This window comes from Lutjanus erythropterus, chromosome 4 (assembly GCF_056507025.1).
Source record: "Lutjanus erythropterus isolate fLutEry1 chromosome 4, fLutEry1.hap2, whole genome shotgun sequence".
Classification (NCBI taxonomy): Eukaryota; Metazoa; Chordata; class Actinopteri; order Lutjaniformes; family Lutjanidae; genus Lutjanus; species Lutjanus erythropterus.
Window position 1 is genome coordinate 2252658 of NC_139320.1, and position 72089 is coordinate 2324746.

Genomic DNA, 72089 nt, shown 5'->3' on the forward strand with positions numbered 1-72089 from the left:
ATATTTACAGTTAGAACCATCACAAAAAACCATAGCCAAAGGAAACAGCTGGAAACAAGTACAAAATTAAAATCAAAAAGTTGAAATATTACTATCTGTAATATGTAAGGCTGCTTTGTTTCAAAATTTGAGGGCTTTAACACAAACATTCTGTGACTTGTAGGTTCTGACACAAAAAGTGTTACATCCATCCCTGGTCTCCCGTACTTTATTTTCAATTGAGTCTAATTAATTGATTATTTGTATTTTAATGCAGGGAAATTGGAAATGGAGACCACTTGTGAAGTGTGATTGACAGAGACAATGATATTGATATACTTATTGCAACCAAGATGCATCTCCAACTGTGCAAAAAGTAACAATGTAACAGCAGCCATTTCTGTGCGGTCAATATGTGGCTGCAATAGGTAAAAATGAAAACATTTCCTTTGCATTTTGTGAAATTGTTTTTTTATTAAATGAAAATACAGACTTTTAGGGAAAGTCACATACCAGCAGCATATTCAGGCTAAAAACATGGTGCAAATAACATTTCTGAATCAGCTCAGCATGTTCGGGGTTTAGGAAACTTGGATTATACCAGACGAACAGTATGGAGATATTTTGTGATTTTGTTTTCTTGTTTTTTTTTTTTGGTTATTTTCTGTTTGAAAACTGGTCACCATTCACTTCCATTGTTTCTGCAACACTGTTTTCCTGTGAAACTCCAGCAGTGCTTTGTGGAAAAACTAAACCTGATCTGCAATCAACATGAGGGTGAGTAGATAATGACTGAATTTGAATTTTAGGTGAACTATCCCTTTAAAATGCACTTTGGCTGTGTAGCAATCAGATGGTGCTTGACCACATGAAAGTCCAGGTGAAAATGCACTCAAGACACACTGAGGACAGATTGTGGTCTGATCAGCCAGACCACCTCCAGAGGTGGTCAGGGATGCGTTGTGACCACATTAACCACTAAAGTATAGATGCACTTGTGTTTTCAATCCTAATACAACAATACTACACAGGTGGACACCTAGAGACTTTGTTGCTAGATTTAGTGACTTTTCAGACTTCTTTATCTTTAATATGCAGCTTGCTACTCTCTCTATTTCTCTCATATCTTGTGTGTTCCTCTACATTCATAAGAGTGCCATAAAAAAAAAATCTGTAAAAGCTTAAGAAAATAAATGGAAATATAACATTAAATATTTTGTTTGATCTTCTCCCTCCCTTAGTACATTTTTTCAAAACTTTTCACTAAAGAATCTGCAATGTCCCTGTAGTGCGTATGTGGTTATTTGGCTATAGATTTCTCTATCTACCTTTCATACGGCAGGTGATCTTTCCCTCGCTGCAAACAACAAAACCACTAAGCTTTATGCAAATGGTTGCATGATGACCTAATAAAGATGCAAATAAGCGTATAATGTCATCTGATGACTTTTAACAACTTTTGGAGCTATTGTTAGCTACATTCAATGTAAAAGGGTTGGTACACTGATCCCTATCAGATCTCAGTGTGGACACTGGAAACACATAATAATACCATGTGTAAATGTAATCAGGTGAGATACAATCTGGACAGAAGTCACATTTTATTGCAAGGTGTAGAGGTGTTAGTCTAGCATCCCTGCATCCTAAAAATCATCCAAAATCATCCTGGTAATCACTGGGGTTCTCCGGATACAAGAGCTTACTCAGTATGTACTTAGGAGCTTAAGTTCATATTCAACATATACATTCACATCATATTACAGCTGGGTGCAATGTGTACTTGTTTCACAGCAGCCATTGAAAGTTATTTAGGCCACTTTCATGCAGGCTACAAATAATATTTACAATGCTATCCAAACAGAGTTGGGCTTGATACTTATTATACATATTACAGTACAAGTTTGGAAAAAGAAAAAAAGGCGTTAATTGGCCACATTCTGACATACACCCAGTGTTTATGCATATACACATATAAATGCAGTGGCGGAAAGAGTACTGAAAATCTGTATTCAGGTACAAGTACTGTTACATTAGTAAAATAGTACTCAATTACAAGTAAAAGTATGAAGTGTGTACATAAGAAATATACTTTAGTGAAAGTACAAAGTATTTGCTTCAAAAACTACTCACAGTATTAGTTACTTTTAACTACACAGTCACCTCTACAAACTAGCTTTGAAAATGTTGTTTTCCTGACCCAATAGTTAAAAACACTAACAACTGAAATCATTAATGATTTTAAGATATTACTCATTTTCATTTTTTTCTTTTTTTTTCTCATTTAAAGTCTAAGTTTAATTTTCTTTTTTCAACAAATGGCTCTGCCAGACAAAACAATGTCAAATGAGGAACAGTTACTGCCATGACTATTGATTAAATAACCATGAATATAGTTTTAATTGGTTAAATTGTTAATGACAATTAATCAGTTAATGATGACTCATTAACATCCATCCTTTAAACCTGTGCTGCTGCAGCCTTTTCTTTTGTTTTTGTCCAGATGTCCTGGTTTTCATTGGCCTGTTTATGATCAGATCACCTGATTAAAAGGTTTGGATATTAATTCAAAAGTAGTCAGTACTAGGGACAGACCGATTGTCGGCCGGGCCGATTATCGGCACCGATATTCAGCCTTTTGACGCATATTGGCATTGGCCTTTTTTTTTAATCCGACAGACGATAAGAGATCAATTTAAAACTGGGGACTTAATATTGGGACTACTAATTGATTTGAGACTCACATTTCTGTGCAAATTTTATTTAACTTTGTTTTATTTACTTTATAAAACTTCAGGAAGCTATTTATTTATTTATTTAACTTTATAAGAGATGCTGCTGACCCTGAGAACTCCCTGCACTTTTTGTTTTTGTTTTAACATAAAACAAAGATAAGTGAAAGATAAAATAACATTTCAGTTATATTGAAATTTTGGAAAACTTTATTTACTGTAGAAAACTTTAGGGAGCTATCTATTTAAGTTTTCATTTAACTTTATAAGACATACTGCTGAGCCTGGGAGCTCCCTGACTTTTTGTTAGAATTTTAAAACAAAGATGTCTATTGTCTAAGATAAAAAAAACATACATGTTGCAAATCTGAAAAGCTGTCTAATAAACATATGCTTAAAGGCATTTAAACGAAGTTAAGTGTTGCAGTTTGTATTAATCAAAATTTTGATGCCAATATTTTCACTTTTACACCAAATGAATATTGGCTCCAAATATCGGTTATCGGCCTCATTGACTACTAATAATCGGTATCAGTATCAGCCCTAAAAAAAAAATCCTGTCTATCTCTAGTCAGTACTCAACTATGATTTTAAAAGTAACTAAGTAGATTATATAGTGTAATGACACTTAAGTATGAGTAAAAGTACAGACTTGAAAATCTACTCAGAAAAGTACAAGTACCCCAAAACAACTACTTAATTACAGTAATCTAAGTATTTGCAATTAGTTACTTCCACTACTGAATAAATGTACACACAAACACAGATATTAAACACTTAAACCTACTGACAAAACAATATACACAAATATATTAATAGGGATAAATTCCAAGATCATTTGATCTGTTCCCTGCTGATTTTGCAGGACCATGCAGAGGTCATCTTCACCAGAATATGCTGTATGGCACATGGGTAGTTTCAACACATGTAGCTGTGCTGTTTCGAGAGACGATTCTTCTCAGAACAATCAGAAAGAACCTGCGTGACAATGGCTCCGTGTTCCTCTTTCCCTGGCCTTTCTGCAGGCCACCTCTGTCCTTCAAAGTCATGAACTGATGTTCCAAGTCATCCGAGGTCAGTACTTTTGAACAAGGCAAATAACCTTTAGTTTCATCTTTTTTACAATGAAGCATGTGGTGTAAGAATTTGCATTGTCCTTGTACTCAGATAGATTGGCAACATCTGGAAGGACAGAGAGAGTCGTCCTCAGGCACAAGCTCCTCCACAGGCTCCCCATCCACCCTGTGTGTTGAGTCAAGGATAGTTGTGTTGTCACAAAAGAGACAGCTGCCTATGCCCTTTTTCATTGCCCTTGAAACTGCCTTATGTCAGGGCAGTTGTTGTAAACTCCAGGCGCTCTGACTGCAGAGAAAAGCTAATCCAAGGGGTCCTGACTGAGTTTGAAGGTCAGACGGTATCGGCAGCCTGCTGTTTTACTAGGTCTTCATAGATGCCCATCACACACTGAAAAAAATGATTTTTTGTCCCTGTAATTATTACTTCAATTATGTATATAATTCTACAAACAAATAACATTTGAGTGCTTTTTCTTTAAAATGTCGGTTTTCATGTGGTTTGTTACTTGGTGTTTGTTTGTAAGAATGTATCCTCAATTTTGCATATAAATTTTACTCTTTATTCCAAGTAATATTCACTAAACTACTCCATTAACTTTATTAGTTGAAATGTGCAAGTAAAATGTACTTGGGTGATATCAGTGAACCTGGCAACCTCCTTTGCACTCAGTGTGTGACGTCAGAGGCCGTTCGTTGCACGCTGTGCTGTTGAGTGCTTCTTCCCTCGCACATGTGGACACCTGAGACCGTGGATCAGCAGTGGGATTTTAGTCGACATGAGACCGTGGAGGTAAGTCTTGACAAAAGCTAACAAGCACACAAACGTTGTAAGGCCCGTTTTATGTGTTATTTTTTGTGTAAGTCGGTGCGGCTCATTTTTCGTCGTCTTCTGCTAATGTTAGCTAGCTAGTGCACTTGTCGTTTTTGCCTGGAGGCTGTGGTTTTATCACAGTTGGATATGTTGCTGGGTGGAATGACTGGCTTGCATGGTGTGTCTGTGTATGTGTCACCCCATAGTCTTAGAGTCTCTGCAACTCCCGACCATGTTTGCAAAGTTTGGATGAAAACAAGTGCAAAACTGGATACCCTCATTTGAGAGGAATATCGCATCCGTGTGTGTGTGTGTGTGTGCGTGCGAGTTTTTCCATCCACATGGGGACATACTATACTGGTGGGGACTAACTGTCTCTTTGTGAGGATCAAGACTTGGTTTTAGAGTTTATGTTTGAATTGGGTTTTGGTTAGGTTTAGGGTAAGGAGCTAGGTAATGCATTATGTCAATGAGAGTCGCCATGGAGATAGAAGTACAAACGTGTGTGTCTGTGTCTGTATGTCTGTCTGTCTGTCTGTCTGGGTCGACTGTGGCTGTGTTAATGTGTTGATGTGCTGTGTTGGATGTTGTATCAATTAATGTGTGTCTTTTTCTCCATTTTTCTGAAGCACCTTCCTCATGTTGATATGGCATCCCCAGTGAGACTGCGGATCATCTTTGGCGAGGATGACATCCGCAAACTGATTCTTCCTTCAGGTATCCCGGCCACAGTTCAGGGTCTCACTGATGTTATTCAAGAGACGTTTCACATTACAGAATCATTCACTGTAATGTATCAGGACGTGGATTTCGATAACCAATTTTTTACTTTGACCTCAATTGAGGAAGTACATGATAAGGCTACCCTGAAACTTGTAATGACTGAACCAGTAGTCTTAACTCTCAGTCCTGTGGATTTGTCAGACATAGAATCCCCAGTACCACAGTCTTCAGATGCAAGCTCTGGCCACTCATCTGGATCACAGGACACAATCCTGCTTTCACCAGAAGATGAAAGTGGAACATCTTTCAGGTCTAAGCCATGGCCAAGTAAGTTTGAAATACTGCCCTTTTCTTATGATGTTGACCTTGTACTGGAAGCTGGAAACAAGGATTATGAAAATGAAGGCACACTGTTGAACAACCCAAGAGTAACAAGTAGCATACTTGAGAAGCTATCAGAGACAATATTTAGCTTCACAGCATACCCAACTGGTGTCCAGATTTTAGCTGTTGCTGAAGCTTTGGTAGAAAAGTACCCGTGCCTCAAAGAGACAGGGTCTTTTAATGGCTTATATGGCTGGCAACAGAGGATCAAGTATAAAATGGGCAATTACCGGGCAAAGTTAAGAGGCCGCCAGCTAGCCATTCCAGAACTGGAGGTTAACACACTGAAGAGACGATGCACCAATGAAGAGGGTTCACCAAAAGGCATCAAAAGGGCGAAGAAAGCTGAAGTGAATTACCTGCCACCACTGCCATTAGGAGAGACAGAGGAAACTTTAGAGAATGAGAGACTAGATCTGCTCAAGGAAATAAAGAAGAAGAACAACGGGAAGATAATTAATGAGAAAATGGAGAAGTCTTTCGCTCTCAGAAGAAAGGAGGTTGTCAATGACTGCCCCACAGTCCAAGACCTCATGGAACGATGGCCTGGTCTGTTCAGTGAAACTCAGGTAACTCCAGTTCTCTCTTACACTACGAGGTTTGTCTGATGGGGACCTGTTCATTCAATAATTAAGTGTACATGGGGTCTGTTGAGTCATCTGGATATGATTTTGTGTTTATATCTTTCGTTTCAGATCAAAGAAGAGTTCGAACGAATAACCACAGTTCATCTGGAGCAAACGTTTTTGTCCAAACTGGACAGGCACACCACCAAACTTGTGGAAGACCGATGTTGGACTCACTAAGTGAGGTAAATGATTTAATTAATGTAATTGCATCATCTAATGTTAATGAATGTATTGCTGATGTCTTATTTTGGTAGTGTCTGTTCACCTCAAACTTTTCTCTTTATCTCATCACTGTGTGTGATTTCTCACAGAAATGTAGACAATCTTGTCCTCTCTCATATTATGTGCTCAAAAAAGTAGAGACATTTACATAATCTTCACTGTGAGTCTCTGAGTGGTCTCTGGGTTTGATTCCTATTCCTATAGCTACAATTGAGCCCTTGAAGGAGCACATTGTCTCAACAGATACCATTAAGAAATATATTTTATGTTGCACACTTCTAATACACTTACCCACGTAGAATGCTGTTGCAAGCTTACATTCCCTATAGGTAACTGTTTGCATTTGTGTGTGCTGTATTATTCTCTGAAATTAAATATTCTTATAATTTTTAACAGCAACATATCGAAGGCCGAAGAGACATCATCATCCGTTGCTTGGTTGAGTTCCTTGGAGAGTCTGTAGAGGAGCTGATCAAAGAATACGAGGTAAATTTTATGATTTTTGGATGATCAAAGCCACAAGGATTATCTCACCGTCCTCTACACTGAATTGTGGTTCACTGTGGTGTATTTATATTTCCATGCATTTCTTTACACTAACCTCAAACACTCCCCAATGGTATGTGTCTGCAGATGCAGAGACTGCAGATTCAGACAGACCTGCAGGTCTGTATCTGCAGTCTCAGGGTCTGCAGACACACCCTCCTCAACAGTCTAGGCATTTTTAACTGTTCCATGTTATTCAACCTCCCTTTCACAAACTGTTTGAAATCTAGACTCAGCCATTGATTTCTAATTCTAGTTGTATATGTTTTCACAGGATGTCAGCCAAGAGGCCGTGAAGGAGGACTGCAGTCAACACTTGATGAAAATCATCATCATCCGTCAGAACCTGGAACAGGCAAGCCAAGACCCCAGCTACGTGTCTGTAGCCATAGAGAGGAAAGAGGTGTTGGAGGACTGCAGGAGTGTGTCAAATGCTTGTCTGCTCCTCATGGGTGTCATTTATGCAGTCAATCTGAGTTACCCACTGAAACTCAAATACACATTTGAGGTATTTCAGAAAATGCTTCTTGAGCTCGATGCTCTCAAAATGTCTTCAAAGGTCCAGGCTCTCCACAGGAAGCTACTAGCATGAGTGTGTACAGTGCTGCAGTGTTTTGAATCCATGTGCCCATGCTCCACAAAGGAAAGGTTTTTAGTTCATGTTCTTCTCACATTTCCTTCTGTGATCACAGCGATCCAGTGTTAGTAGACAGTTGATTCAGTTGCTGTTGTTGCAGTGATACCTCTTCTCTGTTCTGAGGTTTAAAAGAAAGGAATACCCTACATATGTGAAATTGCCAAGGTGTGTGTGTGCATGCCTGTGTGTGTGTCATTTCTGAAAGTCATTTCTTCCCCGATTTTTAGAAATCTGTGAACATTTGGAAGAAAGTGTCATCAGCAGCAGGTCATGTTTTCTTTTAAGAGGATATTCACACTAATTCTCCATTGAGTGTGTGGGAGGATTCCTCACCTGCAATACAAAGGCTGTGTTTATTAGATTTTAAAGGATGTTCACTGTTTCTCAGCCCTATTGTGTGTGGACAGGAATGTGTGTGTGTGCGTGCGTGTGCATGCGTGCGTGAGTGCGTGTGTGTCTGTAATGAGACAGAGGTGTGTGTGTGTTTACAATCCTTGTTCATGTACACCAAAGGAAGGTTATGATGTTATGTAGACATACATATATATCAGTGCAAATGGGAAAATAAAATGTCCATTTGAAAAATTGAAAATGTTTATTTATTCACTTCACAGAAATGGCAACAAATTTATTGTGGTAATGTGAAGTCATAAATTAAATTTAATTCAAGTAAATATTACTTAATCATTTCATAGAATTAAACAAAGAAAAGCTTAGTTAAATAAGAGTAAGAACCACCAGAAATATTTAACTGGATTTTGCAATTAAAATGCAATGGTAATTGAGTAAAATTTACTTCCAATAGGTGAGTACTGCTTGTGAGATTTACTTGAGTATTTTTTGTAAATAAAAGGTGTTTTTAGGAAGTAAATGCTACTTAGAATCATCCTGAGTAAAAATTACAAGGGATTTCCGTGTGGAAAAACTTGCCTAGCTTTTTTTAAGTAAATGTCACTCCAAATTTTTTTCAGTGCAGTTCACAACAGGCCTTCAAGTTCATTTGTGCATTAATGAACGTCACCTTATATTATTTTGATGAATGTTTTTGAAAACACGTACACATTTTAGATGCTTTATAAAAGATGAACTGCAGATTCTTCTATAGGTTTTTTTTTTTTTTTTTCCATATGGCGACGTAAATAAAATCTCCTCTGACACACCTGTGGGTCACGACCCAGGCTTTGGGAATGAAACTAAAGAGGCAAAATCAGATGAAACCTCTGGTTCAGCCCTGTGCTAACTTGAATGGGGATAAAATGATTTCATTGTTCAGCTCTTCCAGACTCTCCAAATATTTTTGGAATGAATGTAAATAATAAATAAAATTCTGATAATGAAATTGGTCATTTTGCAGGCGTTATGAGACTCAAAATAAATTATTATGTTTTACAGCTGCTTCTTTCACACTGTTAGCTGAGAAAAAGGTCTTTTGGGGCTGCAGGACATCAGGTGATGTTGTCATTACATGGTTTGGCCACTATGTCAAATGTGCTTCAAACTTCAGTACACTTTCTGGGGGCTTGGAGAAACATTGTTAAACAAAATCATAAAAACAAAACTGTGTTGAGGGAAACTTTAAGGAAAAATATTTGGCTTCATATGTAAGCGTCACATTTACCATGAATAACAGACCATTGCTCTGAATAACAGACAGTTGCTGTCACTCTGAGACCGTTGCTATGGATGCGGACTGATCATAAAACCTGAAAGAGTGATAAAATCACTTTCAATTGAATAAAATATTTTTTAGACTAACATTTTGTGCCAAATCATAAGTACCTTTGTAATAAGTGGGCTAATATAAAGTGAGTCTGCATTATCACTTAACTATTTACAGTTAGCTAGATTAGCCCAGTGGTTCCCAACCTTCTTTTTTTTTTTTTAATTCTGGTGACCTCTATTATCCAACCCAGTGGCAGGTATTAAGATAAAATGAAATAACCAATCTTCTCAGTGATGGTCTCGTTTACTGTAGGTCGTATAGAGACATCAGTTTTAAACTGAGACTGTTTCATAACCAGTTAAAAACTCCTTGTAGAACCTTTAAAGAATACTAGTAATAGACAAAATCTTTATATTTTGGACACAGTATGATCTATTTTGACCTCCTTGGGTCTTGAACAGTTACCAAAATGAAACCATGTGAGAATCATCTGAATCATGATGAGGAGACACAACTGATTTTTATGATCTTTACAATGTGTTGTATTTCATGAATGTATATGTTATTTCATCTTAAATCTAAATTTGTAGCTGTAGCTGACAGATAAATAAATCAAGTACAGTATACCTAGAAATATAGAAAGAATTCAAAAGTGACTGACGGACAAAGTAATGTACAAATACCTCAAACTTGTACTTAATCACAGTGATTAAGGTGAATTTATTTATTTAGATTTCACCTGTAACTATCACAGAACCAGCTTCTGTCATATACCATTTGGAATTATCTATTGATGCTGTCCATTATAGGACTTAAGTGTTGTTTAAACCATCAATGATAAAAAGAAAATCAGTGTTTGATTTCAGATACCAGCACAGATGTATTTATACCATGTATGTTGATTCAAAGAGGCAGACACATGCAGAAATATGATTGAATTTTTATTGAATTTTTTGTTTTTCGTGGGACAAAACCTGAGCACCAGGAGTAAAACCCACGCAGACAGCTGGAGATCACATCAACTACACAAAAACAAGATGGAGGTGTTTCTGTGGCGCTGCAGTGTCCAGCATGTGCTTTTTTGGAGTTGTGGACTGGGGGATGAGGAATCGGGGGGTGGGGTCAGGGGGGGTAGAGGAGGTGGGGGTGAGGGAGGAATGATGGACGGATGAATGGGGAGAAGGTGGAGGAAGAGGTGAGGTGAAGTGGTGGAGATGGAAGTAGCTGGTGTTGCCCTGCATTAGAACCACCACCACCAGCAGCCTACTTATTAATTGATTAATTGATTTTATTTTATTTTATTAATTTTTTGTGGGACAAAACCTGAGCACCAGGAGTAAAACCCACGCAGACAGCTGGAGATCACATCAACTACACAAAAACAAGATGGAGGTGTTTCTGTGGCGCTGCAGTGTCCAGCATGTGCTTTTTTGGAGTTGTAGGCTGGGGGATGAGGAATCGGGGGGTGGGGTCGGGGGGGGGGGGGGGGGGGTAGAGGAGGTGAGGATAGAGGTGGGGGTGAGGGAGGATTGATGGATGGATGAATGGGGAGAAGGTGGAGGAAGAGGAGGTGAGGTGAAGTGGAGATGGAAGTAGCTGGTGTTGTCCTGCATTAGAACCACCACCAGCAGCCTGCTTACTGTTCTTCATTTGCTTGTTTCCTTTCCTCCTCTTTCCTTTCTTTCTGTCTTTTCTTTCTTTGCTTTCCATTTCATTTCTTCTTCCTCCTGCTTTGCTTTACGTTTCATTTCTTCTTCATCCTGCTTTGCCTTTTGTTTACTTTCCTTCTCTTCTCTTTTTTTCTGTTTTTTCTCCTCCTTTGCTTTAAGTTTCATTTCTTCTTCATCCTGCTTTGCCTTTTGTTTCCTTTCCTCCTCTTCTCTTTCTTTCTGTTTTTTCTCCTCCTTTGCTTTACGTTTCATTTCTTCTTCATCCTGCTTTGCCTTTTGTTTCCTTTCCTCCTCTTCTCTTTCTTTCTGTTTTTTATCCTCCTTTGCTTTACGTTTCATTTCTTCTTCATCCTGCTTAGCCTTTTGTTTCCTTTCCTCCTCTTCTCTTTCTTTCTGTTTTTTCTCCTCCTTTGCTTTACGTTTCATTTCTTCTTCATCCTGCTTTGCCTTTTGTTTCCTTTCCTCCTCTTCTCTTTCTTTCTGTTTTTTCTCCTCCTTTGCTTTACGTTTCATTTCTTCCCTCTCCTCCTTTGCTTTCCTTTCTTGTAGTTTCTTCTCTTCTTTTGTTTTGTTTTTGATTTCCTTTCCTTCCTCCAGCAGGGTAACTGCCGTCTCATAGTTCTGTCCTTCCACGGCCAGTTTTACCTCGTCTGCCGGTGGCTGTTCCACTGTTGTCTCACAGGACAGGTCCTCTCTGATTTCCTTGTGCTCAGTGTTGTATAACTGAAGCATGTTTTTGGAGCTTTGGACAGCTCCGGTGTTGGAAAGCTCATTTTTGGTGTCTTTGAGCTCTTGAGAGAGATTGTTTTTCTTATTCTTCTTTTTCTTTATAATTCTTTGTCGTTTCTTATGGATCTTTTTCTCTGCTTTTGTCTGTTTAGTCTTAACATTGGTCTTGTGGCACGGGAAACCTTTATTTGTGTGGTTCAGTTTCAGACAGAGCTCCTGAAGTTCTTTTTTCTCTGCCCGCAGCTTGTTGACTTTCATCTTCCAGCTCAGGTTTGTCTCAGCAAGGTCTGCCATGAACTTACACCGCATATCGACGGACTGTTGAAGGCAAGATTTGTAGGTTCGAAGACTGTCAGCTTCGATGCTCAAGAGCTCATTTTTGGCCTTGTTGAGCTCTTGAGAAAGACGGTCCTTCTCATCCTTCTCTTTTTCTAGCTCTTCATATTTTTCACATTTTCCACAGAGTTGCAGTTTTGCATTCTCTGTCTGCAGCTGCTCTACCTTCTGCTGCAACTCATTCTGCAGTGCAACACTCCTCTGCTTCTCTTCCTGGACTTTGAGCATCTGATCTTTCAGCTCTGAGAACTTTTGCTTCTCCTTCTTCAGTGTTGCTTCAAAATTGAGCTTCTCCTCATACTTGTTGTACCTGATGGTATCCAAGTCATCCATTTTGGAAACAAGGTCTATGTGGAGAGAGCGTATTTCTGCCCTCTGTGATCTGATGATCCTTTGGTGCTTTTGATTTTGAGTGCGGTAATTTTCCGCTTTAATCTCCAAGAGCTGCTCCAATTGGCTTATCTTCAGTTTATAGTTGACGAAGACTCTTGGACGGTCTTGACGAGGATTTTCAGGGTTGTACCCTGGATTGTGTGTGGGGTCTCTTGGCTCCATGGAAGTGTTTCTTGAAAACTGTGGTTGTCTGTTATCAACTGTAGATGTCTGTGATACACTGCTGTTGTTTATTGAAGGCATGTATCTGTTGTGGACTTTTAGTGTCTGTAAAAGATGGAGTAGCCTCTTTAAGACTGTTGGGTTTCAGTGATAGACTGGTGTTGTCTGTACTGTGGTTGTGTGTTTGTCTGTAGACGCAATAAACTCGACTCGACGGTGTAACGGGACACGTGTGAAACGCGGCTGTGATTCTGTCTGTCGTGTGTACAGGAAGGTTCTAACACGGGAGGGTTCCAGACTCTGACATCACAGCTTTTTGCCTTTGATGTCTTGAAGATCAAAGACATTCTGTGTTTCCCTAGCAACAAATTCAAATAGCTTTATTGACACAAACAGAATATGACATCACAGAATGCTGTAAATTGACCAATCAGAATTGAGTATTTAATAAAGCTGTGTTGCTATGAATGACAGATGAAATTCTGATAATTGAATCACATTGATGCAATTTTGACTTGATAGACTCTGTGGTAGCAATAAAATCACTTTTAATTCAATAAAAATTTTGAAGTTGAATATAGGTTCAGTTTCAACTAATTACTTTGGTTATTCAGGTTAATTAAAATTAATTATGTATTATTACATCACCTGTTCTTAAGAATTGGGACAAATCATGTATTGTTTTGGGGTTCATATATGAAATAAATATAAATGTACTTTTTTATTTTCTAAACTTAGTCTGTCCCAGAAAACATAAATGTTGGTACTTTAAAGATTTCTGTCAGATTGTTACAGATTTAATCAGGCATAAAAAGGGTCAGCTATACCCTGAGGACCCCTGTCTCACTTCCTGTACAGGCTTGTATCTATGCAAAGTTTGTCACTAGAGAGGTGTTTGTCACATGCCTCTACTGCAACTACTGAACTTTTTTTCCTGGGGACCCACTTCTTAAAAATGACAAACCATCACTCTGCCACACAATGGCTTGATGGCTTCTTTGAGTCCTTTTCCAAGTGTGCTGCAGTTGTTTAAGATGTCAAAGACTGCATCACTTTAAGTGTAGCAGCACATAAAGTCAACTGGGGATACCTTGGCCCTTGCTCATGGTACTCAAGGGCATAAACCATACTGCTGTAGAACAGAACTGCAAGATGAAGCTTGGGTGCGTTTCATTTGACAAATTCATCTCCTCGTCTCCTCCACTCACTCCTCCCAGCGAGGACAGGAGAGTGACATGAGGAAGAGACACAAAGATTACACAGATTAGTCCATTAAAAAGTGTGTGACAGTGATCCCACAATAATAATCTCTCCTATAAATCCTGTTTCTACCTATTTATGTCATAATTCATAAAATGCAGAAATTTGCTGTCCTGTAATTCTAATAATTCTTCAAATCAGTTATTTCTTCATGAGCTGTTTGTGACACAAAGAATATGAATAAACACATCAGAAGCAGTAAACTGATGCAGAAACTTCTGTCAGTCAGAATTTGATTTCCCAGCATAGGTCCTGATGATGCAGGATCGCCAAAACTGTCCAATCAGTGTCACGTCTCTTGATAAAAGACTTCCACGTATCCCATCATTGCTCTGAGCTCCTCCAGAAGCCTCCTCTCTTCTTCTTCGCTCTTTGTCTCCTCTGGGTGCATTTAAGGAATTGGAAGATCTTTCACGGTAGCAGACAGAAAATGACATCATTGCTTCCTTCTTCTGAAACTTGTGGAGCTCCTCAATGTTGGTGGCTGTAGCTCAGTCTGTACAGCCAGTGGTTCACTTATCTGAAATTCTGTGGTTCAGTTCCCCTCAAGTGTGCATATCAATGCATCCTTGGGCAAAAAACTGAACCACTGTATGAATGAGATCAGAGCAGAGGCACTTTGCATGGTGGCCTCAGCAATTAGTGTGTCAATGTGCCTTGTAGTGTAAAAGGGCTTTACACAAAGCTATACAAATGCAGATCCATTTACTCATTTTCTGTTAGCCATGACTTCGGTCCCCATCAAACTTTTTTGCTTATGAATGTACATTTCATCCATCATCAGTGAGAAAACCGTGTCTTTCCCTGCTTTCTTCTTCTCAGCAATATGACTTGAAAGTAACAGTAACAGTAAATCCAGGATGTACAGAGATGCTATTGTACTAGTTTTGTATGGTCTGAGAATGAGGCAAGGCCAAGTAAAACTTCTCTCTCACATAGTCCTTTGGAGAGTAGAGGTGCGGTGTAGTTATGAATTCCTTCATGTTTTCAGAAAACATTTCTGTCTCCCTCTTTGTTTGTATTCTTTGAAGGAATTCTTGGGGAACATAATCAAGACTGTCAAGAAGAGAAGAATACTTGAAATGAAAAGTTTCTTCTGAAGAACTTTTATTACATTTTCCAAGTAAGAAACTCTTGCCTTCAGTCTTCTTGTCTGCTAGCTTTTCATCCTCAGCTCTTTGCTTGCAGCACACAGCTTTTCCTCTTCTGCATTAGTTTCTTGTAAAGTGTTCTCTACAACAATACAGGCGTGATCATTTAGAGAGCAGCTAGCCAGCTGTGTTGACACAGTGTAGGAGTGATGTGATGCTGAGCCTGCCTGATTTATCCACATATTTTGTTTCAGTTTGTTTGAAAGTTGAATGCTGCTTTCCAAACCAACTGTTGGGAGGGTTACTTTAAAAACATATTGAATATAATTTATAGAAATATAATTTGTAACATGTTACATTAGATGACTCAAATTAAGTACTTTGGATTATATTTTGACCTTACACTCCCATTAACATGACAGAGGTTTGACTCATACATAAACTCTCTAGTCCTCCATATTATTGTGTACCATTGTAACATTTATTATTATTATTATTTAACTTATTTTATCTCTTTTTCTTTTCTTTCTTTTTTGTTGCTTTTTGGTTCTGTTTGCACTGCAAATATTTTCTCATGCCTACAGTTTCTTCATTTGATACAAATGTACATTATTTAATGCATTGTCATTTTAAAGGGCTTGTTCTGCACGATTTATGTATTGTTTTGTCTTTGTCTTTGTTATTGTATTATATACATTGAGGATTCTGTAATTACCATTTTTTAGCATTTTTTAGCATTATAATAAAATTATAAATTAAAAAAAAAATCATCATTAGCATGAAAACACACAAGCATAACAAAAAAAAAGAACTTAAAGTTACCACAAACTGCTTCTGTAAATTAGACGTGGACATTTTGAAAGCAGCTGGTTTATGGCAGCAGAGTTTGCACTGCGCTGTAATGTTGCAACGTTCTTGACAATCCATGACAAAAACACATTCCTCAGTGTTTCTCCTCTCTGGTGTTTTTGTTGTTTTAAGTTTTAAAAAAGAAGTCTGTTTTAGGAAATGCTGCCTAATATGAATTTTTTAGTTTAACAAATAAAGTAATCCATTCAAGTAATCTATTTTTAATGGCAGTACTACTATTACTACTATTACTCCCTAACCCTGATGGTCACACATTCATTGTCAGACCAATGTCATCATGTCACCCATAGTCTGCCTGAGGGTTGTACTATGAAGGAAGCTCAACACAGCCAGGCTTTCTTTGGATGAGCTGGCTCGACAAAACCTAAACCCCCAGTAACACGTATCACAGCGGTGGTTATTAACTTACTTTATTAACCCAGTCTTTCTTCTTCAGACTCTGTGCGCACTCATAAAAAGGCGTGTTGCATCATTTGACTCTTCTTCTGCACAAAGCGATCATGAGCCGCCCACTTCAGTCAAAATGATCAAGTTGTTATAATTATGAGCTGTGGAAAATATACAAAATATATCACCTAAAAAAGCAACACTGTTGCTGCAAATAAAGCAGAAGAAGAACTATGCTGCCAGAAAATTGCTGATCAGCTAAATGCGATCTTAATGCTGCCGTTTATTTCTAACATGAAAACTGCACATTAAACAATAAAACTTCATACAGCAGATTTAAACATGAGATCACTTAAGTTTTTGGTGTAACTGATATAAGATTTTTTGTGATATGATGAAATTTCTAATCAGTGTTCTGAGCTGCAGTATCAGCAATGCGAAACAGACAACAGTAAATGTCATAGCTCCATTCTCCCAGTTTCCCTCTGCCTCAGTAATTTCCACTCTACCTGTCAGTCACTCCCACCTCATCAGTCCCAACTCCACTCACCTGCAAGCTCAGCTGCAGCTCATCCCCAATCAGCCCAGTATATAAACCTCTCCAGCACTCTCACTCTTTGCCAGATTGTTCTTCAGCACACATGCAAGACTTTCCAGCACTACCTGCCTGATGTCCTGATGCCGAACCTGCCTGCCTGCATCACCTGTCTCCCGGTAAACTCACCAGCCTTCTTTCCCCGATGACGGCTTCTGCCTCAGTGTCTCTGGTTTCTGTCTGCTCACCTGGGGGCTCATTTATAAAGGTTGCTGCGCACAAAAAGATTGCGGAAACGGGGCTGAAATGTGTGTACGGATTTTTCACCACCAACGTTCCAAACCAAATTGTGCACATTCCCATGCAGACTTTGGACCATCGGTAGTTTTTCAGGCACGGGAAACCAGCGTTCATTTTGTACCAATGTCGTTTTCAGTGATCCAGTTGAGCAGATGTATAGTGTTTTTAATGGCTTTCAGTTTGCTTTATCTCTGTGTTTAAATGTGTGGAGTCGATTGTTTCTATAAGGACACGGCTGCTGCTGGAGGGTAAAGATGCACAGCCAAGCTGCAGTGGAGGTGCAGGGCGCACAGCTGCAGCACCTCTGACCTGCTGCAGCACAGCAAATAAAGGAAACAGAAACTGTTTATGTGAAAAAAGCCCTGATTATTTTTGTACATAAACGTGTTGATGTATTTGGTTTACTCTCAACTCAAATAAGAGAATACACATTATCCATTACGGAGGCTACCAACTCATCCCATGTGTCTGGCTCACTCTGACCCCCTCTGTCTTCAACACTCCTCTGCTCTGGTGGGATTCCCTGACAGTAAGTTTCTCATCAAAAGAACGAGGTGTCTTTCCACTATCTGTGGTACAAATACAGACTCACACAGCCTCTGGCTCTTTGCTTTCTGGTTTATACTTTTCTGTCAGACTACTTATTTTTTTAATTGGTCTAGTGTTGTATGTGTGAGGCAGCAGTATTTTTAGTGTCCGTGACGCACTGCCACTCTGACGCCTTTTTGGTGTCTGTAATGTCCACAGTGTGTCCACCATATAACATATTTTCCTTGTCTCAATCTCCATAACACTAATGTTGTTTTCATTCTGTGTGACGTTCCTTTTTTAGCCTTACCTGCAGCGTTCGCCATTATCGTTCTCCTGCAGTCAGTGTGAATGAATATTAATTTGGGGCGTTTCATTGACCATTTATAGGCAATTATGGGCGTTACATGACATCTGCAAAAGGTGTGCCACATTTTCCATTGATTGTGATTTATAAAGGAATCAGTTTTTACGACTCTGGGGATCCCAAATATGGAGAAAACTTTGTCCATAACTGGAATGACTGTGTTTGCTGAGGCTGACTTTACACTCTCAACAACTGGGTAACATGTATAGTCATCCATGATTACAACCAGGTATTCTCCAGTTGGAAGTGGTCCATAAAAGTCTGCACTAACACTATGCCAGGGGGCTTCTGGTAGAACTGACATTTTCAGTGGCTCAGTATGTGTTACTGGTGTGTTGGCCTGACATGCGAGACAACTACGTACTACAGCTTCTGCTTTGCGGTCAATGTCTGGAAACCAAACCTTGGTTCTGAGCAGTGCTTTAGTCTTGACAATACCTTGGTGTCCTTCATGGGCTAACTGTAGCACTCTATCTTGTAAGACAGTGGGAATTACTATTCTACTGCCCCGTAGTATGATGTCTGATACGTCTGATGTTAGTTCACCGCTAACTTGTCTGAACTGTTTTAATACGTCTGCATGTTGTGGCTTGTCAGTTTTGTGCCATGTGTTGTGTCTGACATGAACACTGACCTCTTGCAGGATAGGGTCTTTAAGTGTCTCTGCTTTGATCTCAGTGAGTGTCATGGCTTTGGGTGTTGCATGACTTGCAATGAAGTTCACGTACTCCTCTGCTACTTTTGCCGCACGTGTGCTGTCACTTGTCTGAGCATGGATAGGGTGATGAGCAGAGGTTGCGCTAGACTTTTTCGTTGTCTGTCATTTTGACTGACAGGGTCATAAAAATCCCGTCATAATCTATTTTTACCTGTCACTTTAATTTTTAAAATGATAATAATTACATATTCAATAGCATTTAATTTTGATTCATTTTTAATTAATATTCAGTCTGAACAAGCTGAACAGAGAATCCACACCGTACCTCTTTTATCAACACCATCATCGTTATCGCCGCATAGTGCATGCTGGTTAGATTTGTGTCTGACTTGATCCCGACTTGCACATGTGGGCAACAATAACCTCACGAGATCGAGGCGGCCGCAGTTTGTAGAGCCAGATGCCGCAGCTGCCCTCCACCGACTGCAAACGCCTGGCTGTCACCTGATCAACAAGCTGACAGGCTCTGATTGGCTCTTAATGTTGACAACAAACACCACGTGTTGTATAAAATACTAATTTTCTTTGTAATTGTAATATTTAATGCTGGACATATCAGTCTTCCGTTGTGCAATTAAGTTTTAATCTGTTAGCAAGCAGATATTTTGTGTCTGATAATAATAAAGGTTATATACAGTTGCACTCAAAATTATTCAACCCCCATTGCAAATCAGGTTTATTGGCAAAATGTACAAACCTTCAGCTGTTTTTGATAAACAACTCAAACAAGAACAACTTAAATAGCTCAACACAATCAGTATTACAGGTGGTTTCTCCAAATTCAACACAATATGGCACTTTTAATTACTACTGCTGTCTCAAAATTATTCAACCCCTTCTTAACAAGCATCTTTAGTACTTGGTAGAGCACCCTTTTGCTGCTATGACCTGCTGCAAATGTGATGCATAGCCAGACACCAGGTTCTGACAGCATTCCTGAGGAATCTTAGCCCATCCCTCATGGGCAATAGCCTCCAGCTCTTTAATAGTCTTGGGTCTGCGTGCTGCAACTGCCTTCTTCAATTCCCACCAAAGATTTTCTATGGGATTCAAGTCAGGTGACTCTGATGGCCACTCTAGTATCTTCCAGGACTTTTTCTGAAGCCAAGCCTTGGTGGACTTTGAGGTATGCTTGGGATCATTGTCCTGTTGGAAAGTCCAATGATGCCCAAGCTTCAGCTTCCTCACAGATGGCATGACATTTTCTCCTAGGATTTGCTGATACTGGACTGAATCCATCTTGCCTTCCAAATGCTGCAGGTTTCCAGTGCCAGAAGATGCAAAGCAGCCCCAGAGCATCACCGAGCCGCCACCATGCTTCACTGTAGGCAGGGTGTTCTTTTCAGCGTATGCCTCATTCTTCCTCCTCCAGACATACCGCTGATCCATAGGCCCAAAAAGTTCCAGTTTTGTTTCATCGCTCCACAGAACAGAATCCCAAAACTTCTGTGACTTATTTATATGGTTTAGACTGTATTGGAGGCGACTTTTTTTGTGCTTTTGGGTCAGTAGTGGTGTACGTCTTGGAGTTCGGGCATGGAGACCTTCAGCGTTTAGTGTGCGCCTTACTGTAGACACTGAAACCTCAGTGCCTGTTGCCACCAAGTCTTGCTGCAGGTCTTTTGCAGTCACTCGAGGGTTTTTGGTCACCTGCCTCCTCAGACATCTGGAGGCAGCTGTTGACAGCTTCCTCTTTCTGCAACGTCCAGGTAGTGTAGCCACTGTTCCTTTAACTTTGAACTTGCGAACTATGCTTCCAACAGTATCTCCAGGAACATTCAGTGCCTTTGCTATCTTTTTGTATCCTTTTCCTTGTTTGTGCAAGGCAATGATCTCCTCTTTAAACTTTTGGGACAATTCTCTTGACTTAACCATATTTCTAACATGCAATCAAACGTCACTATGAATAAACCCCAAGCCAGTCCAGGTATTTGTGTCCTATCTCAAGCACATCTAATGCCACTGATGAAGCCCTTTATTATTGATGTCAGGTGTGCTTGAGACAACTCCTGATTTGCAAATGAGTGCTCCTATGTGGGATTCTATATAGGGGTTGAATAATTTTGAGACAGCAGTAGTCATTAAAAGTGACATTTTGTCTTGAATTTGGGGAAACCACATGCATTATTAGTTGTGTAGAGCTATTTAAATTGTTCTTGTTTGAGTTGTTTATGAAAAACAGCTGAAGGTTTGTACATTTTGCCAATAAACCTGATTTGCAATGGGGGTTGAATAATTTTGAGTGCAACTGTATATATATATGACTTATCAAAAGAACAGTTTAGTGCTTTACAAGGCAGATAAAAGAACAGATGTTACATGCGTCAAAAGGAGGATCTCTTCTATTTTAACTTCAATCAACGATCAAGAACACACTTTATTTCTTCAGCTATGATCATGATCTGCAGACTACAGGTAACCTACAGGTGATCTAACAGGATGTTCGTGTCTCTTCCTCTGCTGTCTCGTAAGTCTGTTGAAAACCGTCCGACTTGACTGCAGCTTTTTGTCTCCACCTCCTGCTGTGGCCGCCTGATCTCGTCTACTCTCCAGGCGAGGCGCAGTTCATCTCGAACGAACCTAATAGCTAATTAATATGCTCACTCGCCATCAAGTGGTCAGGAGTGTGAATTGCAACCTGTCAAAATGACAGATGACCTTCAGATTTTTCCGTCACCGTTTTAAAAAAACGGTCAATGACAGAAAATATTCGGTTAACGCGACCCCTGGTGACGAGATATGTAGTCAGCAGCGTTGTCAGCTCCTTTTCTGTACTCCACTTTGAAGTCGTAGGGCTGAAGCCTCAGTCCCCATCTCTCGAGTTCTGGCAGGTGGTTTTGACCTGGGATTGTTCTATATGATTTCAAGTGCTTTGTGATCTGTCACTAGAGTTAGAGAATGAGCATAGATGTACAGGTGGAAATGTTCACAGCTCCACACAATAGCTAGCGCTTCCTTTTCTGTCTGTGAATACCTCTTCTCCACATCACTGAGAGATCGGCTGGCATATGCTATTATGTGTTTCACCCCTTTTTCATCTTTTTGGCAGAGGATTGCACCCAGTCCGACCGGGCTGGCATCCACGATCAGTTCTGTCTCTCTGCCTGGGTATAAGTATGACATCGTAGTGTCACAAGTCAGACTGTCTTTCAGTGTCTGTAATGCAGCTTGCTGTTCTGGACCCCATTCCCAGAGTGTGTCCTTTCCGGTGAGCTTGCGCAGAGGTTCTGAGATGGAGGAGAAGTCCTTGATAAACCTGGAGCAATAGTTGGCCATACCCAGCAGACTCTTGATGTCGCCTGGAGTCTGAGGATCTGTGGCATGCTGAACTGAAGCTTTACCTGAAAGTTTTTCAGCTTTCCAATCCCTTGAAACAGCTCGGGATGCTTTTCCACTAGTTCGTCTGCAACTGTGCGACATTGTGGTGTGGATGATACTGCTGTGCCAACTTTAATCAGTCCCAGTGCTTTGGATGTTTTGTAACTAAGGACATTGAATCCATCACCTTTAACTACATAGAATGTGCATATTGTCTTTTTACATCCCTTTTCCACGCTGCACTTGAAAGCACCACTGACAGGTAGAGGAATGTTGGAGCGAAAGGGATAGATTTTGGTCTTGGTGGGGCTGAGTTGTGGATGTGGCATCAGTTTCTCAAAACTTGCTTCACTGACGCAGTTTGCTGAGGCCCCTGAATCGATTAGGAATAGCATGCTACTACCGTTTAGCTTGACATGGGTTTGTGGCAGCTCTGAGATCTTGTCAGCATCAACTACAAAAACATATGCATCATCACTGCTGGAAGAGTTGTGTTCTCTTTCCCCACGGGATGCAGTTTCTGTTATGTGATGGACCTTCTTTGGTTGCTGGTTGGCCTTACCTTGTGGCTGTTTGTATTGATGTCTTTGGATTTTGAGCGACATTGTCTTGCAAAGTGGTTCAGCTTACCACAGGCTCTGCACTGTTTGCCTTTGGCAGGACATTCACCATCATGAGGGTATTTACCTCCACAGTTCTTGCAACGGTTGTCTGGACATCGTTTTTCTGACCATCGGGTGTAGCTTGGATTTTTCTCCACAGATTTTTGATCCAGCACGTTGACTGTAGCAGTTGTTCCTCTTTCTATGCCAGTCACTTGCATTTCAGACAGTTCAAGTGTTCTTCCGTGGTCTAGAAGCTCATCTAAGGTTAGCTCAGGCTCCCTCAGTGCTTTCCTGTGCAGCCTGGATGATGCACAGCTTTGTATTATTGTGTTTTAATCTCTGCTTCAGTGTCTGCAAACTCACAGTTCTTAGCTAGCATCCTTAGTCTGGTGTGACACCTGTCCAAATTTTCTCCTGGTTCCTGCACTGCTTTTCTGAATATGTACACTTGATACTGTACATTTTTCTTTGGAGAGAAGTAGCCGGATAACTTCTGCTTTGTGTCAGCATCTCTGACATCTTCGGCTGCTAATGTGTCATAGATATCATGCACTCTTTCTCCTGCCACATGCAACAATAATGCTTTAAGCCTAGCATCTCCAGTAATGTTCATGGCAGTGGTGTAGTTTTCAAACCTTTGCAGCCATTTATTCCAGCGAGGTCCAACAGAACCAAGGTCAGTTTCAGTGTCAAAAGGTGGGAGAGAAGCGGTATGTGCAGCCATGCTTGTCGCGATGCGCCGACTGCCACGTTTGTTTACTTTAGCTTAGCCAACTTTGCTTAACTTCACTCGTCCACTTGCCAGTCTTTCTCCCTCTTTCCTCCTCAGGAAAACAGCGGTGTCCATGTTGCTTCTGTGTGAGTCTTTGCCTTTACTCCTTGTCGCCATTGTAATGTTCCTGTACTGGAATGATGTACCAGTCGGACCACGCCGTACTGAACAGTAACATGGCTTTATTAACCGAGCCTTCTCTAGACAGTGTGCTCTCTGTCTCGCTGACTAACAGTGTATCTGCACTTCCAACAGGTGGTGTAGTTTGACTGTAAAACATTCAATACACTCAATATTCCTCTGAATACCACACCAACTGTCACAGATTTCCAGAGTGTTGCATTTGGGTCCTAAACACACCCGTCACAGTAAAAAGTATTCAAAGTGTCTGTAGTTCCTTCATCATTATTTTAGTGTGTGGATTATATACAATGTAAAATTAAAGTGTTATATGATTGTTGAGTTCTGCTTTAAATCCCTGTGCAAATTCCCAACTTGAAAGGATGAAGATCCCAACTCAGAATTCATTGGATTTCACTCAAGTGTTGAAAGTTTTTTTCCTTTTCTTCCGTCTTTTATTTGAAGATAATTCAGTCCATTTGGATCACTTGGTTCACTTAGTTCACCCAGTTCATCTAGGTGAAAAATTAACAGAAACAAGGAAAACACAGAAAAAGACAAATATTAAATACTGCACGTAAACATGTAACATTAAATCAGTGCAACCAAGTGCCAAAGATAAATAAACAAATGAATAAACACCTGTAAATATTTTGACCCATACAAGTGCCCCTATTGACCTTAAATTATATTAAAATGCAAATAAAGAACTTAAATGCTTTACATCAAATCATGTGTTTTAACACTTCATGTGTTTTAGCAGTTATTGTAATTTAATATTTTAAATCAAACGTATTTATAATATTTATCATTAATATTAATCAAATTAAGTCATGATGTTTTAAGTTAGGCAGGCATGTACAGTCTTTTTAAATTATGCAAAGTATTTTAAAATATAAAATATTTCAACTATGAAATGTTTTTTAAACACCCAATCATGAATTGAAAAATTACAATCCTAAACACATGTATCAATTTGCAATTAAAGTGAATCCCTTTAAATGCATTCAGTAACACCCACTTCTTTCACAAAGAGCATCATTAATCTTCAAACATTTAACATGGTAGGTAAACTAGCCACATGCTCTCCAAACGTTAACACACTAGCCACGTGTTGCAGAGCGGCCGACCCCATGGCTAAGCTAGTGGTAGCGAACAACAATGGCTCTGATAAAGTGTGGCGCAGTCTAGGCTTCAAGCCCTGCCGTCTTACCGGCTGCCTCTCTGTTGTTGTTGGCGTCTTCAGTTGCACAGAACCAGTGTAAGTTTCAACACAGGAACTGTATGAGGATCAGAAATTCATATGACAAAACAGGAGTATTAGAGAAGAAAGACAGTAGACTAAATATACCCCAAAACTGTTGACCTAATTTCTACCAGTGTGTCCTCCTCACACCAGGGAAACAACATCCTGGATCACGTTTACTCAAACATTCCTGGCAGCTTTCAGACCACATTTCCCTTCTTTTTCTGCCCACTTACACCCAGCTGATTAAAAGAGTCAAACCACCAGACAACAAAACAGTTTATATGTGGACAGATGAAGCTACAGCAGCTACGGTACTGAGAAGGAGTGAGTGCACAGACTGGCTCGTGTTCAGGGATGGCTTTGAGAATATGTGCAGCATCCCCACCTGAAAGAGACTGATGCATCTACCCAGAGGTTTTTCAGTTTAATTTAACATTTCATTTAGGTAGTTCCTTATAGTTCCATCAGATTCACTGGTCATGGCTATTTTACATACTGCATCCTGCTACTGCAAATAAATGTAACCAGCCAACAGAAAAATGTCCTCTTTTGTACCTATTGTGAAAAAAATAAAATATTAGTGCATTATACATGTCCTCACATTAAATACAAATGCACTGTCCTGTTGGCTTAAAATCAGTCATGTATATGTATTTTAATATCCATATAACATTTTATAATCATATTTAAAATAATATTAAATTATGCAACCTTTTCAAATAATCCTTCATCATGATCTTAGAACATATTGCAGCTAAAAACATAATGCATCTAATATCATTCATTATCTCACCATGTTAGTGACCCAAAGGGAACCAGAAAGTTCTTCATATCCAACAAACAGTCAACACTGTTTAACATCAGCACACCCGTGATTCTACTTGGCAAGCATCATCTGATTAGTAAATCACTGGGTCCGAGCTGAAATATGCTAATTAGGTCTGGGTCAGTTTTGGACAGAATTTTGTCGTCATCAGGCCTCGACAGGTTCAACTTTTCAGGCCCGATTAAAGTGTTAGTCTAGACTCCATCAGGGGGTTTCCTGCATTAATCACAGCTTTATTACCCCCTTACACATGAGGACGTCATGATGGACTCTAATTGCCAAAGATCTTCCACATTTCTCATCCTGATTGTGCAAATGTCAAATAAATATGTTTCATGCAATCAGTGTGAAGTCTCTCCGAAGTCTCTCTCTCTCTGATTGAAAGATATCAGTGTCACATCTGTGTTGGTACGTTTATATTGTATAGGCTGCCATTTTTATTAAGCGTATTTACCACTGACATTAGAACTGGTTTGTTATCCATGTCAGTGATTATGAGGTAGAGCTTGCTGCTTTAATCTGAGAACTATACAGACTGTTTGGAACCAGAACATAAAACAATGTGCTGCCCAAATACTTAGGATAGTCACTGTGCTTGGAACCAACTCAAAGACCGACATCACTATGACATGAAACGGCAGCACAGTTCTCTGGCTTTGATTTAATGTTGTTTTAATCAGTGATGCAGAACAAATTATTCTCAGCCAGAATCAGGTCAGCACCATCTGCAAACCTCTCAGCTACATTCTGTCTTCTCTTCAACAGCCACATCTGTAGCCATTAGTGAAGAGGTCTGCGACCTTCTCTCTCAAAAGAGCAATTCTGGGCCAAAAAAGTCCAAAAAGGATTTGTCTGGAGCCACAATTATTCATTTCTCCATGTTCCTCGTTGACTTTTCTTCTATAGAATGTGGTATTCAAAACTTATGAGACTAACCAGCAAAATTTATAAGAAATCACAGACATAGTCAGCTGTGAGTGCACATCGTAAGGTGTTTTGACATCTGCCTCATTTGGTACAGTTAAAATGGACTGTGGTCCATTTGCCCATTTAGTCCAGTTCATTTGGGCTGGTGCAGACCAAAGAACTGCACTGACTCCATCTGAAAAGGTGGGTGTTTGGGTGGTTTGTTTGTGATGTGAAAGCAAACAAACGACTCACAGGATTTTCTGATACCAGGTGTGATTTTAGCATGATTTCAAAAGCTAAACTGCTGACTGATAAATTTGCTCAGGAGGTGATTGTAATTGATAAGATGTAAGAATGTGTGGCCTATATTTATGAAATTCATTTAGTAACAGGTGTGCACATCAGTGCGGATATTTTCCCTGATTAACAGGTCAAAAGCTGTTTAACTGCTCTGCTTGTATCCTACACTGTGTGCTTTATCGGAATAAGAAGTGTGTGACAGCTGTTCCACAGAAATACAACTGTACGTCACACACGAAAAAGTCAGGTGAAAGACAGATGTGCTGTCCCACGTGGGTCCTGATGATGAGCTGATGGTGCAGAATAACAATCATTGTTAAATCAACAATCTGTCAGTCTGTAAAACTGTATGTCTCCTCCTCTTGGTTCTTTTCTAAAAACTCAGTGTGAACAGGAACTGCACCAGGACTTAAATGTACCAGTATTTTCTTTCTTCTTATTTTTTCTCACCCTTTGTTGACTAAATATTTTTAATTCCATGCACAGGCTACACATTTTACAGCTGGAGAAAGTAAGAATGACTTTAGGCCTATATCAACGACAAATGAAAATTATAATGATGAAAATATATCTGTTATTAATTTCTATATAATTTTTTGTCCAAGCCACAGGCAGCCACTGGAGAGAGGCAAAAGAGCAGCTATGCAGCTCCAGAGCTGCAGGTTGCTTATCCCTGCATTAGTGTCTCTGTGTGATCTATAATCTTTAAAGCACAGTGGATACACAGTAAACATTTTCTGCTTTAGTGCTGGCACAGGGCATGAGACAGAATAATCAGTGGACAGATGCACTGTGATGTCATTCATTAGTTTGCAGTCTACTGTTTTGAAGACTCATATTTGACATTATGGGGGTTATTTTATAACCAGAGCGTGAACAGAACCGATGAGAACATGGAGCTGGTGGGTGATGTACTACAACTTGGGTGGTGATTGGTTTGGTTCATCTAGTCATCAGGAAACAATAGTAACCTGCCTGCTTGTGACCTTTCTTGTATCACAACTTTAAGAGTCAGCTAAAATATGTGTCTGAAAAGATTTTAAGCAGGAATTGGCCTGGTCATGATCTAAACAGTCAGCAAATCATATTTCATAAAACATTTCAGGCGAGAAGCAGACAATGTAGTAACAAAATCTTGTTGCATATTTGATCAACACTGTCCCCCTACTGGACTAAAACTTCACATTCAGACATGCAAGACATTACAAAGGCTAATGCTTAAAGTATATAAAAGAAAAACTGGTGGAGTCAGTGAGTCTACAATGCCCTGTAGCTGAATGGCTGTGTGGGCGTTGTGTTAATGCTCATTCAGCGCTATTGGCAATTGCTACAAGTCCCTCCCTATCTGCATATTTTTGCAGGAAACATGTCAATATACGGAAACCAATTGCCAATCGACTTTAAAAATCATGTCAGAAACAAAGACACTGAGTAATAAAAAAGTTAGACAGCATTCTAAATGCTACATTCACTGTGTATCTGGCACAGTTATGTGCAGATACAATTGTACACTATTACACACAGATACCACTACCATCAAATCTTCATCTCTGAGGAAAACTGTCTTCATGACTCTCAAACTGTCAGTGTGTCATGAAGGAAACATTAAACCCAGGGAGAGCCCTGTGTTTAAAAGGGTCGAGAGTAGAATGTGACTGGCCATGACTGTCATAACCTCTGCTGGTGGTGCTGCCACCTATATTGTATTCTTTCTGATCCCTGTAAATGACCTTTAACATTACCCACAGTCAGTGGCGTAACTGGGCTGTATTCCACATGGGTTTTGAGGTCAAAGGGGCCTGACCAAACATTCTTCAGCTCCGTTTTACATATTCACACACGTTTGTTTTGTCTCTGCTCCGTCAGAGCTTCTTGTTCCCATGACAACTGACCGGAGAAAGACACATCGCGCGTAGCGGGGGGGGGCGGCGCTCGTATCCCCCCTTATATGCAACAAAATGCAGTGACCCAGTCTAACTTTACACTCCGTGCGGCAGTGTAACGTAACCCCGCGGCAACATTACATTTAAAAAAAAAAAAAAAAAAAAGTTTGACCACAAGAGGGCCCATGGGTTTACAAAACCCACCAACCCTACGTCAGCTACGCTACTGCCCACAGTATTGCTATAAACGTGTTTTTATGTTTATTTAATAATATTCTTTAAAGCCAGGCCTTTATTTTCTTTACTTAGAGCAGACTTAAGATTGTGCTTTTATTTTGAAAGCGCCTCGCCAAAAACACGGGTTTCCGATCCTCTATCGGTAGCGAGAAAGTGTGTCAACAGAACTAACCACGTATTTATGAAGTGAAAAGCGTGTCTGCTAAAAGGAATTGTGTTTCATGAGCACCTGGCTGATAAGGGCACAAGGTTCGTTTATCGCCTGTCATGTGTTGTGGAGCGTTAGGCTCGAAGTTTCATACCTTCAATGGTCTTTATAATGTGTTTAAGTTATCGCTAGCACGAGTGCTAACTAGCATTAGCGGACCTTCCGGGTCCGTCTATCGGGGCCGGTTGTCATAAACAGACCTCCTGTTACTTCTTTATTTGCTCTGCTACACTGTAAAAAAAAAAATCTTAAAAAAACGTTAATTTTCCGGCAGCTGGGGCGCCAAAAAAATACCGTGAAATAACAGAAAATTACTTTCTCATAAAAACACAGTTTTTTTCCATAATTAAAATACAGTTTGTAGTTGTAATTTTAACAAGATTTTGCCTTATTTTCAGGTTGTTTTTAACGTTTAATTAGAAACATTTTCACATTTTAAAACAATTAAATTACCTAGAAATATGGTAAGTAAATGTCGTATTACGAATAATAATGCTTAAATTTACAGAAATCTGCTGTTATTAGTTGGTTTTAATGACATTATTTCACGGAAAGAGATTGTATAATAATTTGTGTTTGATGTAATATGACACAAAATAATGTGATTCATCTTTCAAAACATGTCAAAAAACTGTTGAAAAACTAGATATTGGGTTTAAAATTGCAACAATTTACGGTTAATTTTAGATCACATCAAATGTATATTTAGTTATTTTAAGTTGTTTTTAACATTTAATTGCAAACATTTTACGTTTTAAAACAATGAAATTACCCATAAAGATGGCAAATTAACATTGTAATATGAATAATGCTTAAATTTACAGAAATGTGCTGTTATTAGTTGTTTTTAATGGCATTATTTTATGTAAAAAGGCTGTATATTACTTTATATTAGATGTAATATAACCATATACGACACAATAATTTGATTAATCTTTCAAAACATGTCAAAAAGACTTAACTACATATTGGGTGTACAATTGCAACAATTTACTGTTTATTGCAAGTTTAGTTTTTTAGTTTTCTTTTAGATTGATTTCCTGAATATTTAAAGGACTAAAAATTTTCTCACCTAATAACACCGGAATTATTTTTATTTTAAATGGTTTAAACCGTTTTTTGGCCAGTGGGAAAAGGGGCTTAAATGAATTGTTGTGTTTGAATGAGACTAAGCTGAACAAGAACAGCTACAATTTCCCATTCTCAGTATGTTTATTCAACTGTAACAGGTAACCATTATTACAGCAATATTCAAAAATGAATTAAATTAAAAATGACTGGCTCTGAAACAAAAAAAAAAATAAAATAAAAAAAAAAGCTGAGTTACCAATTCCCAGTATTATTTCTATCCAAAGCATCCATAACTTGGTCAAGTCACTGTACATCCACAACATGGATTACAAACCTACATTAAACCTCACTGGAAATGAATCCATATTCTATCCAAGTCATCCATAACCTGGTCAAGTAACCATACATCCAAAACATTGATGACAAAGCTACATAACAAATAGCTTACATGAAACCTCACTGGATACTAATCCATAACAGTCTGTAACTTGGACAAAGTATCCATAACTTGTGAGCACTTCTTATTCCCTCCACTCATAGTCTGCAATTTTGGTGATCAGTGTGAGAACCTTTGGACTGACTGCAAGTTGTTTTTTGGTGGCGTTCCGCTCCACTTTTGATCCCTTGTCTGGATTTATCTTGAAGAGGCACCTGTCAAATGAAAAAACAACAACTTTAGAAACTGTGGACTGTACTGTAATGTAATGTTTTCATACATTTGCAAAAAGGTTACACAACAGTATAGACAGAGCTTGCTTGTTAAAGAGTATTTGGACATAAAGGAACAGTAGAACAGTGATGTAATGAAAAGATTATCATGTGAGTACTGTGTATGTGTATTGTGAATGAATGCGTATGAATGTTCAAAGGTGGTCGGAGGGGCCATTTGGCGCGAAATGGCAGCCATGCTTCCCTCAGTCTGCCCCAGGGGAGCTGTGGCTACAAACGTAGCTTACCACCACTGGTAAGAAGCGCTGCGTGTACACACAAACACACACGCGGGGCGTCGCGTCAGAGCGGTGAAGTGAAACAATAACCTGAAGATCACCTGAGCTGACGTGGACTGTGAGTCCGAGCAATAAAACTTCAAGAATAAAAATACTTTATATTCACCAAGAACCATAGAAGGAGAGTTAACTATGATAACAGATGTAGATGCCTACAGCTGCTTCATCCTTCTCACTTCAGGTAGTAATCTAATATTTTTGAGATATGACCATCTTTATTTTGAATAAAATGGAAAAATAGAATGGTGTTTATGGAGAGGGAAAACAACAATGTAAATCAAACCATACTGTGGATTAGTGAACTGTCCCACCCTTAGTGAACATGAAAGCGAATCATCTTCCCAAACTGAAGCCATTCTCTGGTTTCTTCAGGATTCAGTCAGGATGTTCCATGAACTTGTAGCATCAGTATGCTGCGTTAGTGACTTTGGAGCTTCCTGCAACTTTCAGGTCAGTCCTGAACGTTTTATCTTTATCATTAAGATAAAAAAAAAAAGTGCACTGAAATCGCATTATTAGGCCTCTGTATTGTTAATGAGGGCAGAGGTGGGCTGCAAAAAATTTTGAGATTTTCAAGTGGGCCCTGAGTTTCCAAAGTTTGGGAACCCTGTACTAATCATTTCAGCACTTGAGCAGTGCTCAGTTTTACAGTATGTGCATTATATATCTTATTTTGATGTATTAAATTGACTAGTGGTGTCTTACCTCTGTAAGAACTCCAAAGTTGATGCTTGGGCTGCTGGGTAAGATATGTTCACACAGTAGTACGAACCAAACATCAGCAAAAGAGCATCACTGAAGATTCTGATGTGGCCATTCACAATGGTCTGGTCAACAGACAGCATGAAATTCTCCACTGCCAAAGTCAAGTTTCCTGTTGTGTACAGGGACAAGAGAAGGACAAAAGAAAATTAAAATTAAATGATCATGTTACAACTGAGTCCAGTACAACAATAACAATCAAAGTAATAGTTTTCTGTTTTTTGGTTTTAATATACTGTGGTGGAGAAAGACAAATATTCATACCACACACAACAATACATGGTGTACTTGGAAGTCCAGCACAGTCCACTTCAGAGGGCAGGGTTGTTTGATCCACTTTGTAGAACATCTGTTGTTCTTCTTCATTGAAGTACTTGAGGAGCAGTGGAAGAAACACTGCAACATTCACATCTGCAACATTTTTGCTTGATGTTTCCATTTCCCTGAAGATGGTCTCCATCTTCCCTGTCTTGTCACCTGATTTAAGAAATGAAATAACTCTGGCACATTTATTAGCTATGTTTTTGTCTTCCATGTCCACACCTGTAAGCTCTTTAAAATGAGTCTTCATGCCAGTTGTCTCAAACAGATATGGCCATTCCTTTGTCAAGCCCTTGATGCATCACGTACCCTTTTAGGGTATTCACTGAAGCACCACAACTACGACAGGTGTAATCTTTTGACATCCTTAACTGCAGTGCAATACTCACCTTTTCAGTTTACTCCATGAAATCAACTCGCACCACTTATCTGCAGAGAGAAAGAAAAAAAAAACAAAAACAAATTTATGAATCATGAAATTTGCCAAAATCAAAATAAATGCTATTGGTTGTGAAACAGTTGACCTAAACTGTGTTAGCCAATCTCCCCTCAATTAACTAAAAGATGATTGTTAGCTTATCCTTTACATATTTTTCAGTATTGTTTTGAATTTCATGTTGACCGGTGACTAGTGTTGCACCAAAATGAAGATTTGAAAACCTTGAAAAAGGCAAGAGAAACATCAAAATGTTTGTTTTAAGAAAGAGTAACTGGTTGAAATAAACCATTACCAAATCTCAGTATCATTTATAAAATATTTGTTCTCTCTTCTTTGGAAGAAAATACACTTAAAATGGCTCACTAGCGACACCTGCAAGTGGAGGAGAAGGAGCAGTTTCCCAGCCATGCTCTGAGCATAAGAAATATGTAGCTTTCAGCAATATTGGCATTAGTTTCAAAGGAAATATCAGCAAGTTTCTGGATAAACTATTCAGAGATGTCAGAGAAAAGCAGTCACAAAGATCATCCATAGTTTTCATTGATGTGACCCACACAGATGGAGGGTAAAACATCCGTTCAAGCTTTAAAAGTACAGCTGTCATTTGGGAGATGAAGGCAGGGTTTTCCCCATCACTATAACACTTGCTCAATAAAAAAATAACTCAGCTTGAGCAAGGATGTTTTTTTTTCACATCCTATATTGCTGCCCCAACAACAATATCCTGCTACAAACAAATGTAGGGCTGCAGCTAACGACTATTTTCATTATAGATTAATCTGTTGATTATTTAAATGATTAATCTATTAGTTGTTTGGTCAATAAAATGTTAAAAAATGTTAGAAAATATCAGTGTTTCTCAAACCACAAGATGACGTCCTCAAATTTCTTGTTTTGTCCACAAACCAAAGAGATATTCAGTTTATTGTCGTAAAGGAGCAAAGAAACAGAGAGAGAAATATTCACATTTAAGAAGCTGAAATCAGAGAATTTGTACTTTTCTTAAAAACCTCCTCAAACTGATTATTCAATTATAAAAATAGTTGATGATTAATTTAACCCCCTGTGTGTGCGCGTGGTCGTGCACATGCGCGTGCACAGGCACACAGTGCTGATCAAAGCCATAACAATATCACAGCCCTTCTACATAAAAGCCAATTGAAAAAGCCTAGAAATATGCAGAGTAAAATTGAAAAAGTGAAACTACAAAAAATAAATAAATAAATACATTTAAAAAAAAATAAATAAATAATGCATCAAAACCAGTTTTGTTGTTTTGTTATGAGGGGACATAAGTGTCCCTAAGGGTATTAAGTGTATGCAGATTTTTGCCCACAGTGTATTATTGACGTTAGAAAAATTTCAAAACCAAATTTTGACAAGTTACATAAAATTAAGCTTCCTAATCGAGCCAAAAATCATGCCATTTCAAGTCATACAGTGGAAGTTGTGGACAAAAAACTAGTGAAAATGTAGAAGAGGGTTAATAATCGATTATTGTTCATTGTTGCAGCTCTAAACAAATGTTCGTCTTTCTCTCCGCCTGTGTCAGTTAGTTCACAAAAGCAAACGTAATGACTCACTGTTAAGTGGTAAGGTAGCGTTAGTAGCTGGTCTGGCTGAATGCTAAAATGCAGCTAACAGACGCCGACGCCGCCGGCCATGCTTTTGTCATCATAGTTAGCTAACATTTCAATTGACGACATGCCAGCGGATTCAGTGCCTTTTGCCGACTGAGTAAACTCAGAGGCATGGTGATAAATAAAGCTAATGCTACTCAGCTTCAGTTTGATACTTGCCTTCTACCTTTGTCATTCCTCCAGCCTCGACATTAGCTGCTGTCCGCTCCAAGTTTCTGTCGACCAAACTGGAACCGCCGCGCGATGGTTTTTGAACTTGTTAAGCGTCACGTCAAAACAGCCAATGGCATGTCGTCTTCTTCTTCTCGAACAGTTTCTGTCGACCAACCCAAACGGGAACCGCGCTTTTCACAGCACGTACTCCAATGGCATATGGCGTTGTTTTCATCCCGTTGTTCCGGTTCAGGTCTGTGCCGAGACTTTTTTTTTTTGTTTGTTTGTTTGTTTTTTTCTTTTGTGTACGTGTGTGTTTGTGCAGGGAGACTTTGCAGCAGTAGAATTTCTCTGATTACACGTGTAATCATGTTCAGACATGCTGTGAAATAATTCTGAAATAGTTCTGAAGCAGCAGCTGCAATAACGTAGCAGCATATCTATCAGTGAAATGCTTTATTGAAAGCATGTAATTGCAGCTCACTTGGTAGTGCTGTTTGCTTTGCATATTATTCACCCTCTCAAGCTTTCCCCTTTCCCTATGTCTCTTTAGATGTCCTTTCAAAATAAATGTTAATATAATGTTAATAAATGTTACCATCTAGGAAATTACAGTAATTGTAGTTATTTTCAATGAAAACATTAGTCAATTAACAAAGTTGAATTTTACAGTTTATTCCCTTAAATAGCAGACAAATATTTGTGAAATCACGTTACATTTGTGAACGTATTTTAACAATAAATATATGTATTTCTAATGGATTTTTTTTGTAAAAGAACAGAAATATTGTGTGTTTTCACAGTTACAGTGATTTCATGCTATTTTACATTTGACATGTAAAATCAGTCTATTTTTGTAAATTAAATGGTATTTTAAAAATACAGGAAAAATCTGTAAAATAAACAGTAAACTTCTGTTATATTACAATTTTTTTTACAGTGTAGTGTAACAGAAGGTGTTTGTGTTTATTTTGTAGCACTTCATGCGGTTAAAAAGTAATGTGTGATTAAAAGTAAACAGTTAAAATGTTTATTTTCTGTTAAATATTATAAATACAATGCACTCCATGGGAGGTTGTCATTCAGTTAAAAATGTGCATTTTATTCATGATTGTTACATCAGTCGTGTTAGTAGCAGTTAAAATATACATAAATACAGTATTTCATTTCATTGTGTAAAACCTGTAAGGTTAAAAATAAGTCATTAACATACAGAAGGATAACTGTATGTATTTTTTATTTTCTTTCTCATAGCTCTTACGGTACTACACGGTGTATGTGATAAAAAATGGTTCGTGAAATAAAACACTGTGAAGCATCAGTTGGAGAGTATGATTGCATTCAGCCGGGGATGCTACAGTAAGAGCTTCACCTCATCAGGCCCATCACTCCTCTGACCAAGGACAACTGTAGAGGGACCTGATGTGATGGTCAAGGATCGCGGTGCCTGCTCAACACGGAAGCATCGTCAAAAGCACCTCCAGACGACAGAGACTCCGAACAGACGATGGACAAGGACAACGAACAGGAGGATCTTCGTCGCTCTGGTCGACTACGGATTTCTACGGAGAAGATGCTTGCCTTTAATGAAGAGGAGGCCCACAAAAAGGAAAAAAGGTTGTCTCACAATGGAAGGTCCAGGCACGCAAAGCTAGAAAACAGCTAAAGTTGAACATTCCTGAGCGTGACATTGCAGCTCTAATAGACACATTAGAAGAAGGAAAGGACAGTGTTACAAACTTGTACATGGAAATCAGAGCACATGTCACACCAACTAGTGAGACTAGACGTCGTATTGATGCCTGTGAGGCAGTTACAAGGGACATTATTAAGATTGCCTATGAGAGGATATCAGGTATTGATGGAGACTTCGACAGTGAAACAGTAGGGCAACGTCTTCATGAGCTTCTTAAAAGAGACTATGCTCGCTCCATCTACGGATCCACAGCTTCACCTTTAAGTCAACACTTAAAAGGTTCCAGCCAACACTCTGTCGTAGCAGCAAAAAGAGCAGATGCTGCAGCAGAAGTAGCAGCAAAGGAAGCAGAATATGAGGTGTTATTGAAGGAGGAGAAACAAAAAGAAAAAATTCAGCTCTTAGAGGAACAACAGAGGAAAGAACTTGAAGCTCAAAAACATGAGTTAGAAAGACTAAAGGCAGAGAAGGACATTAGAGCTGCACGAGCAAGACTGGTGGTCTACAACCAGGAAGTAATGCAGGAGGATGGTGTCTGCTCTGTCGACCACAACACTAGAGGGCAACAGTATGTCTCTCCACAGCAACCTCTGTCCTCAGCTCCCATCCAGCAGCCCACTAATGTTCTTAATGCAGCATCACCTCCGCAGACAGATGTGTTATATCTTGCTCAAGCAGTCCAAGATACTATAGCCATGAATAGGCTCCCAATGCCAGAACCATCTGTATTCACTGGTGATCCTATCCAGTTCATTGAGTGGAAGGCGTCCTTCACCTCCCTTATAGATACATTGCTTCAGCTGACAAATTGCATTATCTGAAAAAATATGTGGGGGGTCCAGCTCGAAAGACACTTGATGGCATATTTTACAGAAATGATGAAGAAGCATATAGAGATGGTTGGAACCGTCTCAACCAAAGGTATGGACAGCCTTTTGTCATACAGAAAGTGTTCGGGGAAAAACTAGCAAACTGGCCAAGGATCCATCCAAGAGATGCTGAGGGACTGAGAGCGTTTGCTGATTTCTTGTGTTCATGTCAGGAAGCTATGCTTCATGTTAAGGGCTTGGATAGTCATGAGAGATGATCAGGAGTTTCCTACCTTTCAAGAGTTTGTCTTTTTCATTGTAACGGAGGCAGAAATTGCTTGTAATCCTATTACTTCATTCCACGCACTCCACCCCTCAGAGACAAACACGGAGAAACGCCACCTGAAAGAAAGAAAGTCTAAAAGTGTTTTTCACACACAGACAGTTACAGAGACTGAGACACAAGGACAGTTAAAAACAAGTTTAAGGCCACCATGTGTGTTTTGTCAAGACAGTAAACATCAACTTCATCGCTGTCCTGAGTTCAAAGGGAAAGCTCTGGAGGAGCGACGGAAATATGCGAAAGAAAAGAAACTTTGCTATGGCTGCCTGAAGTCAGGCCATAGCGTCAAGGACTGCCGCAACAGACATTCATGCGACTAATGTAAAGCAAGGCATCCCACGCTTTTCCATGACGACAACTACACTAAGGCCAAACTCTCGTCGGTCTCAAATCAAAGCGCCACAGAGGAAACAGCAACCACACTGTCTCTCAGCGTGACAACTAAGGAGCCATATACCAACACTTCAATGATTGTGCCAGTGTGGGTTTCTTCTGTTAACAATCCAGGTACAGACAGACTTGTTTATGCACTGCTTGATACCCAAAGCGATACAGTCTTCATTGACCAAGAAGTCAGCAATAGTTTGCAGACTGAAACACATCCTGTAAGACTGAAACTAACGACAATGACAGGAAAGGATGCATTAATGCATAGTCAAAGAGTGTCAGGTTTGAGGGTGAGAGGCTACAGCTCCGCAATCCATAGATCTCCCTTCTGCTTACACCAAGGACTGCATACCAGTGAATAGGACACACATTCCTACCTGTGACATGGCACGGCACTGGAATCATCCCACCAAAATAGCGGATGAAATCCCACCACAGCTGGAGTGTGAAATCGGTCTGCTGATCGGCTACAATTGCTCAAGGGCACTGGCACCACGGCAGGTAATCCTTGGAGGAGACAGCGAACCATATGCAGTTCAGACGGACCTGGGGTGGAGTATTGTAGGCTGTTCATCACCTCACCACGACTCACCAAGTATCACAAACATGTGCCACAGAGTTGCTGTCAGAGAGCTTCTTCCGGTGACCCCAGCAGAGGCCCTCAGGGTTCTCGAGTCAGACTTTAAAGATGCAAATAAAGATTCAAAGACTGTGTCTCAGGATGACATCCGCTTCCTGGATGTGTTAAAGGAAGGAATCAAGAGAAACATTCAGGGACACTACGAGATGCCACTCCCCTTTAAAGAGAGACCCTATCTCCCTGACAACAAACAACTAGCAATGGTATGGCTCAGTCACCTTAGGAGAAAGCTGGCAAAAGATGACAAGTACAAAGAACATTATGTGAAGTTCATGAATGAAATCATTGAAAAGGGTGAGGCAGAAGAAGTTCATGATCAAGGGAAGGAAGGAGAGAAGTGGTACATTCCTCACCACGGAGTGTATCACTCAAATAAACCTGACAAACTCCGTGTGGTTTTTGATTGCTCGGCTAAGTACAGGGGAACTAGCCTGAATGATCATCACTTGTCAGGCCCAGATCTGCTGAACAGTCTGAACGGCGTGCTTCTCAGATTCAGACAGCACCATGTTGCACTGATGTGCGATATTGAAAAAATGTTTCACCAGTTCTATGTGTATGAAGCTGACAGAGACTATCTACGTTTCCTCTGGTGGAAAGACGGCAACTTTAATGCAGAGCCGCAGGAGTTCAGAATGAAAGTGCATCTTTTTGGTGCTGCGTCATCGCCAGGATGCGCTAACTACGGACTGAAACAACTTGCAACGGACAATGAGAGTGAGTTTCCCCTTGGCTCACAGTTCATCATGAAAGACTTTTATGTTGATGACGGTGTCACTAGTGTAAAGAATGTGAGTGATGCTATTCAGGTTGCACAGGAAGCACGGAAACTCTCTGCTGCTGGTGGATTGAGACTGCATAAGTTTATGTGTAATGACAAATCTGTGCTGGAGAGCATACCTGCATCTGAGCATGCTGCTGAAGTGAAAGCGTTGGACCTGGCCTTCAAGGATGTGGCATTAGAGAGAGCCTTGGGGATCCACTGGCACGTTGAATCAGACACCTTCAGATTTCGTGTTTGCTTGAAGGACCAGCCAGCAACACGACGTGGTATCCTGTCTACGGTCGCCTCCCTTTATGACCCGCTGGGGTTTGTTGCCCCTTTCCTGCTCATGGGGAAAAGAGTGCTCCAGGAGATGTGCAGGCACAGCACAGGCTGGGACGATCCCCTTCCCAGCGAACTGCAACCAGTGTGGTATCGCTGGAAGAATGATCTTGCGAACTTGGAGAAAATCACCATACCACGCTGCTACGTGCCTCCTGGTTTCGGACAAGTGGTGAGAAAGGAGTTACACCATTTCTCTGATGCAAGTTATGGACATTGTTCATATTTGAGACAAGTGAATGAAAAGGGAAATGTTCATTGTGCTTTGGTTATGGCAAAATCCAGAGTAGCTCCGATCAAGGTCACGACAATTCCCAGGCTAGAACTGGCAGCCGCTGTCGTGTCAGTCACAGCAAGCAACACTCTCAAGGAGGAGCTTGGTTTGTCAGATGCTATTGAATATTTCTGGACTGATTCAAAAGCGGTCCTGGGATATATCAACAATGAGGCGTGTCGTTTTCACACCTTTGTGTCAAATCGGATACAGAATATTCATCTCAACTCATCTCCTCAACAATGGAGATATGTCGCAACTAATGACAACCCCGCAGACATCGCATCCAGGGGATCAAGTGCAGGGGAGATTCTCACATCAAGCTGGTTTAAAGGACCTCAGTTCTTGTGGGAGAAAGAGATACCTCCAGCTTCAGACGTCAGTGCAGAAATACAGATTGGAGATCCTGAAGTCAAAAGGATTCAGACTCTAAACACACAGACACGGGAACAGCTGAGTCTCTCAGACTGCTTGTCAAAGTTTTCTTCATGGGCAAAGGCAATCCAAGCTGTAGCTCGTCTCACTTGTCGTGTCAGACATGACAAGTCAACAGACCACAGCACTGTCCAAAAGTGAGAAGATGCACGCTGCATCATCATAAAAGACTTACAGAGACAAGTACCGTATCCAGCAGAGCTAAAGTCGCTCCGTGAGACATCTCAGCTTCCCTCTCAGAGTAAACTGTTTCAGATGGATGCTTTTCTTGATCAGGATGGACTCCTCAAGGTGGGAGGAAGACTAAAAAACGCATCACTCCCTACCTCACTGAAGCATCCAGTGATCCTCCCTAAGAGTCACCCCATTACCAAAACAATCATTGCTCATTGTCACGAGAATGTACAACATCAAGGAAAAGGCTTGACTATTAATGAGATCAGATCAAATGGGTACTGGATTCCAGGAATCAACAGAGCTGTGGCAGCGCATCTGCATCAATGTGTTACATGTCGAAAACTCAGAAGGTTCACAGAGGAACAGAGAATGGCAGATTTGCCGTCTGAGCGTGTGGATCCATCACCACCTTTCACCTATTGTGGAATGGACTGTTTCGGTCCGTTTTTCACCAAACAAGGACGCAAAGTACAAAAGAGATATGGCCTGCTTTTCACCTGCCTCTGCTGTTGAGCTATCCACATTGAAATGTTAGACGATATGTCGACAGATGCCTTCATAAATGGACTTCGTTGTTTCATTGCCATAAGAGGAGCAGTACGAGATATAAGATGTGATCAAGGATCTAACTTCATTGGAGCTAAAAATGAACTGAGTGAAGCTCTCAAGCAAGTGGATGCTAATCGTCTCACAACGTTTTTGGCTGAAAGGCAGTGTGACTTCAGTATGAACGCTCCGCATGCAAGCCACGCTGGGGGTGTATGGAAGAGACAGATCCGAACGGTGAGAAATGTTCTTCGCTCCACTCTTTCACCTTCAGCAGGCAGGCTGGACGATGCCTCTCTACGGACGTTCTTTTATGAGGCAGCAGCTATTGTGAACAGTCGTCCACTCACAGTTGACAACTTAAATGATCCAGATAGTCCAGAGCCGCTAACGCCCAATCACCTGCTCACCATGAAACCCACTGCAGCCTTACCACCTCCTGGCAGATTCATCAGAGAGGATATGTATGCTCGCAAAAGGTGGCGTCGTGTTCAGTACCTTGCAGAGCAGTTTTGGGGCCGGTGGAGGAGAGAGTATGTCTACAACATCGCCACCAGACAACGTTGGCATACTCCAAAGAGAAACCTCAAAGTTGGTGACATCGTGATGGAAAAGACAGAAGATCAGCCTCGCAACGAGTGGAAGTTGGCTAAAGGTGTGGAGACAGTGACTGATAAAGATGGACTCGTGAGAAGAGTCAGGATTCGTGTTGGAGACCAGAAAATAGGAAAGGAGGGACAGCGCACAGGCAAGCCATCCATCGTTTAACGTCCAGTGCAAAACTTGATCCTGCTCCTAGAGACTGTTTAACTACCCCCTTCACTCCACAACTATATTCTTTACAGTAAAAAGAGTTTATGGTCATTCTTCATTGCATTGAAAATGAAAGGTCACATTTGTTTAGAAATCATTCATGCTTTACATCTAATAAGGGGATGAAAACCAGTAATGATTTGGTGGGAGTGTAAATGACCTTTAACATTACCCACAGTATTGCTATAAACGTGTGTTTATGTTTATTTAATAATATTCTTTAAAGCCAGGCCTTTATTTTCTTTATTTAGAGCAGACGTAAGATTGTGCTTTTATTCTGAAAGCGCCTCGCCAAAAACACGGTTTCCGATCCTCTATCAGTAGCAAGAAAGTGTGTCAACAGAACTAAACACGTATTTGTGAAGTGAAAAGCGTGTCTGCTAAAAGGAAGAAAGAGTGTGTTTCATGAGCACCTGGCTGATAAGGGCACAAAGTTCGTTTATCGCCTGTCATGTGTTGTGGAGCGTTAGGCTCGAAGTTTCATACTTTCAATGGTCTTTATAATGTGTTTAAGTTAACTAGCATTAGCGGACCTTCCGTGTCCGTCTATCGGGGCCGGTTGTCATAAACAGACCTCCGGTTACTTCTTTATTTGCTCTGCTAGTGTAACAGAAGGTGTTTGTGTGTATTTTGTAGCACTTCATGCGGTTAAAAAGTAATGTGTGATTAAAAGTAAACAGTTAAAATGTTTATTTTCTGTTAAATACTATAAATACAATGCACTCCATGGGAGGTTGTCATTCAGTTAAAAATGTGCATTTTATTCATGATTGTTACATCAGTCGTGTTAGTAGCAGTTAAAATATACATAAATACAGTATTTCATTTAATTGTGTAAAACCTGTAAGGTTAAAAATAAGTCATTAACATACAGAAGGATAACTGTATGTATTTTTTATTTTCTTTCTCATAGCTCTTACGGTGCTACACGGTGTATGTGATAAAAAATGGTTCGTGCAATAAAACACTGTGAAGCATCAGTTGGAGAGTATGACCGTCATTCAGCCGGGGATGCTACAATCCCAACACATATCAAAGTGCACCATTAAAGCCATCAAATTCTTGCGTCTGGCACGGCCCTGACACACTGGACAGAGCGCAGAGTTCATGACAGTAGAGCCCATTATGTGATTTACACAGCTCAATTTACCAGTTTCACTTTAGACCTAATTATGAACCTGAACAACACCATATTATTTGTTTGGCAATAAATTCCTTCTTTCTTTTTGCCTTGTGTTGATTTGCTCATCAAACAGTTAATTTGGCCTTAATGCCATTGTCACTGCACAGGTAGTTCTGATAAAGTGTTTCATTGTCTGGTCTGTGAGACTTTATAACTACCAAGCCTTCCGGCTGTACCAGCTACTAAAAGGCCACAACATATGCAGAATGCTTCAGTTGGCAACACCAGAAAGGATGCAGGCGTTGGCTGAACCGCGGTGAGCTCAATTCCCTTTCTGCCATCACTCCACTCGCTGCCCCGCAGCACTGCTGGCATTTATTATGTGTGTGGAAGGCCAACTCAGTCCAGTGCATGGCTCATGCTGCCAACCGTGCGCTAAGCGAGGCAGCTTTTATTTTATTTAGGTTAACAAATATGTAGATGCACAGAAACTACTTTAGGGAGGATGGTCATCATTAATTCCCAATCAGATCAATCAACAAAATGTTCCTCTGTGTATTCACCTACACACCACTCTCATCCTATCATTTTATTTTTAATGTTTTTGTAAACAGAGAACAAAATTATTCTGCCATAGATGAGCTGGTAATGACTTTGGAGAATCATTTGTTCCTACCCTTACAGAAAAAACCCATGAATTTCACATGTGCAAAATCACTTATGAAATATGTGAAGCATGTGTTTTTCACATGTTAAACGTTCTTTGAACATGGGAAAAATGTGGTCTCGGAACATTTTCATGGTGTAATATAATACATATTACACTACCCATGTTAAACATACATGCCATGTGTGGTAACATGCTTCCTATATGTGATCACATGTGGCCGCATGTGGAAAACATGAGAAATTCATGTGTTTTTTCTGTAGGGGTAGGAAGTATGACTGCTATCTTTGAATAGAAACTCTTTGAGAAAAAATGTGTTTAAGTAGGTTTATACAGACCGGGCCAATTCCATTTAAGTGTTATGGTTGTTAAAAATAATGGGGTGGATCTTTAGACATGATTGAATTGCTGGTGAGGAAGAAGAGGAAGAATAAATATAAGTGGTGAACTGGTGAGAATAAAGAGATCTCTCCAGCAGTTGGATGCTGCAATGGGCAAATATCACCATGACTTATATCACTTATGAAGTGATATTGTTTCTGCAGACTACCAACTTATAGCATGTGGCATTATTTCTGTCTACTGTTGTTCCAGGTTACAACTGAGTGATGCTGCAAAGGTTATTATGATGGACTGGTGTGTGTGTGTGTGTGTGTGTGTGTGTGTGTGTGTGTGTGTGTATGTGTGTGTGTGTGTACATGATGATTATATACTTAGTGTATTGATGTAGGGTTCATGGTGCATGTAGTATGAATTATCACTGTCTATGTTGTTCCACTATAGAATATATATAACTATATACCTTAACTTTTAATCCACTTTTAAATTTAATAAACGATATGTGCAGACATTCTCATTCCAGGCCTATTCAACTTTCTTTTTTTTTTTTTTTTAACTTTTTGTGAAGGCTTTCACTGAAGGCTTCCCGGATTGTCCTTGATCCTCTGGCCCCACGCCTAAAAAACATCCTGTGCCAAAGTGATGTGACTCCCATAGTACAGTAATGTTAATATTGTATATTATGGTCATAGTAATTTATCCCTAAATTGTGAAGGATAGAAATATATACTGTATATTATGAGTTTGAGAGCGAAAAAGAAACAAAAAGGAAAACTCTCCATACAAAACATGACAGTATGTACATATATAATATTAAATTTCTAATTATTACTGTAACAGTATATGTCATGATACAGCAAAAGTTTTTGGAAATTCAATTAACAAATTGTTTAAAATATCCATATCATACTGTACTTCATCACGTTTGATTATTTTCTTCTGTTATTTGAACCTTCCATACAAACAAAAGCAATTTTGGACAGTGCTGTGTTCTGTTATGGCTGTGACACGTCTGCAGCATGTCTGCTGGAGGTGATTGTGGCCATTCTACACAATACTCATAATTCCACCAGCAGTGTGTCTCAGATGCAAATATGCATCAAGTCTATTTTTTGACAGATACTTGCACCAATCTACACAGAGCAGATCGAGTGGGCAGGAAGTCAAAACTATAAGAGAGCCCAGTCAATTTTCAAAATAAAAGTGCATGGGCAGACTCGTGATCATAAAAACTGCGAAAAAGGAAACTATTTAACTGTTTAGCCTTTAACTATGTAACTACTTACTCATGATAGAAGCACAAAAATCAAGGAAAGATGACCTCTGGCAGCTGCAGTGACCTGGTCGGCTTCATTCTGTGGTGACTGTATTCAGACAGTTCAGAGAGTTCAGACAGTTGTGTGAAATGGGAGAAACATCATGAATTAACTGAGTAAATACTCTAATAAGGACACACAAACTTAATTGTAACATATGCCTACAGTGACCACAAAACACTTGATCTTTACCTGCATAATCACATTGTGAAAAATCAGGTAGTTGCTTATTCAGGGATACTCAACTTGCTTTGCCTGGGGACCACTTTTCAAAAGTGGCCAGGGGCCAGTTAATTAACAAACATTAACAATGATGTGATTTTGACTTAACTAAATTAACTTGGTGTCAGGATCAACACATAAATCAGATATTTTACTGCATTTAATAACTGCAACTGCATTTTAGTTGTAAATCCGTAGGCAACTTTTGAAAGAAAGAAAAAAAATACACAACAATTTACAGCTGGAGCCTCCTCCACCATGTAATCATGTTGCAATTATTCATAGACAAACATAAACTGCTCCTGTCAGGGACAAAATAATACACATATTCTAGTTCTTTTAGTATGAAATACACATTTATGGGATTGAAATGGTCTAATTTCTGTCCAACTGTTGCTCCTCTTGAGCACAGCTTGAGATCTGTGCCTGAACTAGAACTTTTTTCAGGCCTGAAAAGTTGAGACCAAAAACCCTCCAAGCCCAACAAAGTTCTGTTCAAGCCTGACCTGAATGCATCCCTCATTAACATATTTCAGTCCAAATTCGATTACAGCCAGACACTTTTCTTAACAAGCTTCCATGTTGAGTTAAAAGACCGTGGAGTGTACAACACTGACATGCACTTGAGATCATGGTGTTCAACAACAAAAGCTCAAAATGCCAGGACACAAACTCCAGTAGTGCCTAAATCAAATCATCTTGAACAGATATTGTCTTTCTGCATATTTGTACAAGCTAAGTTTATATAGATTTATACAGATATATATGTGTGTTTACCTACTACTTGACACAACGGGATCTCAGCACCATCTACTCTGCATATGCACACCCACTCCACGATGTGCTGGTCAGACACAAATATATTTTCATGACAGACTTATTTCATTGAAATTCACCACAGGAAATGATTTCCTGCCTGTGGCCTTCAAACTGTTCAACTCCTCCCTGACATATATCTGAAACTCAGAGTAAATAAACTCATCCTGGACTCATTTCACCTCTGACAGCAGCTATTAACCTCATTATTTATTCTCTATTATACTTAAACTGTTCACTACTGACTGTCATACAATAACTCTGTGAAATAACTCACCATGCAATAAATACAGCATTGTTATTACACCATTATACATGATTGTAGCTGAATGCACATTTTTGTACATAATTTCTATCCACTCTCATATTTCTATTGTTGTTACATATTGACAAAGATTGTGACAGGATTAATTAATTGATTTTCATTATTTTCTGACATTTGATGGACCAAATAACTAATTGATTAGTGGAAAAATCATTGCCAGATTGATCTCGGTTGAAAATAGGTTGAAACATGAAAACAGGTGGAGCACACAGATGTTTGTATTTTGACTTGGGCCACATAGGTTTGTCATTTTTAAAAAGTGGGTCCTCAGAAAAAAAGGTTTGGTAAACACTGTTGTAAATGATGTTGGTGTAATGTGTTTTAAAATCTTGCTGCATTTAGGCCTTTTTTAACTTCAAGCAGCCGCCCCTCTAAAGGTCTCTGCACATTCAGCTGCATCCCCCACCTCAACAGAAAAGAACTGTGTGTTGCATTGTTCCCGGGTGTATGATAATTTAGCCCTTTGTTTGACAAATAAATACCATCATTTTGATGTGACCTAGTTCCTGTTTTTTCTATTATCATGAAATGGAACGAAGCCGGTCTGATTATTCATCATATGTTAACTATGACAGCAGGGTATTACAGGAACCTTACTGTGGATCTGCTATAAATGAATCAAGACAAGATCTCATCAAACACTTGCTGTCACTTCTGACAGTATTTCATACATTTTGTGATTGTGATTGATATCACAACTTTGATTTAAAGGTCCAGTGAGTAAGATTTAGGGGGATTTACTGGCAAAGATGACAAATAATATCCATAAGTATGTTTTCATTATTGTAGAAGAGATTACCTGAAAATATGGATTGTGTTTTTGTTACCTTAGCTTGAGCTCTTTAGATCTACTGAGGGAGCAGAACACAGCCATGTTGTTTCTACAGTAGCCCAGAATGGACAAACCAAACACTGGCTCTAGCAAGGGCCTTTTGCATTGTTCACAAACTGGATCATATTTTATGGAGAAAATATTTTCTGTTTCTCCTTTGATGTCCTCTGGCTGCTCAGCTTCAGCTATCACTGATTTAATTGCAATTAATTACAAAGTTCCTTGTTGGATGGCTTTATCTTTGTTGCTAAAGGAGCTAACTATAGCTTTTAGCTGGTGCTAACAAGCAACATGACTGGACTCACCAGCTTGCAAGTGAACAGTCACCAACACAGCCTCCGAGACCAACAGAACATACAGTGCCAAGATCGTTCTGCAGAGTTTCTTGGTGGTAATATAGCTTTGCTTGTTGCTAAAGTAAAGTAAAGCTAACTGCTAACTGCTGTCACAGTTAGCTCAGTGCCAGGGTGCCAGGAGTTACTATTCCCCATCATCAAACTAGCCTCCATTGGTCTCAGAAGCTGCTTTGGTCCTGGGGCCTGTTTCACAAAGACAGACTTTGACTATAGCTTAGATATAACAGATAGTCAGACTTCTGATAAATACCTAAATGCACACAGCAGTTAGTTCTTGACTATCTTAAGTAGGACTGTGGCACAATGAATTCTGCGTAAATTATGGACTTTTTCAAACTAAAAATTGCCAACCAAGTGACCACATCCAACCACTCAGCTCTGTTTACCCCAGCAGAAAATAGAAGTCTTTTGGAGAAACTCAACAGTTGTGAGGACATTTTCTTTGGAAAGTTTAGCAAAGAAAAAATCTGATTTGGAAAAAAATTGCAATGACAGTAAAAGGTTAATCCCGCTGTTGACAGAGGCATCAAAGATGTTTGGAAAAGATATAAAAATATGGTATAAGATGCAAAGAAATCTTTGCTCTGTCCATAACTATGTTAGCACACCACAGTTTATGAGCCATGTTCTCTTCTTTTTTGTTGTGGGTGTTACTGATCAGGTAGTGGCTCTGATTTTTACCATGGCAATGTGGGTTTTAAGCATGAGTCAGCCTGGGGTGAAGGTGTCTATTTTGTTTTGGCTTACAGTTAGTCAGTTTTTGTGAAAAGGTCTACTGACCAAAATTACTCACAAAATTACAGTTTTTCTCAGTGGCGTTGGCTCATTTCTCACAACAGTCTTAACTTTCTCTAAACTGTAAGTGCAATTCACACAACTGTTTCATGGGACAGCTACACTCTATTGCACAGTAATAACTCACCCAAAACATTTCATTCTTGTGTCAAACCCTAGTTTTTGTGTCAGTAAACTGGTCAGTGGCACCAAAATGAAAAGTTATTTTGTTTGTTATTGTGCAAATTTGCTGACAATTGTACTGAATCCTTTGAACACATGCTGAAACATGTGCAAATAACTTGAATGAATGAGAAATTCCAATCTGTTGTGAACAACAAACTTGTTCTTCAGAGATCTGAACTTTTGAAAAATGTAACTTTCATTTGACAACTGAGCCAAAGCAAATCAGACTGTAAGCCAAGTCAAACACTACAGACTAGTCTAAAATATCTTCGAATACATATCTTTTGAAAAAATAGAATGCAATATGCACAAAAATGTGTCAGAGTGGATTAAAAATATTAACAGAAAGGAACTTTGTTCCTGAAAATGTTCAATACCTGATGAAAAATGTGAATTCATATATATCTTTAATGTGTATTACACAGTACATCACTTAATTGTGGCGGAGGTGGTCTTTTTTTTCTCTTCTCTCTTCTCATTATCCATTTCTGGCTGTTGTCCCAATCAAGATCTAACTACTGTGTAACATTTAAGAACATTAACATCGCCATCCCAAAAGGAGCCTTCATCAGTTAGTGAGGGGCGCTGTTTGTCATCGTCAATCCAATTAACCATGATATCACTGTCAGCAGGAAACAGCACACACGGTGACTAGAAGGGAACCTCAGACCCTTCTAGCGAACATTTTGACCAAAACCTATTTGACGTAAAATCTCGCTCAAGTCCCACAAGTTTGGGGTTCCCTTCTAGACACACTTAGCAGACACCAAGGGTAACAGACACAATGTGCCACTGCAGCAATGGCAGCGCTCCCAGATAGCAGAGTACACAAAGTGGTCACTGGATTCATCTATAGCTGCAGGAACTTTGCCAATCAAAGTCTGTGACAAGTCCCTTCCTAGCTACCTGTTTTACAGGAAACACATAAGAAATAAGCTCTCTGCTTGCTCTTTCATGGGAACTTTAAAATGAATGTCACATGTAACACATGTAACTACAGATCTATGAATTATGGATTTCTGGCTGAAATATTTAGGCACAATTGAATTGCACTGATGTAGACAGTCAGGGATAAAGACAGAGGGATAGCAGAGAACTAATCTGACAGTCATTGTGAGGGATGGGGGGAGCTGGCCTGGGTTTTGTGCATCTTCATTTGAATGTGTGAAATGGACAGCTCAAAATAAAACAGTGTCTCTAAATGAGGGAATGTATACCACAGTTTGGCAGTGACAGACATTAATGGAAGAGTTGTTGACAACCCTTAACAGCTGTACCAGACATATTAACTGACTGATGTTAGATCACTGCCAGGAAATATTTCTCATTCCGGTGCACATTAGCCTCCATCCTGAGTCACCTTAATAGAAATCCACAAAGGCTGAAAATAATTATTATCTCGGTGTGACTGAGGAAAGAGCAGGTCTCAGGAGCAGGGTGACTCCACTCTGAAACTCATTTTGTTCATCACTGGAAACACTGATAATCTCTCCATTAGAATTCTCCTGTTGAACCCTCCAACTTCATTAAATGGGAGATCCTGTGTGTTTTGCAAATCGGTATCTTTTCTAGGGTCTAATGAGCCTCCAGTGCAAGACTACTGTCTTTACCTGACCCACCCCAGTCGGTCCACATGAACATCCTGTTCCTCCACATCCACAAAACACAATCCCCTCCATCAAAAGGAAAAACACATACAACCTGCTGGCAAAAAATGCAAAAATAGAGGCTGTGATGATATTGCCATCAAAGGATGGAAGTGCAAACATGGAACACAGAAGGAGGATGGTAATTAATCTGGACAAAGTGGAAAGAGTTGGGGTAAAAACACCGTGCTTGTCATCTTGTGTCGGTGTTAAATGTCGAACTTTGGAGAAACGCTCCAATTAGCCAAAGTGGTGACAACAGAAAAGAAGAGACCAAAGTCTTTTCAGTGATCACACTCGTCTTAAACATTCCTCTGTTCATGCCGACGCTCCCAGTTTCAACACTGGAAGGGTAAAAACAAGACCCAAGCCAGCAGAAACACTAATAAGCAAACTGGATTCATCCCAGTAACTCATCAAAAGGTCTTGTGACAGCACGCTTTCACCACAACTGCTTTTGCCTCGACTGAGCTAAATCACATTTTGCTGCGGAAAGCATACAGCCATTTAATTAGGCAAAGCCTGCTAATTTAATGCAGTCGCACAAGTCCTAAGACAGCCATCCACAGCGTAACGTAATGAGTCAAACGTCCTCTGACAGCCACACAGTCTGACTCAACAGTTAGTCTGCAAATCTGTACATGATCTCCAGGGCAAAACAGAAAATCCTGCCATGTAAGACCACACATCAATCAGTTTGGATGCCCCTCTTTGCTTTGGTTTCACTTTTAAAGAGGACACAGCGTGCACACTCCCGAGACTTTCTTTGTTATGGTGCTGGGGGCAAAGTGACCTCTGTGATAATTAGTCTAAAAAATACAAAACTACTCCAATAAACACACTTTTCCAACAATTGGGCTACTGTAAACTGCAATCTACAATTAACTGTGTTTGGGTCATACCGTATTTGTTTCAATTTCCTAAAATCCCACATTACAGATAAACAAACCACAATACCACTGTCAGCCACGTAAGCATAACTCACAACTATTGATCCTGAAGATGTGCTTGCTCTTCCACTTAATTATGTCTTATTTTTAACAAAAAACTCTCTGAAATTAATATATTTCATAAAGGCAAAGTGTTTGGGGTTTTTGCAGTCACTTCCTGTTTTACTTTCCTTGTGTGTTTCTGCTGTCTTGACTTCCTGTCTTCATTCTTTTTTCCCCCTCCTTTTTTGAATGACTGACTTTTTGAATGATGATTATGTTCACTTGCTCTTGATTGCCCTCACCTTCATCTGCTAATTCACCCTCGTCTGTTTGTCTGGACTCTTAGTGAATTTTTGTATTTTGTCTTTTCCCTGTCTGTTTGTTTGAATTATTTCATTCTCTTTTATTTCTGTACTGTTTGGTTGCCTTGTTTCCCTTTTTTGCCTGCTCGTAAAGTTCTTTTGTTTTCTTATCAAACGTTTGAGCTTCACCACTCTTGAAGACTTGGCAGTGGCAACAGCAGTGATCAGCTCCAGCTGCTCAGCTGTAATGCATTGTGGTCGTGCCTGGTGGAATTTAGCCATGAGGAGCTGTGGATCCATATAGTGCCTGTTGATGAGATTCAGTTGTAATGAATCTGCATTCCTAATGAATTATGGACATTCTAATAACTTTAAATTCAACATTTAAATTTAATTTGTTCTTAAACTGTTGAAAAATGCAACAATAAAAATCAGATTCACAGTCTATGAATTACATTGAAGTAGTTCTGGGCCAAGTTTGTGTACTGCAGTGCTTTTTTGGCCATCACTTCAAAGTTAAGTTATTTGAACTTGTCAACATGTTGTAGCTTTTATTTATTTGAGAATGAGTTGTTTGTGTGAGAGGGAAATGCAATATTTAATTTTATTTGAATTTCATGAAGTATGATGTGTTCAGGTTCTCAGCATCAGTAAAGGGGAGGTTAATCTTGAAAACATTGAGGACTCAGTTTACATTAATATGAATGTTCAGCTTTTCTTAAATATGCAAACATGTCAATGTGCTTGTTTTCTGTATGTATTTCTGCATATTATTAATTTCTCTACTTATTACTAACCTGACAAAGCAGGCTACAGTCCAGCAACCCAGTTCCCAACGAGGCCCAAAAGTCCAAGGTCCACTGCATGTCAGTCGGTTTTGGAAGTTTGATTCATTGCAATTTTGTCAGGTAGATTTTTCTTTTTCATTGACATTATTGAGATTTTGTCAAACACATACCTACAGAATCATATTGTGTCATGTGGTAAATATATAGAAATAAAGCTGTGCTATCAAGTAGTTATTTCAGTGTAGGATTATTGGTTGTTTTCTGGGTCTCTGACCCTATCATGTACAGGGGCATTCCACTGATTTTGCATGTCCAGTTCAGCCAACAGTTGTTTTATGTGGGGTTTGGACTACAGATTGGAAGTATGGGGTTCGAAAGGGACATGGGACATTTAAGGTTTAATCAAAGACACTACTGAATTGTACTGAGGGACGTGTTGGGCCCAGTGGTTTTGTATCCCATGATGGTCAAGTAATATTGATGCAAAAAATCACTGCCCTGTTTTTTTAATGAGAACTGAAATGAGAGGATACATTCTGAGTGAATACATAACAAGTGGTGGGGAGTTGAGGGTTAGTAGGGGACTGAAAGCACATATTAACACCTTTTTATAATTTGGAGGGCTTTTTTGATTTTTATACTTTTCTAGATCACAACCACTTGGATGTAAAATTACAGAAGGGACTTTATTTATATGGCACAGATAGGAAGCAGTAATGTGATAATTTGTGTTTACAGTGGCATTGTAAGACGCCTTGTTGGCTTTTTAATTTGCAAATGTCATCTTTCAGTCTCTTTAATCGCATTTGTAATCAGATTTCCGAGAAGGTGCATGCATATAGAGAAGAGTCTAAGGAATAGAGCTGCTGCCGTGCTGAGTGTTTCTAATACATATAAAGGAGCCAACACACACACACACACACATCATTTGAGCTGGTTTCATGCACATAATAAGCCTGCATCATAACTAACTCTGGCACTGAGCCACATTGCTGCTTTGCCACCATACATCCTAATCAGCTTCTTTTTCTGGAAAACAACGAAAGGAATTCAATCTGTTGGCAAAAATCTGTGCTCAAATTACTGATGATTTCATGCACAATACAATACGTGGGCATGTATGCAGAGGTCATAAAGCAGATTGTCTTGTGTCAAGGGTTAATCAACAGTCTAAATGTTGCTTTCATTAAAGCCACTAAAGAAATATTGATTTTAGTAATGTTGATGCTCCAAGGCATCATATTGCAGGCGTTTCCAAATTTTCCATGCCAGGGGCCACGGAGTAACAGTACAGTCCTAGATCATGAGCCTTTTATTCAATAATAAGTCAGTTTTAAGTACTGTGTGTTGTACACTTGAATCTTTATCACTATTAATCACTCCTGAGGGAACAGTATTAACAGTATTAGTGTTCCTATGAGAACAGTGATGCTGGGCCCACCATCAAACCACCATCAAGCTTCAGATGTAATTGGTTTTTAACCACACATATGCTTAAACAACCGGCTGCATCGGGAGTGAATTGTTCACATTTGCCTGCTTACCCTGCATGGAACTGGAGGATTCCACAAGAGGGAACACCAATGAACTTGGATTGTAGAACTTCTGGATTTGCGCCATGTAAATAAACATTGTTACGGCAGAAAAAGCTCTTAGATGGTACGAGGTGTGTCAGAAAATGAAACTTCAGGTTGGTTCGTTGCTCTGTGCCCATCACTTGATGGCCTGAAATTAAGGAGCTGTTAACAAAAGCATGTGAAAAAACATACAATGACTGCAAAGAGTTGAGATTGCAGTTATATGCTCCCCAATATTACGTCACACGCTGATGCAACCCACTCATCCCTACCCTACTCATAGCTCACACAGCACACTAAGTCCTGTTAAAATTAAGCAAGTCATGACAATGAGTATGTTTATTTCATTCAACACAAGAATAGTGCACTGTAAGGACACAAACAGTGCTGTGTGTGTGTGTGTGTCTATTCATAACATCTCATAAGATGCTTAATCTCCATCAGTCTGTTTGCGTCATGTGGAGGCAGCTCCTAAAGGAACCTGGTGATGTAATTACCAAAGCTTTTCTGATCTCTCTCAGCCTCTGGAGGAGGCATCCATTTCCTGAGCGTGTTCCCTCTTTATTTGGACTGCATGAAGTAGAGAACTCAGATGCTGAGGTACAATGGCTGGTTGATGAACCTGCATCATATGTAGGGCTATATGAACGCAGCAGCCCACCACTCTTCTTTGGCTTTTCCATTGGCACTTTTGGCCACACCAAATCAAACTGTGCAATGCTGATTTCCATTTCCATTACCACTTTTACTGTGCTGAGTCATGCCCGAGATGGACCTACTCTGGTGCCAAAACAAGTGCGACCCGCCTCCAAACATTTTATGTTCAGCTTTCAGTACTTCTGTAGCTTTTAACTGAATCTCAGTGCTCTGAAATGTAGTTTCGCTCCTGTGTCGCTGTCTGTACTTTCAGGTATCTGCATTATTTTACAATTTCATATTTGCTGTCAGCTGTAGGAGTCATGTTAAGTAAAAAACAAAAACAAAAACAAATCATCAGGCTCACTTTGGCCCCACTCCAGAGTAGGTCCATCTTGACACAGCTCGGTGTGATAAAAGTGATAATGGAAATGCAAATCGGTGCTGCATGATTTGACTTTGTTGCCATAAGTGGAAAAGCCCCGCTGGAGTTTGGTATAGTGGTTTATCGTCCTGCGCACTGACGAAATGTTAGTGATCAGATAATCATATTCATGTTTTTATTCCCAGTGCATTAGATTTTCAGACTGCTTACATCTATATATCGTAATATTGTGTGGATAAATGCTTGGAGTTGATCTTGAAAACAAGACTGAGTGAAAACCAGCAGTCTTCTTAAATTGTACTGAATGGACAGGATGCAGTCATACTTAGCATTTTGGCTCTTACTGTTTATAATTAAAATCTCTGATAGGGGGACATCAATGAGTGCAGCCACAGTTGAGTTAATCTCTATAAACAGATATCTGCATATGAATTCAGAAATTTTAGGCAAGGGGCAAGATTTTGATACTGGAAGTTGGATTTGTAGCTCATTTGTAGTAGTTTGGACAGCTTTTGGATGCATGCAGGTAAACACTTTGTATGGAGAGCACTGGCTGAAATACAATCTCAGAACACATCAGCTCCCACTGCTTTTTTTTTTTTTTTGGTTTCTCTGTATTCATATGCAGATACCCGTTAATTAGATCTGCCCCCTGATAGTCAAAGATTCAAATCATTATTAGAGGCTCCACAGTTGACTGCGATTCTTCCAGTTTAGCATCAGGTTTTTTTCCTTTGTCAGTAAGTGTGCATGTAACAGGATAAAACAGATAGGAGCTCTTGTTGTTTAGCTTACTTGTTTACTTGTGCTTGTTCTTGCCACTGACAGGCTCAGACTGTGATTATACTTGTCTGACAAATTTATGGAAAGGATCGCTGCAGACAAATGGTAAGAGATGTTTTGTTTGACCGGAAACAGCTGTTTTATTGCTCCTGCCAAACTCACCAGACTCATCAGCTTCATTCAGACTCGACAGAAATAAAATCAAACCCACCAAGGGTGAGAGGAGAAGCTCCTCAGGTCTGCAGATTTTATAATTAAACCAGGAAGACTTTCTCTGACGGGGACATCCCTACTGTATATGAGTTTAACTTCTAGCTCTATACTCACATCTCAAATTGTCAATAGGACTAAAAACAATGGCTGCCACACAAAAGAGGAAGTCTTGGCCTGGATCCTGGCTGCACTGGCCACAAAACACTGCATGTTGCTCCCAGAGGCTAAATCATCACAAGACAATAGCCAAGATTGAGATGTACAGGTTGAGATGTGTTTGGTTTGGTGTCAGCAGTAATGTTGTGTATTTTGTAGTATGTGGTTTTCAATTTACCGCTCGATCTATGTTCTGTACTTCCTGACAGGCTGCTGGTGAAGATGAGGTGCTCACTTTTAAACTAAGTATATTTATTAATACTTTGAGAGGGTGAATACTGTGATCTGACTTAGATCGTCCCCCTGAACAGAGCTGACTATTTTGTCTCATCTTTACTTGTCAGGGCGTAATGAACAGAGATTTTGTCATAAACTTTTACCTTACTATTAAAAGGGGTGGAAGTATCTAACTACAAATACTCATATCATTGTAATTAAATATTTTTTGTATACTTGTACTTTCATGAGTAGATTTTCAAGTAGATTGTCTCTCCTTTATACGTAATATGCATTACAAGCTTTAATGTACTTAGTTACTTTTAAAATAATAGTTGAGTTTTAGTACAATTTGAATTAATATCCAAACCTTTCATCTGAATTTTAATATCCAATCAGGTGATCTGATCACAAATGGGCCAATGAAAACAAAGACATATAAACAAAAAACAAAACAAAATGCTGCAGCAGCACACATTTGGAGTAAGAGTGTTAATGATTAATCATTAATCGATTCATTGCTGTCAAGAATTAACCAATTTTGAATATATTCACTGATATTTAATCAATAGTCATGGCTGTAACTGCACCTGGTTTGACACTGTTTTGTCTGGCAGAACTATTTGTTGAATAAGGAAACTTAAACTTAGGACTTAAAAAAAAGAAAAAATGAAAATGAGGGAAAATGTATCTTATGAATGATTAATAATTGATTTCAACTACTGATTCAGGAAAACACAAAAATTTGCAACCTTAGTTCATAGAGGTCACTGTGGCATCAAGGGTTAAAAGTGACTATTACTCTGAGTAGTTTTGCAATAAATACTTTGGAGTTTTATTGAAGTGTATTTCTAACACCAGTACTTCTAACTGAGTAAGATTTTAGCAGTGTAACAGTACTTGCACTTGAGTACAGATTTTCAGTACACTTTCCACCACTGCTAATAAAAGAATGGTGCTGAGCAGCAGGCTGACTGATAAGTATCATTCAACATAGTTATATATTCAAAATGTTCTGCACACAGCCCTGTTATTTAGTTTTGCTCATAAAACCATTGTTTGGACCATTTTACTGTTTTACTGGTCACAAAAACCAAAGTGTGTTTGTTTGACTCTAATAATCTCTGATCTGATTTATTCTGTTCAAGTTTGTTCAGGCTCATTCTGTCCTTCAGCAATAAAATCACCACAAGACAACAAATGCCAAAAGATTAAGAAAAGAAGCTGGACTGTATGTAAGTGCATCTCCTTGCATACTTTGGTGTTCATGCGTCACGGGTAATCATCATCATCATCATCAACAGCTGTGTCAGACCTCAGGTTTTGCTTTATTTGCATTGAAGAAGATGGATGGAGGGGACAGACTTGTTTGAATGATGGACCCTTCTGGGAAGACAACATCTGCATACAATGAATTTCTTGATGAGGGGAGTAGGTGCGGGTGAGGATGATTACATGTCCAGACAAATGAGCCTGGCTCCTTTGAAAGGCATCTACACCTCAGCTGCTGTCCTTCCAGCTTTCCTGTTTTCTTCCTATAGTGGCAACACCAGCAGCGCTCCCTCCTCCTTTCTTTGTTTTCACCTGTCACTTCTGATATGTGACTCACATTAGTGTCTTTATCCCCGTAATAGGTGCTTGAGTCATAATAAGGTTGTTGTGGAGAGGTCTGCGACACCACTCCTTTTGTGCTTGGCTTTATGTTACCTTCAGCCTTTCAGAGCGGCGGGAGTGTGCGAGGGATCTCAACGACAGCCAGGTTATTGTTTCCACATGCTTTGCCCTTTCACTCTGCAGATAAATGACAGCATTAGCATAAACGGCCCTTTTGGAGAGGCAGTCATTTAGTATCGCAGAGAGGAGGGAGACGACTGCAGACATGGGGGAGAGGGAATAAGTGAGATGTGCTTTTCTTTTCACTGTGGCCTGTAGAACATAAGAAAGTTTTTTAAAATGTATTATTAAAACATCCATTAACACAGGTACACCAGCTGCTTTGTGCATTATGCACTATAGCGAAGTTGTCTTCTATTGTTTCATTATGAAAAGATCACTAATGCACCCCAATGAGATTTTCTTGGAATGATTAGTAACATTTCACTGCCTCACTGCACAGAATTAGTCCCATTAGTCACCTAGACACAAAAACATGGGAAAATAGGGTTGAGTAACCCTTTAAGGATGAATCTACTGAAAGTTAAATTCTGTTTTTCATACACTCTAAGACATGATTCATTGGGTTAGTAAGTTTAGCTTAAAATCAGGAGCTAAAAATGAAGAAAACTCTCTAAACTCAGTATTTTTTTGATTTTGAACAATCATTTCTGCCTTTACAATAGAAAGATTTGAGTTAGAGCAACTCCAATATGTAGTGAGCAAACTTAAAAAGCAGAGTACAGGATTCCTAATACTTAAACAAATTCAGGTAACAATTTGGATGGACATTTCTGAGTAGACTGAAAGTAAAATAAAATAGTTAAAATAACTTAAAAATAATTAAGAGTTAATTAACAGTTAATAGCACCACAATTTTATTATTAATTTAATGAATTTGATTCAACTCAATTAAGCTTGTAGAGGAAAAGCAAATTATGTTGGTTGTAATAATCTAATTGAGTTGGTCTAATTATAAAGTGCTCATGGGATTTACTCAATTATGGCTGAGTTGGAATTACTTAAAAAGATACATACAGATTGTTACCTTCATTTTTATTAGTTGAGCCACTTTATTCTTTTTTAGAGTGACGTTCTGATTCTGTATGATAGCCGAGGTTGACTGCAGTCACTCTACATTTTCTGTACTAATGAATGTGTTCATGGTGCATAATGTTGGTGCCCTGTGTGAGTATTTATATCTCATATCAACATATAACTTGGTGGCCCACGTGAGTCATATTAATTACATTGTTATGTGCCACAGTGTGTTGTTTTCTGTGCTCTTGCTAAAGAAGCTGAGGGTAAAGGTGATGGACTGGCCTAGCATGTCTCCAGACCTGAACCCTATTGAGCATCTGTGGGGCATCTTCAAATGGAAGGTGGAGGAGGACAAGGTCTCTAACATCCACCAGCTCCGTGATGTCATCATGGAGGAGTAGAAGAGGATTCCAGTAACAACCTGTGAAGCTCTGGTGAACTCCACGCCCAAGAGGGTTAAGGCAGTGCTGGAAAATAATGGTGGCCACACAAAATATTGACACTTTGGGCCCAATTTTAGACATTTTCACTTAGGGGTGTACTCACTTTTGTTGCCAGCGGTTTAGACATTAATGGCTGTGTGTTGAGTTATTTTGAGGGGACAGTAAATTTACACTATTATACAAGCTGTACACTGACTACTTTACATTGTATCAAAGTGTCATTTCTTCAGTGTTGTATAGATATAAGATATAACCAAATATTTGCTGAAATGTGAGGGGTGTACTCACTTTTGTGAGATACTGTATATTCAGTTCACCCCAAAAACAAAATGACATATTTTCCCCTGGCATGTAATGCTATTTATCCATGTATTTTTATTCATTTATTTATTTATTTACTTGGTGTGAGTTGCAGAGTTTTTGAGATGTCTGCCCTTGCTATAAAATAATAAATAATAATAAATAATATAATGAGATTAAATGGTACAAGTCCTGCATTGCTCCAAGCACCAAAAAATATACCTGAAAAATTCTTAACCACTGTCTCTTTCCAGAAATCATGACCCTCCTACTCAAGATAACCCTCAGACCTTGTTGTGAGAAGTTTCATATTGGAACTACTTTCTTTCCACTAGAAGAGAAGTAGTAGGTTGTAAAGTAGGTCTGGTAGATTCTACTGCAGTAAAGGTAGCTCCAAATTGAAACTGCCCACAACAAGGTCTGTGGATTATCTCGAGTAGTTCACATTACGTTCAGTGACAGTTCAGCAGAGTGAGACAGGCTCAGTGAGTGAATTCCTGCATGTTTGCTCGCAACTGACTGAGAGCTCAAGTGAACTGACTGATAATGGATCATTTCAGGGAGTGATTCTGTTCAGTCACCAGTGGTCTCTGTCCTTGCATAGTAACACCTGTCCTGACATGGTCAGACCTGTCCTTATATGGTCAGATCTGTCCTTTCTTTCACATTTGTCCTTATATGGTTACAACTATCTTTATATGGTCACACCTGTCCTTCTATGGTCACATCTGTCCTTACATAGTAACACCTGTCCTCACATAGTCAGACCTGTCTTTATATGGTCAGATCTGTCCTTTTTTCACATTTGTCCTTATATGGTCACAGCTATCCTTATATGGTCATGTTAAATATGGGGGATTAGATTAGCCCTGTCTCCCTTAGGAAAAATTTGAGATAATGCCTTAATGTGGATGTTAGAATTTAGGTCCAAGTCCATGACTACACTGAGATTCCTGGCCTTACTGGTCATGAATATGGTGTTTTTGGAGGGGTCTGGGTATGCCTCTGTGCCAACTACACGGAAAATGGCCTTTTCTGCTTGTTTTTTTTTTTCACAAGAGAGACTGTTTTACACAATCAAAATGCACATTTTGCAGCATTTAAAATGTGCTCTCCTGCACTGTGTCCTGCCACCACAACCATTAGGCACACTGCCTATACCAGTGGCCAGCTCTGAACCTTTGTATTTGATTACATTTTGGGTTGCAGCTTGGGTTCTGACCTAGTCTGACTAAAAAAATAGTTGTGGTTGGTTTGAAGAAATGCAAATAAGGCAGGACGTTTTTTCCCCTATTGCAGAATAAGTATGTGTTGGGCCAGACCCTGGCTATGCATGATCTGAACTGATTTTGGGACAGTTGCTGGGACATGTATACAGAATACAGGTTTGCAAAACTGGATCCATACAAGACTCTCAGGTAGAAGTGCAGTGGATGAGCTGGAACAAAACAAACATATAAATAAGAAGACAATCCGTTATATTAGATGGTATTTTTTTAAATGATATACTGTGTTTTCATATTGTTCCTGTGTCCTGTGCTGATTGAGCATCCTAACACAGTACATCACCTCATGAAAAACAGATTGGAGTTATGTAAAGAGATTGCTACTGTCACTTTGCTCCTTCTTTTTGTGCGTGTGAGCTGTGAAGTGCCACATCACATTCAGCAGCCTTTTAATTATGCACATCCAGCACAGAGCAGTTCTCTGAAGAGGAGAGAACAGAGTTTGACACCAGACAGTGTGGGAGAGATGAGCACAACCACAGATTGGTGTCAGTTATGTAAGGCTGCATTTACATGGCGGCACATGGCCTCTTTTTAACCCTTTTTTAATCATATTCGATCTTATTGTTGGAAAAACAAAACATCAGATTCTGTCTGATTGTATTAATGTGTTCAAACAAAACCTTAGGTGATCAATTAAGACTGTTCAAATTTGATTTTATTGCCACGCTAACAAAGGTTTATTTTGTGCTCTACTTCAAAGGTCAATAATAAACATTCAAACTTAAACAAATATTGTTTCATGCACGGTTTTATGCTGATCTACTTATCTATAAGCTAATATCATCATGTATCAGCTTAACAGTCATCAGACTGCTAAATCTGGATTTAGTGGCTCTGGTAGTAGCAGCAGTAGTGATGTGTTATTAGAAGTGACAGCAGTAGTGGCACAAGTTGACGGTGTAGCACAAACATCTGGGGCCAATACATATGCAGCCTCAGTGGATCCAGTTTTACGGTGGGCCTGAGAGCTCAGTGTACTACAGGTTAAGATAACACATGCAAATACATAAGATACAAACAAACTGACCCTTCGCTAACCACCACCCTCCTTAGTTACTGTTGCTACACCTGCCAAACTTTCCATTCTCCCACTGCATTTATGCAGCTCAAGGTGAGAAAGGTGGCAGCTTTAACATTGAAACTGGGAATAATTGTTGAAATACAAGGTCTTTGAATCCTTAGAGAAGTTAAACAAAAGCAGCATCTCACTTCTAGGTGAATCCAGTGGATTTTGTCGCTAAAATAATTACTTTCAAGCAGATTTCATAAGATGATATAAGTTAATGCTAACTCAATTTGAGTCAGCTGAGAAGTCTTCAGCTGATGTTTTAATGTTTCCATCTGACACATTTTAAGACAAGAACCCTGTGAAAGTGTTAACGTAATGTTACCTGACAGCTGCATGCATAATGCTGAGGCTAAAGCTAAAGCTAAAGCTAGCCTACATTTCAGCAAATACTGGTAAGATGGTGAAATACAGCATGTATGTCTACATGATAGATGACAGAAATACACTCATTAACGTGGGAAAAGGAATTGTAGGGACTCAATTAACGTATTGGACCTTGATACAGTCAGACAGCCAGACCATCTGGACACAGAAGAGAGCCGGTAAAAGAGCTGAGCTAACCTGAGAGCTAAGCTTAGACCTGAGACAGTGAGCCAGAGAGAGATGCATCATCGTCAACCCACTGTGATTCCTCATCAGCCCACATCCTCCTCCTCAAACTCCCATAGAACAAACACAGATGCAGTGGTATCTAAAAAGTTACTGCAGCTTGTAAGATAGTGTTAGTTAGCTGGACATGCCAATGTTCACAGCTTCTATTACAGCAGCTGAAGACCATTCCATCCATTCACCATGTGTGCTCTTGTGTTTCACGTTTTTGAGAGATGACAAAAAAAGACGCCACCATCTAGACCCATGAAACACAGAGCATTGCTCTTCTCAGCTGCAACATGAAGAGAAATTGAAAGCTTGACAGCTGTAGTTACAATTACCAAGCTATAATTGGACAGTTGCTGTTTGGAGGTGGAGCTTAGCAAAGAGTCAATTATGAAAACATCACCAATTTAAGGACAAATACAGGATGAAGGAAAATTATTCTGAGGTGAGAAAGTGAACCAAAGATGGCGCCACAAATGTCTGCCTGTGGTGCATATTGTTTTATCTTAATTTGTTTGTTAATTCAGTATTTCTGTGGAGTATCCAGAGCTATTATCAAGAGAAGAGCATATAAATATCAAGGAATCAATTCCAGCAGATTTATTTAATATATTTCTAACCTCATCTGTGGAATTATTGGAAATTCTGATCAAAGGTGCCCTCACCTTCGTCAATGCAATGTGGAGCAGAGGGAAATGCCGGTGTGCTTGTGCATGTCCACTGGTGTGGAGGTCACACACTGTTACTGAAAATATTCATTTCCAGCCTGCATTCACTGTGCAACAAACTGACTGAAGCTGAGGTACTGATGTGGTAAACAGAGATTTTTCTTCAGCTGGCCTTTTGTGCTTCATGGAGACGTGGTTGTGTGGATCGATAGCGGACTCTGCGCTGGCAGACTTCCAGCTATTCAGAGTGAATCGTGAAAACTTTCAGGCAAAAGCAAAAGGTGGAGATATCTGTGTATACACCAACAGTGGCTGGTGTAATGATGTGACCGTTTTTAATAAACTGATACAGTAAAACATTGTAATCAATATGTACGTAAAATCACATTCTAAATGGAACTCTTTCACAGTACCCAGAATAAGGGTGTGAAAAAGAGCTCATACATACAGAACATGAAACAAGCATCTGCACAGAGGTCCATGCTGACCTTCACAGACTTGAGCAGAATAAAATTTACGCCACATGGATTTTGCAGTGTCATTATTTTGGCAAGTATGTGGTCAAAAACCAAAGTATCACCAAAGTTATTTCAGCTCATACTGAGTGGGCATGAATGTCTGAACCAAATTTCACTGCAATCAACTAAGAGTTTAAACATTCCACTCCAAACCACAGATGTCAACCACATGGTCACATGACAAGAAAAGCCAGGGGGTCATCAGCTTCTGCAAGATTTATCCTCTGATGACCACAAATGTCTGCACCACAGTTCATGTTTCATATTTCCAATAGTTGTAATGTTTCAGTCTGGAAAGTGGTGCAGCTCCAACAGATGGACTGATACTGCCATCTGTAAAGTGTTCATAGAAACACTCTAAGAAAACACTCTAGTCTCTAAAATGATGGTTATCAGGAATGAGGCCCAGTTCTTCCTTCCAGTTAAGAGCTGTTAACCAGTGCTTCATTTGTGCCGGATCCTGCCAGAACAGAATCCTAGTACCTCCCTGATTGAAACCAGCACCTATTTGATGGGTTCTGGTATAAAACAAACAAACAAAATCGTGAAATAAACTTTGTGTGATATTTAATATTATCTGGCAATTTCTGTAAAACCCACAGTGAAATGGTGAAATAACTATGACTAAATTCAGAGGTTTACTGCTGTTTGTGTGATTACAGGAGCGTACCTATGATGCACGGATGTATCCAGACGCACACTTCTATGGAGGCTCGATGCAGGTCAAAAGCCAGTGTGCAAGTTTACATACATTTGTCAACTATAACTGACTTCACACTCAAATGTTAGGCTGAGTTTATGAATAGATTCATCATGTTGAACTTGAGTATATTATGCAGCAGTAAGAGACCGTTCCCTGTCCCAATCTGTCTGTCTCACTGCCTGCTGCGCCTGTGTCACCTCACAGACGCTTCGCACTGCAAAAACTGCTCTCTGTTTGATCAGGGTTTTAGCTTTAGACATCACTTTAAAAAAACTGATTATGTGAACTGTGAACTGCCTATATTTCCTCACCTGGAGAAAAAGATTGGTGGAGCATCACTCCAGTGCTCTCCACAGCAACAAGGCTTAAACTAGAATATTTGCATTTCCTGAAGAAAACGCATGTGATTGCTGCATCTGTCACTGCATCTGCTGTTGCCGCCGCCGCTGGCTCTCGTGGGCCCAGTTTCTGACAGAGTCCCAGCAAGAAGTGTTGGTGATTCACATCTGAAGATGCCATCCAAAATCATTGGCTATTGAATAATGTGTTGAAAACATACAGTCACAGGTCACAAGGTGTTGCTATTAGCCCTACATTTTGGTATGTCGGGTACATGCTTCTAAAGAAATTGTGTACCAAGCTTCATCTCGTTAAAGACAAGAGAAATGTAGAAATATCATATTTTACTGTTACTGTAGCCCCCTGTGGGTAGAATTGTATGAAATGTTACACTGTCGTGCATTGTGGTTGTTTGTACAACATGCACAAATTTGTCTGCAATCCAACATTGTATTGAGAGTTACAGCACCTTACATGCACTAGGCCACACCTCCAAAAGTCTGATAACCAGTTACAGACCAAAATGGCAAGTGATACCATAAAAAAATGAGCAATTTTGTTTGGGGTCATTTGAATATGGACTGGATGAAAAACATGCCAAAAGACACAAAATATGTGTTAGACTGTCACTCTCTCCACAGACTTCCATGCTAAGGCTCCCAGTGTCTCCTCCTCTAGGATCATCCCTTTGACTGAGGCAGTGAGAGGAGGGGAGGAGGGTGCTGCAGATCAGAGCATGTCTCATAGAGAATGAGCTGAAAGGACACCTCTCAAACACCTGGTTTTTGTACAAAGGCCACGCACATCCAATCCCCAAAATAACTACATCAACAGAACCACACTGAGCAACTGAAGGCAGTGATGTTGATTTTGCGTTTGTAGTTCTAAAAATGTGGAAGGAAGCTATTCAGAGAGGAGGCAGAGGGATTTTTTATGCTGCTCTTTCTGAATGGGGCTTAATAGGAAGTTTTTAGGCACTCCTGTCATAAAATCACATCTGATTAAAAATCCAAAAGTTTAGGAGGGAGAAGACACGTTTTCTTTTCCCTTAAGGGGAAAATGATGTCTGCAGAGTGAAAAATTGTGGGACTCTGTGGCAACTTTCATGAAAGTTTTGAGATCAATTCACTGCTCTCTCCACTCTGCTTTAGGGTTACACATTCCTTTCCACTCTAACTGTGGCAATTGGCACACAATTAAGTAGCACTTTTGTAGGTGTGGTGCTGTCCATAGTGCTGAAACGGAGCAGAGGAGAGCCATAGATGGACAGAACAGGTCTGCTTTTGTAGTTGTGAAAAGAACTTTACACACTTCCCCCTGCTCAGTGATTATTGTGAATGCTGTGATAAATAATTCAGCACCTACAGGAACTAAACTGCCCCCACCTACCTGAACTCTCTCACCCTGGTCTACACTCCCTCCTGTTCACTGCACTCTGCCAATGAAAGACGCCTGATTCAACCACCACAATGGGGCCCAAAGTTAGTTAGACTCTTCCGGTCTGTGGCTCCCTGATGGTGGAATGAGCTACCAAACTATGTTTAATGGACTCCCTCTTTCCTGAACACACTTGCACTTGATTGACAGCACAAGATATCCATAAAAAAAAAAATAAAAAAAATAAATAAAAAATCCAATGCATCTTATGCACTCTATGCACATTGCCACCGGCACTGCCTGCAGGCACCTACGTCCTTGTTTTCTCCTGACTAGATCCTTGCTTGTGCTGTATCAGCTTTCAGATGTTGCTTTGGATAAAAACGTCTGCTAAATGAAACTGTGTTTGGGAGATTCTGTAACACTGTTTTTACCTGTGAAACTCCAGCAAAAAAAAAAAAAAAAAAACTCTGTGGACTAAAAAAACAAACCTGACCTTCAGTCAGTGTGAGGGTGAGTAGATAATGACTGGGGTGAACTATCCCTTTAAGGCAAATGTAGTGAGGTAAAAAGTAAATTACTGGCTCAAAAATGTACTCTAGTAAATAGTGAAAGTAAATTTTTTTTGAAAAAGAACATGAAAAGTACTACTTTTTTCCTCTTGTTTGACTCATAACTACCCACCCCTGGAGATAACTTTATGGCAAATTATCTGCTACCAGATAGCATCATCCATCCATCCATCCATTTTCTGTAACCGCCTATTCCAGAAGGGTTGTGGGGGGCTGGAGCCTATCCCAGCTGACATTGGACAAGAGGTGGGGTTAACCCTGGACAAGTCACCAGTTCATCACAGGACTGACACATAGAGACAGACAACCACTCACACTCACATTCACACCTACGGGCAATTTAGAGTCACCAATTAACCTAGCATGCATGTCTTTGGACTGTGGGAGGAAGCCGGAGAACCCGGAGAGAACCCACGCAGACACGGGGAGAACATGTAAACTCCACACAGAAAGGCCCTGCTCCAGCCAGCTTGGGGATTTATTATGTAGTTCTTAAAATGATAAAGTAAAGATTAAAGTTCTGAAATAATGATTTTGAATAACAATACATTTGGTCCCTCCCATTATAAACCTTGTTCTAGTTCACAAACTGAAGGATGCAGCATTTAACCTGTTTATTTTGTATCTATAAAACCTCCTTAACCCAAACAACACTTGGCTATAAATTCTGACAGTTTTGTCTGTCCTTTTTGCATTTTCAAGCAATAAACAGACAAACAAAAACTGATGTGTCACAGTGGATTTTACACAACCATGCAGTGGTCAAATGTGTAGAGCACACAGGAGAAAGTCGCAGCAGGTTATGAACTAGCAGTGCAGGAGTTCCGGCCTTTTGCACCCTCATCACGCTGACTGGGGTCATATCTGTATCTGTCATTTCATCTGCACACCATAATCCATCATCCTGCCAGACTTCACGTCTCTACCATGTACCGTGTGACAGGAATTTGACAAATGGCACAGGACGAGGAGGAAGAATAAGAAACCAGCATGAATGCAAAAGGGTTTCAGCTCTCTGGGCTACAACCACTTATTATCTGATCCCTGTGTGTGTGTGTGTGTGTGTGTGCGTGTGTGTGTGTGTGTGTGTGTGTTATCTGTGCCGTTGAGGAGGTACTGTAGCACCAACAGGGACGGAGGCTCTCTCTGTTTGCTGCATACTAAAAGGCATCTGTGCATACTAAAACATGTTATGCATGTACTGTGGCTATGGTGTGGAGATGTGTGTGCACAGCTCTGTGCATCCATGTAAGCTGACACAAGCCAAAACTAGCTCCACATTAAGAAGCCAGCTGTTACACAGGATAATATGTCATAATAAATCTCACTGTCACTGTCCTCCACGCAACATCAGTTTCCATGTTAATAAACTTAGATTACATAAATTCTTGAATAGCATTTTTGAGTATCTGTAATGAAAAAAGCTGGTATACCATTGTGAGAATAGATGCAGTACAAAACATTATTTTTTGCAACAAAATCCCCTAAGAGTGAGATTAAGGTTTGGTAAAGGAAATAGGAGTTTTTCTTCTAAACACATTATACAGGTTAGATCATAGTTGCTGTAAACATGTGAAAAGAGAGAAATATGTACTAGTACTGAATTCTTAAGTTAGACTGGTAAACTGTTCACGATTTTTGTTTTCAGGATTTTTGGGCCAGACCTGAAACATGCCCCATGAACCGACACATGAATAACACAGCCTCTTGGTTATGAATGTACTTCAGCAACTCTTTGAGTCCAGCAGTTCACTTCCAACAACCTGACACAGAAGAAAAAAACAACATACCATCCTGTCCCCGTCCTCTGGCTCTGGACATTATAACATTAATGCAACATTATAATAACAAGGTGAAGGAGACTCGAGGCCATTATTTTTCACAGCTATTTCTGTTAATCAGCACAATCCTCGTACTCTATTTAGCACGATTAATAACCTTGTCAACCCCCATCAACCCCCAAAAGTGGTCTTAACACAACTTTTAGAGGGACTAAGGAACAACAATATTTTTGAAAAGAAAACAGCACAGAAACAGCTCTTCTTCGTGTGACAAATGACTTGTTACTGGCTTCAGACTCAGGTCACTGCTCTGTTCTAGTGCTGCTGGACTTAAGTGCAGCCTTTGACACTATAGAGCACAGAATTCTTATTGAAAGACTGAGTACATGGGCAGGAATCTCTGGTGTTGTACTGAACTGGTTCTCCTCGTATCTGCAAAACAGGAAGTTCTTTGTCTCCATTCAGGATTTTAAGTCAACAACAGCGGACATCACTTATGGACTATCCCAAGGATCAATTCTAGGACCAGTTTTATTCTCCCTCTACATGCTATCCCTTGGACATATCATTTGGCAACACAACGTCTCCTTCCACTGTTATGCCGATGATACGCAGTTATACATTTCACTTAAACTTCATGAACTAAACAGTCTCAGCATACTCCATTCCTGTTTATCCAGTGTCAAAGACTGGATGGCAATGAATTTTCTACAGTTCAACAGCAATAAATCAGAGGTTTTGATCTTTGGTCCAGAACGTCACAAATTACGGATACAGTCCTCTCTAGATCTACTCACCACCAATATAAAATCTGTGGCACAGAACCTTGGAGTAACCTTTGACAGTCAACTATCCTTTGAACAGCACACCAGGAAGATCACAGTCTTATTTTTACCAGCTAAGAAACATCTCCAAGATTAGACACATGCTCAGTTTCAATGACACAGAAAAAGTCATACATGCTTTTATATCGTCACGCCTGGACTACTGTAACTCTCTTTTTATCTGTTTAAACTCACACTTGGTCTCACAACTACAACTCATCCAGAACTCAGCAGCCAGATTACTGACTAAATCTAGAAAGTCCTGTCATATCACCCCAATTTTAGAATTTCAATTTCATTTTAGAATACATTTTAAAATTGTATTAATTACATATAAGGCAATCCATGGCCTTGCTCCAGAATATATTAAGGAGCTTTTAACCCTGTACAGTCCAGCCAGGCCCTTGAGATCAGCCGATCAAAATCTCCTGGCTGTTCCTCAGACCAGACTTAAAACTAAGGGTGACCGTGCCTTTTCAGCTGTGGCCCCTCGGCTCTGGCAGCCTTCCCCTTAATGGGAGATCAGCAGACTCCACTGAAGCTTTCAAGCGACTTCTTAAAGCTCACTTCTATAGATTGGCCTACAATTATTAATGTTTTATTGTTTTATTGTCTTTAAGAAAATGTTTGTATCTATCTGCTCTAAATGCTTTTTAAATGTTTCAATATGATCTTTTATGCTTCTAACTCTGTATTTAAATGGTCTGACTTTTCCCTTTTATTCTGTAAATATTTTAATATGGAAAGCACTTTGGGCGTAAGCTTGAAAAGTGCTATATTAATAAAATGATTATTATTATTGTTAAAAACTCAACAGGAGCGAAATAAAACTCACCATAAACGTATTAATTTTTCCCTTTACAGTTCAACAGAGAGGTCCTAACTGTTAAAATGACCTTACTGGTAGCAAAATCATTTTTTATCTGTCCATTCATTTTCCTCTGCTTATTTGCAGTTTGGTGACTGTGGAAGCAAACTAAGCAGGGTAGTCCAGATGTCCCTCTCTCCTGCAGTGCTTTCCAGCTCCTCCTGGAGACCCCTGAGGTGTTCCCAGGCTAGATAAGATATGTAATCCCCCCAGCAAGTTCTACTGGAGGGGTTCTGAACCACCTCTGCTGACTACTTTCATGCAGAGGAGCATCGATTCTACAGCAGAGAACCGTGGCCTTGGACATGCTGACTCTCATCCCAGCTGCTTCACACTTAGGTGAAAATCGCCCCAGTGCATGCTGAAGGTCAAGGTGTGATGAAGCCAACAGAATCACATCATCTGAAAAAGCAAAGACACAGTTCTGCGGCATAATCAATCATCCAGTGTTTAAACCACCAACCATGTGGTCATCAGTCATGTGCTGCAGCCACTGCACCACTGAAGACACTGGTAACAGTAATTATTAACAGCAGAAAAAAAGAGAGACATTGTTAAACTCAAGCATAGATAAAACACAGAGAGCCTGCAGACAGTGGGGAACCTTCTAGGACTTCAGTGAAGGGATAACATATCAGTATTTCAAATGTTATATTTAAATTTATTATATTTGATTTATTTCATTTAATTCTCTTCTAATTCTAATTTAAACCTCATTTTCTATTAACTTTATTTCAGAAATGAAAGCAGCTGAAAACAGTAAAATAGAGTTTTCCAATTAGATTTTTTGCCTGTAGGTAGAGAAAGTTTAGAGCTGGCTCATTCACTTGTTAGGACTTCATCACTGGGACAGAAGGCCACAGCCTGTGTGTTTGTTTAGAAAGTGACAAGTGAATTAACCAGTCACATTTTGATTTACAGTGGGTGGAACCAAAAATAATCCCCTTAGTCCTTCCTGAAGGAAAAAGATATCTTGCCTAAGACCAAGCAGTCAAGACTGACACACTTGCGAGGTCGCTAACCTGGGTTGTTGTCCTTTTCAAGGCAGACTTTTTGCAGCGTAGCAGAGGATCTGCTAGGGACTGTGTTATTTAGGAGACTGAGATTGCGCTCATCCCTGAGTTTGTCAGAAAACAATTTTCAGACACTTGAATCTTCTTTTTTTAAATCTCCTTCCAACAGCGCAGCACAGCAGACAGAGCTGTGTCGGTAGAGAGAAATAATAGAACTGGAGATCTGTGCTACATTTAACTGTGTGTGTTACTGAAACAGAGAAATAAGAAACTCAGAATGATTCATATAGATTATTACAGCTCTTAATATCAAACACAATCTTAATTCTAACTTATCCAAACTATAGTAACACAGTAAATGATCATACTGTTTAATACAAGTTTAAGTACAGAAAACTCTAGAAAAGACATTATCATTGTGTGGTGTTTGCTGCCCTGTACTGTTTTCTTTTTTTTTTGTATGTGGCAACTACACACTACAAACACATGTCACAAGCTACCTGCTGCCTGATGCTTATTTCAACAAAATGTTTTTCCATTTTGCTGCATTTTTGGTGAATGTGGCTCTAACAGTCACAGTTCATCACTGCCTGCAGAGGTCCTACAACAAAAGTCAAAATCAAGAAGTTGTATCACTGAAAACTTTTCACTTTG

The 72089-nt window shown here is 39.6% G+C and overlaps 2 protein-coding genes across 2 annotated transcripts; both read left to right on the forward strand.

Annotated features, from left to right (window-relative positions):
* Positions 1-4514: 4514 nt before the first annotated feature.
* LOC146327350 (uncharacterized) lies at positions 4515-6490 on the forward strand (the record flags this gene model as incomplete). Its single annotated transcript, XM_084716255.1, has 3 exons — positions 4515-4574; positions 5225-6271; positions 6398-6490. Coding segments are annotated over exons 1-3 (1200 nt in total), but the record flags the coding sequence as incomplete, so codon positions are not given.
* Position 6491: 1 nt separating this feature from the next.
* On the forward strand, positions 6492-8328 carry LOC146327351 (uncharacterized). The gene is made up of 3 exons (XM_084716307.1): positions 6492-6513; positions 6950-7039; positions 7374-8328. The coding sequence occupies exons 1-3, from the start codon at positions 6493-6495 to the stop codon at positions 7689-7691; spliced, it is 429 nt and encodes a 142-aa protein (XP_084572433.1). The 5' UTR covers position 6492; the 3' UTR covers positions 7692-8328.
* Positions 8329-72089: the final 63761 nt, after the last annotated feature.

What these genes read in the sequence shown, in the direction of transcription:
- LOC146327351 (XM_084716307.1), top strand. Translation starts at nt 6,493, where the DNA reads ATGTTGGACTCACTAAGTGAG. An exon ending in TGTTGGACTCACTAAGTGAG is followed by an intron (nt 6,514 to 6,949) that starts GTAAATGATTTA and finishes AATTTTTAACAG; the next exon opens with CAACATATCGAAGGCCGAAG. An exon ending in AGCTGATCAAAGAATACGAG is followed by an intron (nt 7,040 to 7,373) that starts GTAAATTTTATG and finishes ATGTTTTCACAG; the next exon opens with GATGTCAGCCAAGAGGCCGT.